General features: G+C 45.2%; 4 protein-coding genes across 4 annotated transcripts in view; 3 read left to right on the top strand and 1 right to left on the bottom strand.

The window, feature by feature from the left end:
• Positions 1-3,989: 3,989 nt before the first annotated feature.
• On the top strand, positions 3,990-13,830 carry T265_01128 (hypothetical protein; the record flags this gene model as incomplete). The annotated part of the gene is made up of 3 exons (XM_009165089.1): positions 3,990-4,044; positions 4,088-4,317; positions 13,294-13,830. The coding sequence occupies 3 exons, from the start codon at positions 3,990-3,992 to the stop codon at positions 13,489-13,491; spliced, it is 483 nt and encodes a 160-aa protein (XP_009163353.1).
• A 2,718-nt stretch (positions 13,831-16,548) lies between these two features.
• On the bottom strand, positions 16,549-47,225 carry T265_12726 (hypothetical protein; the record flags this gene model as incomplete). Its single annotated transcript, XM_009165166.1, has 14 exons — positions 16,549-17,687; positions 20,167-20,306; positions 22,445-22,786; positions 24,886-25,383; positions 29,149-30,303; positions 31,563-31,733; positions 36,428-36,616; positions 38,413-38,629; positions 41,717-41,912; positions 46,233-46,375; positions 46,423-46,536; positions 46,570-46,684; positions 46,719-46,945; positions 46,989-47,225. 14 exons carry the CDS (start codon positions 47,210-47,212, stop codon positions 17,264-17,266), a joined length of 4,155 nt encoding a protein of 1,384 aa, XP_009163430.1.
• Positions 19,098-19,400, top strand: T265_01127 (hypothetical protein; the record flags this gene model as incomplete). The annotated part of the gene is made up of 1 exon (XM_009165088.1): positions 19,098-19,400. One exon carries the CDS (start codon positions 19,098-19,100, stop codon positions 19,398-19,400), a length of 303 nt encoding a protein of 100 aa, XP_009163352.1.
• A 21,312-nt stretch (positions 47,226-68,537) lies between the features above and the next one.
• T265_12725 (hypothetical protein) overlaps positions 68,538-72,089 on the top strand; it is a gene marked incomplete at both ends in the record, with an annotated part of 30,612 nt that continues 27,060 nt past the window's right edge. The window contains one exon of the mRNA XM_009165165.1: positions 68,538-68,679. Within this exon, the coding sequence (XP_009163429.1) occupies positions 68,538-68,679 (142 nt within the window). The remainder of the gene's footprint in view (positions 68,680-72,089) is intronic.

The following is a 72,089-nucleotide window of genomic DNA, read 5'->3' as shown; positions in this document are numbered from 1 at the left end:
GTCAATTATAGTGAGTAAGTAGCGGTTGCGTGTATTAGATGGCAAAGGACCTTTAAAATCCAAACTCAGACGTTCAAAAGGTTGTGTTGCTTTAATGAGTCTACCAGAGGATTTCCAAAATCTTGGCTTCAGTTCAGCACACACTTTGCAGGAGGAAATGACGCGCTTGACATCGTCGACGGAGTAGGGGAGATTCTTGCAACGCACAAAATGAAACATACGGGTAATGCCTGGATGGCAGAGGGAGTTATGGAGCTCTCCGAGTTGGTTATTGCTCCCCATGGAAGCACATACGTTTCGTGACAGAGTGTCGGCGACATGATTGTCCTTGCCAGGTCGGTATATGACATCATATTTGTACTCGGACAGCTCAATCCTCCATCGTTGTATCTTGTCGTTTTTCACTTTACCCTTCTGTCCACCGCCGTACATGAATGAGACTGAACGCTGATCGGTGATCAGTTTGAAGGGTCTTCCGAGTAGATAATGCCGCCATTTCCGGATGGATTCAACGATAGCGTAGGCCTCCTTCTCGATGGCAGAATGATTCTTCTCGCTCGGATTGAGTGTCCTCGAGAAAAAGGCTACCGGCCGACGGTTTTGGCTTAGGGACGCGGCTATAGCCACATCGGAGGCATCCGTTTCAACAACCAGAGGCTCGTTATAATCTATTGTGATTAGTGTAGCATTTTCTAGTTCGTTCTTTAGGTTGTCGAAGGTCAACTCGACGTCGGCAGGTAGGGGAAAAGTTTTATTCTTTACCAGTTTGTTGATTTTGTCGGAAAATGAGGATATCCAATGAGCATAATATGCAAACATACCGATGATACGTTGCATTTCCGTGGTAGTACGCGGAAGAGGTAACTGACGGATGGGTTCCATGCGTTCAGGGTCTGGTCTAATGACACCCTTTGAAACCTCATAACCTAGGAGGCGGATAACTTTTGAAGAAGTGACTGTTTTGTCATCATTAAGAGTGATCCCATACTTCCTCGTAGCTCTCAAAAACGACTGGAGATTGAGATCGTGTTCCTCTTGGGTCTTGCCACAAATAGTCACATTGTCTATGTAGGCATACGTGCTTTTCAGCTTTTCAGTCGTAATGATATTGTTAATAGTTCGCTGAAAACACGCAACACCGTTTGTGACACCGAAGGGTATGCGACGAAACTGAAACAGGCCACCACATGCTTCGAATGCTGTAAAAGGTTTGTCGGATGCCGAGATGGGGACTTGATGGTAAGCAGACAAGAGGTCTAATGTACTATAGACTTCGTAGTGCGAAATCTCCTCAATCATTTTGTCCAAGCGTGGCAGAGGGTAAGCGTCCAGATATGTGAACCGGTTGATAGTTTGGCTGTAGTCAACAACCATCCGGCGTTTGTGATTGATACCCTTAGTAATCAAAACCTGCGCTCTCCAGGGAGACGTTGACGGTTCGATGATGCCTTCTTGCAATAAGCGGTCAACTTCGGCGCGAATGAATTTTTCATCATCCGGATGATGCCTTCTTGATTTGGTTGCAACAGGCTTGCAATCTGGAGACAAGTTGGCGAAAAGTGATGGTGATTCAACGTTTACAGCCGTCAGGCCGCAGATGGTGAGCGCATCACGATCCCCGCCGAATGAAATTTCTACCTTGCCATGTAGACCTAGAAAGTCATGCCCGAGTAAAACGTCGGTGCAGAGGTTTGGCATTACAAAGAGCTTCAGTTCACTGTATGAGGTATCTCTGTATCGGACAGAAACACAAGCGTAACCAGTCGTTCGACAAGATAGGGATGTAGACGCCATTGTGACGACTGAGAAAGTTGGATAAATTTTCCAATTATGCAGTTTCACGACCTTAGCGTTAATGAAACTGCAAGAACTCCCTGTGTCGACCAGAGCACGGAGAGTGATGCCATTGACTTCGATAGTTGCGATGGCATGCGCCAGGCAGGTAGGAGCTGCTGCAACGAATAATGACGATAAAGTAGGCTTTGTTGTACAACTTGTGTGGAACTTGGAGGTATTTTTTGAACGGCACACGCGGCGGAAGTGACCGCGTTTACCACAAAGATTGCAGACGGCTTCGCGAGCGGGGCACTTTGGACGAGGATGTGCATCATAACCGCAGAAATAACATGTCTGAATGGATTTTACAGCAGCAGTGGTGGGATCAACACGCAGTTCGGGATTCTGTGAAATGGGTGGAATCGTAGAGCAAGATATGGGTTCGTTACTAACATATGACTGTGACTGTTTGTGAGCCAATTCGAGGGATCTAGCCAGCTGATATGTTTGGTCCAGAGTGAGTTCGCTTTGTGCTAGAAGCTTCTCGCGGATGGATGTGGACGCCAGGCCATTAATTATAGCATCACGCACGCACTCATCTTGATATTCAGTTGCAGACACAGATTTAAACTCACAGTCTTTGGCTAATGATTTCAGTTTTTGTACGAACTGATCGATATCTTGTCCACTCTCCTGTTTGTAGGTCTGTAGCAGGTAGCGTGCATATATGACATTTTTTGGACGGACATATAATTTCCGTAACGTGGCGATTGCAGATTCATAGTCGGTGTGATCAGCAATGTGATCGTATACTAATGGATCCACAAAGTGGATGAGAGTTTCAAGTTTGTCGGGTTTAGAAGATTCGACGGTTTTCAGATAGGTTTCGAAGGTACGAAACCAGTGATTCCAGCGTTTTGCTGCATCTGCGGAGTTTGGGTCAGCGTCGAAGAACCGAGGTCGTAGTTGCGGGTCCATTGTGTTCTTAGACAAGTAAATTGAGACGTTTAGAAAGTGTCCGAGAACGAGTTAGAACAGAGTCCAGGTTTTCGAGGATAAGCAACGTTTTACTTGTCTAAGAACAAGCGCACATGAGCTGAAATGTACATACAAAAGTTCAGTACGAGTATATATGGTAAGTATAAGAATAAGCACACAAAAATCATGACAGTATTATTCTTGTCGGCCGATTGGATCATAAAGAACTGGTTGGACGTGTTCTGGTAACCCTGACCGATGATCCATTTTGCTCGGTTGTGGGAATTTTGCCTACCTCGAGAGTTAAGTATAATTGTTACACATCTGATATTCCTGAGTGCAGCAAATATGTTTCTTGCCATTTCAGGTTCTTGGGAAGTATTGTTTGTACTTTGGCCATATTAGATTAATCGCTGGCAGACACAGTGAGCCGTTGGTTCATCGAAAGGTTACTGGGGCCGACCTATTTTAACTTATGCTCTTTCGGGGGAAGGCGTTATTGCTTCATTAAAACAGACACGCTGCTGCTGTAGTGGACAGCACGACACTACTGTCTACTTCTTTTGTTCGTTTACCCATTGTACGAGACCTCACTGTTCCCTCTTTAGCTATCCCCTCTAGTTCTAGCTGCATGACTGCCTTTTTTGATGAACCTCTAGCCAATATACTCCCCGCGGATCACTGCAGCCTTTGGGCCACCACCACGACAAGGTAGCATCTGTTGATTGGGAAGACAAGAGTGAGTGCACTGCTTGGTCATTTTCTAATAATCGTTTTGTACTTTTGCATGGATAAAATCGATCGAAGCCGACTTAACAGTCAACTCAGTCGCGTTTTGTTCTCCTTTACTCTCACAAACCAGCACATCGTATTTATCTTTGTTAAGTCTAAGATCGATATCCAAAAATATTGGGTATGCAGTTGGATCGTTCAGACGTATGCATGCTTATTTGGTAGCGAGGCACTGGTTCTCAACTGTTGACCTTGGATCGTTTTGAAAAAGAGTCAGTGGATTTCACTTTACGATAGGCACTCGGCAGCGTCGCTCTTGTCGGTTTGGAACTGGTATGTCTACGGCGTCTGTTCCAGGAAAAAAGTCTGGGATGCAGTCTGCGTGGACGCCGCCATATTGAAAATGCCAGTTGATTTTTGTCCATTTTTTTGCAGCTATGTGAACTCTTCACTGCGATATAACAAGTCACGTCACCCTCTGATTTCCATATATTGCCGACAGAATGGAGTTTCCAGAACTTGGTGCTCATTGTTCCTTTAGTAGCTGTCGAAGATTAGGTAAGCTATCTTGCAAACATTCGCCGAACGTTTCGCGCTTTAGATTTTCTTCCTGTCAAATGTGTTGGTTGTCATGGCTTATACTGCAAGGAACACTACCCTTATGCACAACACAACTGCCGCAGTCCAGGGATTCAGGACAAACAAGTCCCAGTGTGTCCATTGTGCAACACAGTTGTGCCTATACGACCAGGTGAATCTCCGGATGAACGTGTTGGTCAACATATTGACACAGCCTGTAAATCCCAACCAGCTCTCGAGCTTAAGGGCAAAGTACGTTTTCACATGCAATATCGTCTATTGCTGCTGTTTGGTTTTTCTTTTCTTGGTACCATCTTGTGTGCTATGTAACGTGAAGTAGTTATCATTAGCTAAGAGTTCAAACGAAGAAGAAACTGGCGTCTTTGTCTTTTCGGCAAGAACCACGGAGCTATTGAGCTCTCGCACCCTGACGTGAGACAAGCATATCAAAATCACCTACTGAGGTCACTTTCGAATAACACATACTCTGATGTTGACTCACTAGAAGCCATTATCCACGATCCCGCAAGATGCTGAGCGCTCCGCTTGTGGAGTGGCGTAATCGACCACATCCAAGCGCTGGATCTCGAGCAACAGTCCAAAGCTTCTTGCTGCTGGGGCACATATTTCCCCTTGGTCGAGAGTACTGCCAGGCGGGAGAGATTGTCTGGGTGGATTCAGAAGGCTGAAGAGACGGGGAGCGAAGAACCATTGGAATGTGTGTACATGGTTCTAGCTAACATGCGTAACAGTCCCAAAGAAGTCTCCAGGGAGCGAGACCATCACAGACAAGAGCAACTCACCTATTTCCAATAAGGAAGGGCACCCAAATCTTTGGGTTGAATACTTTTAAAATCAATTCAAATGGCCACCTGCACTTGCTCAACCGGAATACCTGCCCAAAGCTCAGTCCAAGACAGTCAATTTGGGACTTTTGACGGCTTCGGAAATGAGCGAATATATCTTTTTCCTTAAACGCCACGGAGCCGCTAGCCCTGACGAGTTCCAACCCGTTCTGTTCATGGACAGTAGTAAAAACCATAGTCACTGCGTATCCAACTTGTTTGCTCCCATTTGGGACAAAAGGTTCGTCCAACTGGGGTACCCACTTTCAAAAGCGCGATACTCACAGTGTATGACAATCGCATAGAAGTCAACTTGATCCCCGTTATAACCAGAGGCTTTGTCTTGCCTATTATGTGTCGTCTTACGAATGCGCTCCAAAATGACACTCGAAAACAGAACGCATGATTTAGATCAGAAAGGCAATGTGGACCATATTTTCTCGCTGCGTCAATTGTTCGAGCAGCAACATGGGTGTAAGCGCCCTACAATCTTGCTGGTCCTTGACTTCCAGAGCGTCTTCAATTCCGTCATTCTCGACTTTCCATGACGCTTGCGCAACGGGTTTTGCCGAAGAAGTTCGTAAATATTATGCTCTGTTTGTATTCACGTACTTGTGGGCGTGTGATAGTGTATGGGGAGCTCTTCAAAAGCGTTCCTACAAGCGTTGGTGTCCCACAAGCATTCTCTCCATTTTTGTTCAGTCTCTATACTGATGAAGCAACGGGGTGAAATCTGGTAAATATCCAAAACCTCGGCGTTCGGTTGTGCCGGAGTGGTAACTTTGTCAACCTGGAACATGCAGACGACATTGCCCCCATTTTCGAAGAGCAGGAAGTGTAGGTGTGTAGGTAAGAGAGCTCAATAAGACTTTCCAACCTTTCGGTCTGTGGTCCACATCCACAAAGTGCGAAGTATTGCCGCGGGACGCACACCCTTTGTACATGTCCGCACGAATGTGAGGAGATTCACTGTAATTCGTAGAACACTGTAATTACCTCGAGACTTGTAGTAACTTTGACAGTGGGGTGACAGGAAACGTCCGCACGCGGATTCTCAAAGGTCAATAATGTTCTGCAATTTCCATACTTTGTGGCCACTTCGGATGGGGTGTCTAATTTACCGCAGTAAAACATCACTGTACTCAGACGGTGTCACAGTTCACACAGCAGTAAAACATCACTGTACTCAGACGGTGTTGTCATTGTTAATAAGGTGAAAGATTTGTGAGGTTTTCTTAATCTGGTTTCCTGCGGCGCTGCTGTTTCCCAAATACAAGGTTTCAAATGGCTTTAGGGAAACGACTGTAAGGCTTTAGTCTCCTGTGTAGGAATACACCATTGAAGAGCTTCATTTACATTTCCCCTGCTATCAGTGTGTTACCCTGGTTTCGCTTCCTGAAAACTGCAAGCCTTTCAGAAGCAGATAGTTCCTCCTGACATGGATTGTGGGATCAAAAGTTTCATTAGCAGCTTGGTCCCGCGTACCGTGACTGTCTGTTTGTTGCTTGTAACTTAAAGGACTCCTAAGCGTCCATTTACGAAATGATCGGTAGTTTAGGTCTAGTTCCGTTGGTCTGTCCTATCAAGTTCATGTTTTTACGCAGAAGTAATTCGCGCTTCCCTGGTTGTACTAGTGAGAGCATGTTTGTCTCGATATCTCTAGTTACGATGATCTTCTGAACGAATTTACATCTAGTATAAAGACATGCGAATCCATTCACAAGCGACCCCGCGGTAAGTACCTTCAGAGCGACCATTATCGACCGTTATTTAGATGGCATGCTTCGCCGTATTGCATATAACGTTTATTTTCTTTTCACCTGCTATATAGGTAGAATTGGATTATCATCTTTAGAGTGGTTTTACACAGCCAGAAACATCAGGTTGCCGCTGGAACAAACACCTGCTTACTGTGGGCCGAAATTCACTCGTTTTTAGGTAGAAAGTATGTGCATCCATACCGAATTTCATGACCTACTTATTTTCTGTGAAGTTACAAACGGATATCTTGAGCGCATGATTCCAAGCCATTCATGCTTTTTGGGGGGCAAGATTGCGCAGTGATTAGTGTGCGAATTTACTGACCGGAAGGTCCGATGTTCGAACCCGACCTATGGATCTCGACTTCTCATGCCTAGGCTTGGGCAACCTGGCAGTATCCCAGCCCACGTGATCCCTCCGGGTAGCATGGCAGTTAGTCACCGAAAGGGTGTTACGGCTGAACGATCTATTCGGTGGTTGTCGTAATTTCCGATTCGTGCACCCTGTTATGGCCAACGGCGGTCAGAATGTACTTCCTGTTTGGGCTCACAGTGTGGATAGTAAATTTTATGAACATCATGTTGAATTTGTGCAAAACCATTGACAGAACTTCTTGGGTTGGAACGGTTCTTCCTCAAGCTCTGGATGGGAGAGACCTGGTAACAACATATTCGCGTAGGTCCTGGTCCTTGCAACTAAATCATCCTTCCTCGCTCCTCCGCCTACAGGAATAATTCTAGGCTTGGGTCACAAGTCAATGTGTGAAGTTAACTGGTTCACAGTCTTTCTCTGAATAGTCACTGGGTCAAGCGGCTAAACGATCGGCCGTCCTGCAGTATAGATTGCGTGAATGATTTCATCACCCTGTCCTGATACCACAGTAACTGTTTGCATTTGACAGATTGTGCAGTGGCTTGATTTGTGGGTTTGACTTATACGTTTTCGGTTAACAGCTTTTGGTTCTGGACTAACTGTTTTTGGCTATAATGTTGGCTAGTTGGTTCAGCTACGGAGCAGAACTGAAACAGTTCATCTGCTTCCCGCATCTCGTGGGATTAAATGGCGATTCTGTTTGTTCCCGATTCGTTCGTGGCCATTACCAATGTTATTAGAATACACCCTAACAACCGTATTGCCCAACTGGCTAGACAGGCAATGCAATCATTTCATGGCTTACCGTAGATTAGAGCGTTTCTGCATCTCTTCTACTGTCGGCTTGCTGTTACCGTGCATCGTGTTTCATTTTTTTTACCTACACTGCATCTACTCACAGTCCGCCACATACACATGCGCTAGTTGGCTAGCTTTGATTGTCACTCACATTTGAACCCCGTTTTTAATCGATCCAGGTTCATTATCAATTGCTCGATTTCCACCGGTTGTACAGACTGCCAATTAAGTGCAGTAAACCTTATCGTAGGACACCAGCTTTTTTGAGACTGTACAGACCAAATTACAGGATTCAGACATGCATGTGGATTTTATCCTGCATTGGGTATGAACTTTGATCGTTTATTACCAGACCACGGGTCTGTCTAGTTCATTGTTATTGCTTGTTATAGTTTGTAATTCGGCTGCCTTAGTACTTAAGATTGATATATTAATCTTAAGTCAACCACACGGTTTCTCTCGACAGGGACCGTTGAATGAAAAGGATATCCTAGACCTAGTCTCATCGAGCTATACTTACGTAGGCTTCATAGACGATATCTTGTGCTTGTTGTACCACTATCGGAACTGACTGGTGAAAATCTGGAAGAGTGATGTTAACCTTTGAGCTTGCCCTACCGGGATGCCACTTCTGGGTGAAACAACTTAGGCCCCGCACGTTTTCCGTGTTTGTTGACCTCCATTCATCTATAGCTGGTATTTTTACTGCGCCACTACCTCTGAGCAGCGGTGATTTGCGGAGGGTGAAGTGCTGGAAGGTTGTCAAATGAATATACTCACCGCAATTCGATATTATGGTTATCAGGTGAATCCAGGAATTTGCCATGGTCAACGAGATTACCGTGTGAAGCAGATGGTACACTACACACACGACGCAATGTCGCTAGGTGGATGGTTCCTCTAGTCCATATCCAAGCCAGTTTATTCATTGCCTGTTTAACCAGATATACCGAATGGCTGATTCTCCAGACAGCATTTTTGTTTCCTCGTGTATCATCTGCTTACTACGGGGTCAAATGCGACCCGAGTAGTCGTACTGGAGTAAACTTTCTCTGACTGCTCCAGTGTCAATGTAGCAGCCTTTTGGGGGCTATGTAAAATCCCGTCATTGCTCACCTCTTAGAAATCTGATCGAAATGTCCGGGCACACGATGGTACATGCCATTCTTCGACCCTCAATGAGTAACGAGTGGATTTCTCATTACAAATCCACAAGTTAATACGAATTAAGAAATGGTTCACATGTGATACGATGACAACTCGCTTGTATAGCCGTCATTGCGAATAATGAGTTGTTTTTGTGATCCACCTGTAAGCAAAGAATAGCAAGGTGGTTTGCTTGGTTTGAATTTTTCCATATACTAGGAGAATTGGACAAACGGTACCACTGTAACTTATCGAACGGTGTGTTAAGGATAACCACAACATTCCACTTGAACTTAGTTTGCTTTCATGTCCATACGTCATACATAGTCTTACTGATAATCTAAATATCAGTTGATGGTACGTGACCACCTCTGTGAAGGCTTACCTCATAGGCTTCTGCAGTTGTCGTTGCCCTCAAATAGTGACAGGTGACCACCAAGTTCTGAATTTTTTGTATTCCTTGCTGCAGATTTTTCCAAATGCCTGTTCTCTGCCTAAGTGCAAAAGACGTGAAGCAGTGCTATGTCCGTGCGAACGATGCGGACTGAATTACTGCGTTACTCACCGTAATGAGCTGGACCACAACTGTAAAGGGCCACAACGCAGCCAAGCTAACCAACGGCGAGTCAGTGCTGCGGGAGCGGCAGCCATTTTTCGTGCTGTATTCGGAAACAGTCATCAGTCCCGTATGCCTGTGAGTTTGCCTTGTTTTGTCTTGCCCCTTTGTCGTTTGATTTGCGAGGGTCCTATTCACTACAGATAACTCCCCATATCGTTCGTACGCCGAGTGGTGAAGTCGTACAAATGTGTTGGCGTTTATAGCTCTTTTGGTAACTGAAGTCCCTCCATTTCCTTACCCTCGGTTCGCAGTTTCGGCAATTGTTGATCTATGACTTAGCAGCTTGGATCCCCCAAACCAAAGAATAACTAGGCGCGGACGAGGAAGTGTTCGTCATGGAAGTGCGGGAGTTGACAGTCCCTGTTTGCTTAGCTCAAAGAAGGCGAACTTACGCATAAGCCTTCAAGTCTGGTCGCGGAGCTGAACCGCAGAGTTTTCAATGATTGAAATTCGGACGTTTCAAGCGCCCACACTCATGAGATTGTCGTTTGACGTCGTTCGTGGATAACTTTAAATCGTAACCTATTTTTTAAGGAAGGCCTCGAGTAATCTGGAACCCCAACTAGGGTGTCCGACACATGGTTCATTTTTCTTCAGTTTAGTCAACAAGTTTGTGAATTTCACCAGAAAGTAGTGGTTTTATCTGATATGCAACATCCTTTCGGAACCTCTGTTTGTTTAGGGGAGCTTTGTATACAGACGTGTGGGAGACATGCTTATTTTCCGGTTATTATTCGAATCTGGCTTATTGCTGATAAATCCTTACTGATTTCGTTCAACTATTTTGTCTTTTTGTCGCGTCTGAAAGCATCAAGACGAAATATTAACACCCTGCTAGTCTTATTCTCCCTAGCTATTCGAAGCAGCAGTCTTCGGCGTGAGCGGTAGAAATCAATCGGATATTATCAGTTGATGAAACAAGGTGGCACATGCGCCTTAGTGGCCGCATGAACAATACCAAATGTGTTCATTTGGTGCTACTTCTCTGTAAAGACAGAAGAGCTCGGTAAACAATCGGTAGTTTTTATTTGGGCAGCGTTTCGCTTTTGACACAAAAGCTTCATCAGGCCAAGTGAACAGGTCACGAAATTGGCCAGGTCCTAACCTTCCCCAGCATGTCTTGTTGCCGTATTCACACGCCGTTACTACGCAAAACGCCGCGTTTTGACTGTCTGATTACATGGCCACCTACCTTGATTCAGGATAGCCCTGGTTTGACGCAGCTTTCACCGATAAATTGACTCAATCGTACATACACGGTCGCACCGGTGATGCTACTTGTATCAAGATAAATGGAGCTATCTGACGGGGTTGATGTTGATTCGGCTTCGACGAGTTTCACAACTGTTCATCAACCTGGCGAACAATGGAACTAGGAAAAGCGATAACGTGTAGAATCGTGTAGTGGTTGCTGACTGCTGCTGACCCTCTTAGCCAGCCAGTAATATACGACATCGTTGCTTCCACACCAGGGTTCAATGGTTTGATGGTGTATTTGTGAAATTAGTGAATTGTCCGTTGTATGACCCATTGACGTCTCGCCACACTCCTGATACCCAAATTGATTAGGCTGTCAGCAAAGTTGGCGATAAAGATTCTCGAGTATTTCATCACTTTTTGAGCCAAACGACGAACAACAGCTTAATCGTCTGGATTTAAATCTAGAAGGATGCGTAAAACGATGACAAAACCACTAAATACGGTTTGTTTAAAAACCGGGACGGGATTGTTCTTCTTCACATTTCTGTCAATATATTTGGTATAATCCACTCTTACTACCACTCAATGTGCTGTTATAGTCGAACAATCACCGCGGCTCAACGGGCAGAGCTTTGTACGGTCCTTGATTCGCCACTGACATGTCCGATACGAAGTGCATAATTAATTATCATGAACCACCGTAAAATCCATTTTTTTCTCGTCAATAACGAATGGTGCGTGTATTCGCGTTTGGGCGCAAGCACCTATCCCTTTCCATTTCGAAGAGAGGTGGAAAGATATCTCGATCGGCACATCAATAATCTCAGCAAACTAACTGCTGTTAACTTTCCTCTATTTGTGCTCCTATTCGGGCTGAAAGGACGCGACCTGTCTGGTGGCCGGAAGTGTGCACGTGTGTTAAACAGCTGAGCAGAACACTCAAGCAGTATTTTCAATCATTGAAAATCGAGATATTGGGAGGAACTGTCAGAAATAACTTAGTTCTTTGCCTTATTCATCGATTCCTCCGATCTGACCAAACTTTGCTGAACAAATTTGCGGCACTTTGTCCGCTTATGAAGCTTGTCTGATTAGACTTTATATACACTCTGAGAAACAGTTGACTGTCCTCTGATATTTCCAGTACCTTTGAAACTACAGGCATTCCGTCAAAACATTGATTACGTCGCAAAGAGACAAACTTATCCAACTAGGGTTGACGGCATACCACACAAGGCTAAACTACCCGGTAAAAAACTTGCGCTACAGTCGTTGATTGCTTTTCCACACAGTCGGCGCGTCAGCTGATGCGTTCCTTGCTGCACGTTCTGCACCCACACAAACCAGCTATAGTCACGTGCTATGGAAACGCATACAGCGTGGTTTTTGTGTGTTTATGCGCTCCGTGTCTGTCTTTCAGTATTCACGAGGCCAGTGCCAAAAACAACGGTAATCGATATGGTTTCGTTCATTTCTGCAGCTGTCAAACAGAGAAGCATCTATCCCAGATAAACGACGTACTAAAACCGTATCGACCAGCCCGCGAACCTGAGTATCGATTGAGCTTTCTTAATGAACTAAAATCAATGTGTCTACCGATAGAATTGAAAGCACATCGTTCACTCAATCACTTCCTCACAATTACCTCTGTTAAATTCTTGTGGTGATCTGAAACTTTGGCTCGATTATACCCTTTTCTCGATTTACTCTGGTTGGTGAAACCGGCACGCCAATCTCTGGATCTTAACTTGACGGTTAACACACGTGGCTGTTTGATCACTGCGCACATTTTTGTTTCATAGTATCATATACAAAGGTCAGACGGTAGGTTGTTGAGCGAGCAACCAGGTACGTGAGTCATAGTTTCGTGGGAGTTCTGTCGTTTTATATTGTGCTTCACAACTCGATAGCAGCCCAACTCTGTCATCCCGTTCGGGTCGGATGTTAGCTGTGCACGGAAAGAGTATCAACACCGAACGGTCTGGTGTGCCTGATAAAATGCAAAATACTGATGGAGTGGTGGTCTCTTGAAAAGTCGATCAATTCTCAACTTAGTTCAGCATAACCCGGATGTTTTCGGTTTCAGATTGCATTTGAAACCCGGCTGCTGACCACTGCTCATCAGCTTCAGCAAATAGAATCTCGGGATCCTAATACCCAATCCTCGTAGACCGTTTACGTTTGGCACAATAATTCAGTGTTGTTGTCAATGACAAACAGTCCCGCGTCATAATGAACAGTAAAACTAATTACGTTTGACCAAACCGGGTTTATATCAGGGTCGTCTCCCAAACAGTGATGGCCAACTCTTTCTCCGGTGATTTGTTTGCGCAAATCTATTTATTATAGACTGAAACCCAATTCCGTTCAATCAAGATCTCACTACTGACACTTGTTAGGTTGGTGTTTAGTGCTTATCGCTGCCGGTCACATTCTCCACTCTCATCTTGAAAGTCATTTACCATTCGGTTGCTTTATCACTCACAGAATCAAAATAACAACAACAGCAACAACAACCAAACTTCCGCCGATCGTATCAGGTACGATTCAGCAGAAGAGGCCGAACGCAAAAGGCAAGAAGAGGAAGATCGGCAGTTAGCGCTGGCGATTTCTGCATCTCTCATGGATGACCAGCCTAGAAACGAAACCAATGTCCGGAAGAATTCCTCCTGCAATTTGTCCTGATGTCAGCCTCACTTTGTGGGGTCAGATCACTCCGTTTTCTTTTGCGACTCCCTCCGTCTGTTCACTAGTCATGTACCATTCTGAGGCAACTATTGTGATTTTGACTTTATCTTTTCAGCATTTGGACAGCCCTGTGTTGCCTTTTTTAGTGGCATTTGAAATGCCAGATTGTCGTCAGGTCCTTTTCCGACTGTTTTTTTGTTTCACTTTATTTTCTCAGTATGTTTGCTTATACCAATATACGTTCTCCGGCAACAGAGGTCGCGATTTTTAAACACTGCTACTAGGCTTTCATCTGGTCGTTGTAGCCGGTGAACAATCTTGCCTACCTGATTTTCTAAGGCTGCTCGTAGATAATGAATTTTACAGATTTGTTACACCTGGTCCCCTCAGCGAGGTTGTTCCGTGTTTGTGTTCCTTCAAAACCTGGCTAAATCAACGTCATTTTTGCGCATTGTGTAACAGGCGTGTTCGTGAGTTAGATTTAAAAAACGACCAAAACGCTGTTGGGGGCGGTTAGCCGTGTCCCTTAATTTGTTCGAAAATGTTACTTGCAAGCCTGGATACAACTTGCACGTTTTCATTGAGAATCCCACACCCTAGATCCGCTGCACTCAATTCCACTAGACATTCCACCAAACTACACTAAGCACCTACTCTGATATGATTTTTCCACACTCAAGCCATGCATATTGGAGCGACTGATAGTCGGTCAGGTGGCTGTTAATCTGTTCGCCGAGCTTGGCAAACAGATCCACCATCTGATCTATCTACATTGAGTGCACCCGAGCTACCAATATTCCAACGCATTGCCAGTATTGAAATGGTACTTACAGATAAGAGAATATAGGCCCTCCTGTTGAGTATGAGCAACAGCACACAGATCCACCATCTGATCTACTGCCATTGAGTGCACCCGAGCTACCAATATTCCAACGCATTGCCAGTATTGAAATGGTACTTACAGATAAGAGAATATAGGCCCTCCTGTTGAGTATGAGCAACAGCACATGGTTCTGGATGACGCGGTTGATTGGCAGGCACTACCTATAGTTCGATGAAAAGAATTCGTACTTTTATGACAGGCTGAGTGCACCCTCGAACATGCTCAGCATGGGCGTAGTAATGGAAAATAAACCGAGTAGATAAAGGTCACGAGGTCCAGGGGCTTCGGTGCGCACTTGCGTGACAACAAACGATTCAGCATTCGCACATAACCCTCCAGTACCGCCGGATGCGAAAGAGACAAAAATGAAGGCACTCGTTGGAAAAGTCCGTGACGCTCATTCACTGTTTATCTAATGAACATGTCAACTACCTGGATGACACCCAACAGGGCTTCTCAAGTCGAGTTACCATCAGTTTCTTACTGTGGTGTTTTTGCACGGACTGCACGCATCTAATTTCCGCGAGGATCCAGGATACGGTAATTATGGATCAAGTTAGTCACCTAAAAGGGTATGATACTGCAGTAACTTGGCCATTGAATAATACACCGGTATTATTCCACTGCCGTCTCCCTCGGTGACTTTCACTGAATAAGGGTTGCCTTTTTGTAGGGATGGATAGTAAACCTTTGGGATTTTCCCATAGAATCGATGGGAAGCCCACCTAAGAAGACCGCAGACATGAAGCGGCTGCATGTAAATTGTCACTAATACGCTTCAGCCATATCAGTCCGCTCTGCTGATAACTGTACCATGTTTCCGTATCTCCGGAATATCCGTCCCATTCTGTATGGAGCTGCATCTTCCGAGTGGAGACTGGATCGCCTTATCTTCTACATCCAATTAGCATCAAATACACATTCGTATGCTTGGGTCTTACTGTCATTTCATTGCCGGACAGCCTATTCCGACATTGTCCTGTGGTGCGAAGTTGTATAAATGAACTGTCGTTCCCCGAGAGTGGTTGTATAGGATGATCATAGCGTTGAATGTGTAAGTTATTGGAATATTCGGTTGCAGCACATTGACAAAAAACCCCAACAAGCGTCGCATGACTCAGCTTGCCTTTCTATAGACCACCCAATGGTCTTTCATCTACATGCAAAATCCCAGAGGCTCCCAGACCGGCAAGAGGCTGAGAAAACGAGGTAAAGCTGAAGATTCAGCCATCCAGTAAGTTCAAAATGGCTCAGTGGTTCAGGCACGAGCTTACTGACCGGAAGGTCCGTGGTTCGAACTCAATGCACGCATATCGACTTCTTGTGTCTGAGCTTGAGTAACCTGGCAGTATCTCAGCCCTCTTGCTTCTTTTGGGTGGCGTGGCGGCGTACCGCAGCAAAATACAGTCGGTGCCTGAACCAGACAACTCGAGCACATCGGAGAGAAAGCACAGAAGAGTTAGTCTGTCTTACTTTTCTCTAGTTTCCCAGACATAAGTACTTTCATGGATTACACTAAACACAATGGCCCATGGGCTTTAAGAACCCCCTGATTCTGCGTTACCGAGTGCCAGAGCCACTGGAGCACGCGGACGACGACACTAACATTCGAAGTAGGAGCTGTTGGTTGGTTTCAACAGCCTTTTTAGCTGGTGTAACCATGTTGCGACCCGTCCTCCTTGGCAATCATGACCCTGGATCGCAATAATGGGTGTTTACGAATCGACTAACGCCTGGTTGGTGTCCATGTGAGAAAACGTTCGGCAGTTGTAACAGTGACATGTGGATAGCTGGAAAGCTGAACGACAATTACGATCTCTCTCCTTAGAGAGGTTTTACAAACGCTCTCAACTGTTTCAACGTTGACGACGATCAACGACGCTACACCAGTTTTTATCACCAGGTCTAGAAGAATAATGAGGTGGTTTGACAAGGCAAAACGAATCGCGAAAACGAAAAAAGTGGGAGGATGGGTATGGGAACGGATTGCCTGTTTTCTGGAGTCCTACTTTATTGAGCTGCTATGCTAGCGACACTGGGCTATTCGGAAAGACCATCTTCGAATTTGAGAAAAACATCTGAATTAGCTGTCGGTGGTTGTGCTGTTGGCGCCTATCAAATCATGAATTTCACCTAATCTTGCCACGAAAGGAGGCTGGAGAAATCAGTAGCCCGAGTGAGAAATAGGGTAATGAACTTCACGAATCACCAACTTCGTTAACAATCTTGAATTATTCCCAAACAGAAAAATCTAAATTGAAGTTTTAGCAGGAGATAATCACAGGAAGTCAGTAAAATATTAGGTACCACGATTAAAGAAGGTGGGATTGAAATACAGCGAAGCAGGAACAGCGTCTGATGCACAATCTCGTGCGCTTCAAGAATGACGAAGGAAGGTAACACAAGTAGCTACAGACGCCTGCCGTTTTCCCTTGACAGGTTAACATCAAGTACTGATAGCAAGAACTGTTTGAAGTTGATCCAAGTTTAGACAGACAGTTAACAGATATGAAACGTCCAATAGATGGAGCGTAAACTCAGGTGAACAGCGTTTATCTCAGCAAGAGGAGCATACCATTCAGTAACGTGAATCGAAACACGTGACCGACGAACGTGTAAACATGCTGACAGGTAATCGATAAAACAACATACAGGAAAGATTTCAACTTGTCAGTGTATGCGGAGAGAAGTACCAGTGACAAAGGATGGTGAACGGAAAACAAAGGGACAGACAACTACAGGGTAGATACCAAAATGAATAAGTGAAAGACAAGGTGACTTGGACCGTAATGCAACCGAGGTGATTGAGAAATGTAACTCCCACGATGACGAGATAGGTGGGTTTTGCGGAAGCCCCTGAGAATATGCCAAATATGGTGAAGCTGGTTAAGCTTGAGCTATTCCGTCCGACGCGGCCGGAGATGCAGTGGATTCCGTTCCGCTGGCGGCGCTCCGACACCGTGAAGAAGGGGAGCGTGAAATGCTGTTGCCACCTGGGAAGTGCCCCGCGGATGCTGCAGACAAAAGACTGGCAGAAGCGCAGAAGTGTAATGGAGGAAAACGGGAGGAATTGCTACGATGCAGGCCAGACAGAGGCCGCAGCAAATCCAGTGGAGTATTCAATGAACCTTGGCTGTCCGAACGCTCCATTAGCATTTCTGATTCGGGTAGCATTACGCCGCTGTCCGGCAAGCCGTTTGGAGCAATCACCTCCGATGAGTTGTGATAAAGCGGAGACACATTCTTTTCGCATATCGTCTTATCTGGGACCGATTCTCCCGAACAAACAGTGGTAGTGCTTATAAGGGTCCTGTCAAGTTGGAAATAGGGAAAATTGCGTCAGACTTTGTTGCCCAAAACATCCGCAATCGGTGGCAAAAGTGAGCAATGTTTGTACGCTGTGCAACTAGAGTTGAACCAAAAGCACATTGGATCACATTGCGCCCCAATCCCCATTACCTCCTCAACACGCTAGTGAACAGGTAGCTACTATGTGGAAAAGTACCCACCGTTTGCCATGTTTGAGAACTGAATCAGTTCAGAAAGGCGGGAAATGATAGGTGGAACCGATTCCCTTATTGTTTATTAATTTTGCGAGTTAGTTATTCGTTCCCCCATGTAACAGCAGTTGGTGAGACACACCATATCAAAACAAAGTCAACCGTGGAGCACGAGACTAATTCCTGTGAGGTTAAAAAAATGAGGTCAACCTGAGAACTTAACTGCGTGTAGCACACCAGTGGCCGTGTACTCAAGTCAGCATAAAGACACCCATCATGAACAAATCTACGATAGAGAGGCTAACCGAATCGTAATGGTGCGTTAGAAAAGCAAATGTTATGTTGATTCAGATCAGCGGTGAATATCCGAACTGCTGACCCAGAATTCCGCGTGCATAAAGTGCCTTCGATAGCTCCTGTGTGAGGAGTCGTAGCCCTTGAGTATCCATCGGGTTGTATAGAAACTATGCACCGAAAGGAACCAAGAAACTTTAAAATCAGAAGGATGTACAAACTATCAAGACGGAGGCCGGAAACCATCATGGAGGCGCCCGTAGTGATCTATTACCCAATTTCCTCGGTGTCTAGGATGTGAGTAACGTCCTGCTGGTAGCGACATTACATGTAAGCGGAGGTCATTATTCAATCAACAATATGAGGTGGGTTCAACACCTACCTTTCAGGATGGCAGTGTGAACGGATATAACAATCCGGGTTGCAGATTCAAATACCTATGTTTAAAGAAGTGATGACTGTAGGGATAGGCTGCTACTTGGAGGAGCAAGGGCAGATCGCATCACACAACGTGGAGACGAGTTTTACCTGCAGGCAACGGGTACGGATTTTCAAAAAATGGGCCGAAAAGAAGCCAACCAACCAAGTATACAGAGAAGTCAGCTACTGGTAGTGAGCGTATATCGAAGACATTCATTTAGTTTTGAATAGACTCAACCTCAAAGTCCGTATGTGAAGGAGGCTGTCCATCGACTCAGTAAAAAGGGTTTGAAATGAAGAACTTTCTCTCCATTGATCAACAGTTAAGTCTTCGAATGGACCAGTTTGGAAGCAAAACCCAGGTTCAAATAAAGTGCAATCTCGATCTTCAAAGCCCTGACTGAAGATTAAAACTCACCTCCTCTCCAGGTGGAAACAACAATAGGCCTAAAGCAGCTTGGCCAGCAGCCCTAAGAGAGAAATAGCAGTCAGAAAAAGTGACAGAAATGCTGTTCTTATTAATCTTCCACACTGAAAACAGAGCAACTGAATTGGAAGAGGGGCCTACAACTTACTCGCCGTCTGTTAAGAAGGGCAGTTTTTCAGGGCAATCTTCGAAACCTGCTGCACCCGACAAGACGACAGACAAACAGATCACAGTTGGCTTCAAAACTGCACAGTTCCCGCCGACTTTTTTCAAAGAGAAACAAAACAACCGGCTCAGGCTGCGCTTTTCCGATCCGAAAGATATAGGTCAAGTGCTTGACAAGCCTCAGGCACAACACTTGGAAAGCAACAGAGTTCCCTGAGGACTGGCATGTCTCTCACATCGTTCTTAGTTCCGGGTATCGGTCTAGTGAGCTGCTTCTGAACCGAATTACAAGCTTTCGCAGTAACATTAAAAAATCTCTTGAAAAGGGGGACAGAACACAATGATTGCTATATGAGAGAACATCACACTAGAGAGGGAGAATTGTGGATGCCAGTGAAGATCAGACACTTCGGTCACGCAGTTTTGTCTAGTCCCGAGAAGGTTCGTATTCGGGATCCCTGTATTCCTACGGTGACCATAAGAACCTTTGGTGGGCTGGCGTCCGTTCCCGGAATGCCTGTCAGTAAGCCGACAGACGCCGAGGAGGAGATAATGCCACATTAGATTTGAGCTCAGCCACGTGTGAAACCAGTTGAAAGCCCTTCATTCAGCATGAAATCGAGGGAATAAGACTGGGAAGCTTGCGAGAGGATCCCGTTCTAAAGTCGTTTTATTAAGTGTGGTTTGCGACGATAGTCGGAAAACGGTTGAATTAGAAAACGAATGTGTATAGCTGTTACATCAATTCAGTGTGATGGTTGGCAGGACCGAAGAGAGATACACACAACGAAGCTGCGATGAAGGAAGCTAGCAGGCCATTCATTCACCTGATACACAAACGTAGGTCAATACAGAGGTTGCGACACTCAGAAGGCGTAAGGACTGAGAATAACCGCTATGTCGCACAACATGAGCGAAACTACATAGATCACGGACGAAAATATNATAGATCACGACGAAAATATACGTGCAACGGAACATACGTGCAAGGAAACAGGGTTAGATCGGCTTCGGGAAGGATATCAGTGGAGACTTGCAGGGGGTGAACCAATTCGTAGGAAGAGATTTCCATGTGATTGGAATCGCGATGAGCGTCAGCGGGACCCAATGCCGGTACAATTGTCTGTGAGGTACAATAAACAATTCACGTCAAGCAGACTTGCCAAAGACATTCAGTTCAGTTCACTTTGCCAATCATAAACTGCTTCGGTTCAGCAGTGTGTCACCGTAAAAACAGAACTCGTGTAGGTGACTGTAAGGCAAGCACACCAAATTAAAAAGTGGGGGTGATTGAATGAATACGATATCCTTTATCTAACAGCATTGGTGAGGGCATCTTCCGGCTTTTGTCCTGATACATTTTGCCACATGCAAGCCTGCGAAAATCTAGGCGCAGTGAACAAAGCTTGGGGTAGAAATAACGGTACAGTGAGGGGTTCGTAAGAGTGATTCAAAGCCACCAGGGCAAACAGGATTAACACTCCTGGGGCAAAACTAGCAGTCGAATCCCAAAGCCAAAAGGGTGACACGTCAGAAACTAAAATGTGGAACCCACAAGGTACTGGGAGAGTAGTAGACACTTGGAAAACGATGTTCTAAGTGTTTTTTAATCCTGAAGAATCCATATGGGTGCTAATCGTAATCTTTCACGGCTCACAAAGAGAATGACTGCTCAACGGAGTAGGCATGACGTCACATCTGGAGATGAGGATGGACACGAATTACCAGTGCTTCACAGAAAGAAATAACGACACCAGAGCGACGTCTCCATTAGGGTTAAAATAATAAGCATACCTGGCCGCATTGGAGAGGTATTTTAAATTCAGGGGAAGAACAAGCTGTTCTCTGATAAAGATGGAAACAGTAGTGTGACCATACTATATAGATGAAATTTGGCTGTGGGTGCTGAACAATGGATTTGTGGCGTTATTTACGTTGAATAACACCACGGCAACATAATTTAGTAAAGGTGCGACCTTCGTGATTATAGCGACTGAATACAAAAATCCGTACATGTACTGGAGGACACTCGCTTTCAGCAACTAATCCGTAATCCTCGGCGACTAACGGGCAATGCAACGGTTCACCATGGTTGGGTTATTTGATTTGATTTGGGTTCATTGTTTAACGAACTTGCACATATCCGACACATCCGGGCTCCTACTAGAAAGCGTTAGTCAACATTTTCCCATAGAACAGCTGTTCCACTAGAGATATGCTCGCAAAGAGACAACGAAAAGCTATCGTTTGATTTGCTTCTCAGGTCCGTGGAATCAGCCGTCGGTGGGGTACAGCTATCACACCAGAGACCGATAATGAAAGCGAAAACGCCCTTACTTCGTTTCCTACAACCACGCTCAACAGTCAGGTTGATATTCTCTCTGGCTTGACAACCTGAGCGATTCTCCCTGACAAGTTTAAATCGCTTTTCAAAGACAAGACCTAACGCTGAGGATTACTTCAAGCCTCCCATCGATTTTTTCTCCGGAAACGGACGTGCATATCCGCTCCGTTAACCTAACTTATCATTTATTGAACACTGGTTCAATGCCCTGCTGAAAGTGCCCGTAGAAGATTACAGTACACTGCGACGCGACACACAGCAGCAGTAACATCACAGTAGATTATTAAGTCACGTGAGGAGGAGTTTTCTATTTTTGCCTTCAGTGAAGTCACATCGGTAGTAACCGACACAGTCACTGGTACTCATGTAGCATGTGAACAGTACAAAGAAAGTTATGGGTTCGATAAACAATGAGTTCGATTAATTCATGGAAAGGTATTCGTGACCGTACATGTAAGCTAATCCAAATACACGTAACCATCACAGAGCAGTGGGACTCATAATCATTAAATTAGGATTTCTGATTGGTCAGAAAAAGCAACAAACAGCTAACAAGGAAGAAAGAATCATCAACAGCATCGTAAATAGAAACGCTGATACCATAACTCATGTCGAACAATCACCGAGGGACTTCTTCTACAGCCCTAGTTGGAAAAATAGAGAACAGACAAAGGCTACTGAAAGCCCTTCGACAGTACACTACAAGTCACGACTTTCCTGGGACCCATAAGATGGACGTGGTTACCGAGTTTCCAAGATAACTACCAGCTCGGAGGGCCGGAGTATCAGTAAGCAGGTTATGTTCGTGATACAAATTCGGCACCGGCAGCTCAATAACTCAGGGAGGTGAAAGCCATACTTAAAATAGATGGATCAGCAAGAGAATTCACCAGATAGTTAGGAGGTAAGACACTGACCCTAGAAACTTCACTGATATCCAAAGTCGGTCGGGGAATGGACGGGATTGAGTCTGGAGAACTTCTTCGAGAAAAACGGTTCGAATGGTCGGAGTAGCGAGCAGTCGTGAGATGGCTGGATTGAGGTGATAAAGAGGTTACTGAATTTCTCTTGGCTTCTTCCGGTCTGAAAGATATTCTCGCCAACTTGGCACGCAATTCCGTCAGCTCTTCCGTCAACTTGGTAATCTGCATCTTCAGATGAGACTGTTCCACACAGGTACGGACGTGATTCGCTCTCGCACGTTCATCGACCAAGGAGGGAAGTCCATCCCAATCAATAGATGAATTATCCAGGATGGCCTGAAAGTAAATAGGACCAAAAGCTCGAAAATTATGCGCGGAAACAATGTCGAAAAACGAGAAATAGATAAGAGACAACGTTCTTTTATAAGATATAACCGGCAAACCCTCAGAACAATGCTCGCGGAGTGCAACACTACGACATAGGTAAAGGTCATGTGAAGCGTCGCATTGTCAGATTACAAACGAAGATCCACTATGACAGGTTAGTAGTGTAGATTAACTCACGAGACCACCAATACTACTTTATACCACACCAGCCATTTCCCCACTGTGTAGGGGACCCAATGTTTCAACAAAAAGACCGAAATCCCAGGTAATGTTTCGACACCCCATGCAATGATGGTCCCCTGAACGATTAGGTGAGGGGGAAAAAGGTTATTTCGAAGAAAACAGAACCCACAAAGAAACACTACGAAATCAAACCATATTCGTTATGATACTCATATTAAATGAGGTATAGTGTACAAAATTATACCGCTGAGAGCTAAGCGAAGACCGCACACTGGCAAGTTTCAGCACAAAGTGGCTCATGCACAAACCAAATGCAGCTTACCAGGCATGTGCCTACGTACTATCAGGAACAACAGAGTAAGTGAGACAGATCTACACGACAACTACCATCATCGTGCGAATAGGGCGGTTAATGGGCCGAGAAATAGTCAGTACACCTGGCTTTCCGAGTAACCACAATACTGTATCAACATAAACCCCGTGGAAGGCATCAGCAGGTGAATGAGTCTGAGATGATTAAATTCAACATCACCTACTGTACAGAACGAGGTTCAACCTGGCACCAATGGACAAAATGGGTAAGTCTAATGGCTTCTACATATTTTTGTTGGTCTGGAGCCAATTAGCCTACTGGCAACTTTCGACCAAAAGTGAATTTAACACAGAACCATCCAAGTCACACCCACTTCAGTGGGACGCCTCTGGACAGCATAAAGCAGGGAGGCGCGGCGAAGGTAAACAAAACGTTTGTCTTCATTGAAAACCAGCATCGCAGACACATGCATGTCTAAAAACTACAGCTGTACTGCCAGCGTAATACCGGTTTGTATGTAATATACATCATTCATTTTTCTATACCATTCAGTGGTGTTTATCCGCTGGTAGTCGCTGTAGTTTGCACACAGCAAGTCAGCCATTTCCACAAAACTCGCACAACCAAATGGCAACAAAGAGCAAAATCAGTTTAGATTGATAACGGGAAATCTACGGTTGTGGTGAGGTGGACATCGGAGCAGTGACCTGAGAGGCAAACTCTGTTACCAGGATGTGTTATATGTGATCGAATTAATACAACCAATTTAGTACTGCCAAGCAGACATTTGTGTGGCAAAAGGCACACTCTCATATATGTAGTTAGGATATGTAGCGCTGGGCAAAGACGAAACACGTCATGGACGGATGAAAACACTGAGGGCGCCAACTGTCATTCAGTTGTGCCAAAATTAGCTAATCCGATCCGTTGGGCATCTGAACATGGGTTGAATTACACAGACGGTCCGAAAGACGTGGAAAGGTGAAATGGTGTCTACCGTAAAATCAATTGATTGAGTTCGTCATTTTAAGCAAGGAACACTGCCGTCATCGAATTTATAACAATGAAGATCCAGTTGTTGTAACGGTGAAAAAATTATATCCTTTCATTTTTTAGTAGTAGTTCAGCAGTGCCCCTCTCAGTGCCTAGTTGACATGACACCCGAAGGAAGTACAAAGGCTGAGGTACTGTCAGGAGCCAAGTCTAGACAGGGGAAGTCGATATATTGAGGTTAGGTTCGAAGCACCGACCCTACCAGCAGTAACTCCGCACCTTACCTGAGTCTATTAACGGAGGCTCCAAGCACAAACATTCAAACTCATCTTGTTGAAGCAGAGTTACCGAAGATTGGGAGTACTCATCATGGTCGGTGTGACCGATATCGCCAAATCAAGTTGTAGTCTACAGAAAAAACTTCTTAGTTGAGTATCACATTGGTTGTCGCCCCAGAAAGAGGAAACACTTCTAGAAAAGAAGCATTTCGGAACCACTTGATGAAACGCATTATGGGAATGAACTGTACAAAAAAGACATCGGGCCACAAATCAATTACCGAGTGGGAAAGAGGACAGCAGCCGCGGTCACCATTAGAAGGATGGATATTAACAACCGAGCCGGCTTGCACATTGCAAACTGGATTCGGAAGGGCTGTGGCCGGCTGCGAACAAAATACGGATGGCCGCGGCTCGGGAAGAATAGGACTACTCGGAGCAGAAACAGGCCGAGCATTCGTTTGGTTGACTGAACGTGAATCTCGACAGGATGCGTCAACTGAAATAGCAAGTGGCGCGAGAGGCAAGCGAACTTCCTGAGATTCCGTCTTTAACAGGTTGGATGGAGTCCCAATTACACAACGCATGAAATACATATGGCGCCAACGCGGGTAGAAATCGTCCAGTTCTTCAGGTTCTCCTGGAAAATCGTCTTCCATAAAGCGTTGCCGATCAACTTGGATGGAGGCACCGTTAGTTTCCGTCGGAAACTCTGCACTGGATATTTCCAAATCACTCGAAAGCTCGCCAACGAGTACAGCTCCACCTTCGGGTAGACTCTGATGAACAAAGATTACAGCGGAGAGAAAGGATGTTAAGCCCACAAAATGGAACACTACTACAGAAACCGATTAAATAAAGCGCTTTAGTTGTAGCCATCACAACAATCAAACACAATAGTCAAAAGATTAATTGTCAGTCATGTGATCAAAACTATTCATAATCTTTTCATTTCCGATGTGACGACTTCAAGCCACATCTTTTGACGCAAACATACACATCTTTTGAGCCGACGTCATCACATTTTGAATTATAAATTTCATTTCTGGTATTGCGACGTGCCGCACACGCTACTTCGGCCATGGGTGATCAGTGCAGTACATTTTTACCCAGAGTTTATCCCCCCACCGATTTGAAAAGTAATGAACAACCTGGAGAGACGGAGAGAAGCGGACTATCGCTGAAAGATTCCAACTAATGTCAATAAGTTTTCAGCAACCTCGATATCTCGCGACATGTCAAACATCGTACGCATTGAAACATGAGATGTCCCTTGTGCGGCACATTCGGTACATCATATACGAGAGACCAAGCTGGGATTCAGTTGGGTCTCCCATAATAATCAACCTAATCTAAGATATGCTGCTGTTTCGCTGATGAAACTTAACGAATTTAGACAGCCCATGTTCAGTGAAAAAAATTCCGATGGAAAAAACGACCAATGTGACGTTGAATATAGGATGCATGAGACTTTTTTTCGGAAAATCACCTTTCAAATAAGCACCCGAAGCGAATGTACATGTAATTTAACTGGCTACGGAGCTCCATCAGAAGCGGCTTACCAAAGATAAACTAAGATCCGACCAGATTGGACCGACAGAGGAAAGCGCGACGACCAGTCAAACGCAGAGACAGTCGAACCGAAAGATTGACCGAAAACGCCATGAAGCAGTTTGATTAGGTTCTAGTCATTACAGCTGATATGAAGAAAATGTTTAACTAGCCATCTTCGTTTGAAAGCCACCGCTTCTGTCACGAGTAGAGCTCGTGAAACCCAGCAAAAAGGCCTTTTTCAGAGTTCTATTAATGGAGCTAATTGATAACTGATTTCCCATTAACGTGCCACGGTTGACGAGGTGCGTATATACTGCACCGATGGATCCAAACTTTTTCTGGCATAACTGCGCTCCTCAGCAGCTACCACCAACCTCCCGAGGAATAGGCCAACTGAAAAGCAGCAAGCGGAATATGTATCTATCATCCACAATCGCTTGGTTTCTTCGTAACAGTTCACAGAATTATCTTGAGTCAAGTCATTATCCCTGATTTTTGGACGCAGTCCGCGGAATTCATTTTCCAGTGTTGAAGATTTCGAAATTTTGTGATTTGTTCCAACTGTCAGCATCTGAATTACTGCAACATTGCGTGCGCCAACTGTTCTCTTCGACGCATTAAGGACACCCGTTAAGCTTTCGAGTAACCCACTTTATATATCCGCTTCTCTTTTCAACTGAAGAAACGACTCATTCATGAGCGAAAAAACGTCACCTAAATTAACGGATACGATCAGCGTCTTATCACTCATTCCATTTATTGAAGCCTTCGTTCAACCTGAATAGTATCCAAATATTTGTATAGAACGAGTGACGAAGAACACGTATTTAGGTTGGTAAAACTTTCCTTCCGTTAATGGCTCACTTAGTATGGAATTTCGCGCCAGAAACTCTGAATACGGCTAAGGCACTACAGATCAAGCCTGCTGATGCATAAGGAGACGTGCCATTCGTCTTGCACTGGACTCCCCTGATGCATTGTGTACAAGAAACACATACATGAGCTAGAGAGGAATAATCAGAAGTAGATATTGGGGCTAGAACATGCATAGGTTTAGCAGATGTTTATTTGGCGGAAAATCCTGGACTTCGATGCATACTTACCTGAGTGGACTGGTGATCAAGATCTGATTTTTTTTTAAATGTCATCGGTATGCACCGATGATTTATCAGACAAAAAAGACCCGAGTGGGGTTGTAAATCTGACTACGACGCGCAACTTGTCCGTCGATAAAGCAATCACTATCATCAAAGACAGCAAAATCAGTGTTAACACTGAGGCCCCACTGCCATACTACACGTGATAACCGATGTGCCATGAGAAAACTGTTAGCTGTAAGTGACGTGGTTGTACACGGACTGGGATACTTTCAGGGCGCCCACACCTAGACAAGAGGACAATTAGAGTTCAAATCCTTTGGCTCAAAAGCCTAACCGCAAGGCAGCGATGTTGGGCTACAAATGCAAGTACATTACCGTTTTTACACGTCGCCACACATGTTCTAACCACCAACCTACAGGGCCAGGAGACCGTGTTCGTCAGACCTCTACCCACTGACCAACTTGGTATGAGTTTCGCGCGGACACCCCCAGTATAGCTTAATGGATCACCCGGGTATACAAACTGCCGCACCAAGGAAAGGTCCAGTCTCTTCGTGGCAGACGATAAAGCAAACGAGGATGAAGACGCACTGTTCAAGATGCGAATGCTTAATGAACCGGTCGGAGGAGGGCTTGGAAAATGCGGCGCGGCCTGTGACGCGTAAGTGAATTGTATCGTTCAGCTGTTACTTCCTTCCGGTGCCTAGCTGCCATGCCACTCGAGGAAAGCACGAGGGATGGGTTACTGCCAGGTTGCCCAAAAGTGGACAGGGCAAGTCGAGAGACAGAGGTCGGGTTCGAACCACGGACCTTCCGGTCAGTAAATTCACGTTCTAACGCCATCTCGTCCCCGGCGTAAGTGAATAGCATAGTGAGAAAGAATGAAACCGAACAATTTGAAATGAGCTGAATTGTGCGCCACTAGTAACAGTTTATAAGTTGAGTGAGCAAAGTTTGATTTCAAAAGAATCGATTTCACCTCTTCAAAACGGCAGCAACCATAGCAAGTCAGTAATACTGTTCACCCATAAAATCGATGTGAACTGTTTGGTTTGACAGTACTACGGATTATTCTGTCATCTGAGGTTCGGTGTAGAATGCACCGGTTGATCACGTAAGACTGGGTCTTCCCCTATAGTTTCTATTTTGGTTGGGAGTAAATGGAAGGTGCAGATAAGAGCCTGAGTGAATCTTAAGAGGGTTCAGGTCGGTACTAGCAATATAAGGGCCACAAAGTTGCAGGTGACCAATAGGAAACTGAGGTTCCGATAAACCCGGAGCTTTCCAACTAGACCTAATTTAATGACAAGACCTGATTTAATGAGTCTTATGAAACTACCCAATCTGCCGATGCGACCCGGTCTTGGGGTAAGTGCGATCAGGTTTAGTGCTCTCACAAACAAAAACCCCAAGAGTCCAACTGACGGCAGAACTGGTCTGCGTGAACGCTGAACCAATAAGTTTGAAACTTAGTCGCGATTCGGTAGACGTTGTCAAGCAGTGTCGCTAACAAGTCTGCAACTCCTATTTTAGAGTAGGAACACATAACTCGGGGTCTTCGTTCGTACCAGAATGGACCTCATCATTTAATGTCCAACAGTACTCGAACATAATAGTGATGCTGGAGCAACGGAATACTGACAAATAAGTTGGTTTGAACACCGATTAATCAATGACACTTTCACCGTAGCGTCACAGACTTCATGTGGAATCAAAAAAAGCCCACGGATTAAGACGAAGATTAAACTGCTACGGGCGTTGGCATGTATTAATCGATCGAGAACGTCCTAACAGAGTGAAATAAACTGGAATGGTTCACACAGGCTGAACAGTCCATTCATATGTAGTACTAACTACATCAGTGATAAAAAAGGACAAGATCAAACTTACATGTACCGTGTAATCTGACGGACCTGAGTGCGCGGCTTCAAACATGTCCGTACAGTCAACAGCTACGGTTTTCATATCCAAACCAGGTGTGGAAGCTTTTGTTGCTGAATAGGACCAAGAGCTCATACTACCCTCACATATAGGCCCATCAAGCACGTCTACCTCAGTTCGATTACATTGACTTCTCTGAGAAGGAACAGGATCTACTCGTTTGTGATTCGGTTTTTCAGTGACACTGTTGAGTAAACCTGTATAATCAGCTTTGGGTTGTATTTTGATTGAGGCCGTCGTCAGGTCGTTGACGTGAGATGTACAATCATCCCATCTGGCGAGAGATTCATCGTCAGAGGCGCAATACTGTCCAATGATGAGTGAGGCTCGGTGACTGGGCGAGGTGACCTGAACAGGAAACGCCGAATCCAAATCTTCGTCGGGAAAAAATACACCTGATCCGTTATCGGTAGAAAACGAACCTCTACGTCGAGGACTGATGCAACTACGTCTGTAGGAAAGAAACAGATCATCACGTGAAGAAATACTTGGTAACCGTGGACATCCTAAACGTGATAAGCTAGCATCGGATAGTTCACGATGGTAGTCGGTAAGATCGATCCCCGGTGTTATTGGTGCCAGAGGATTATCGTCATTTGTCGAGGAGACTGACAAAGTGGCCACATTATTATCTATCCGTAAGTGAGATTCACACTTGGTATCCAAGGCACTTAATTCGGTGTCCGGGAAAGGAGTGTTGGTTAGATCACTCAAGAAGTTGCGGCGTAAACTGTTAGGACAAGTTGTTTTGATTGGCAAATCAACAGCCTCGGACTGTTTCAACGGCTCATCCATGCGCACTGGCACACCAGATCCTGCATGATCTGCACAGCAGTCTTCGGGAGAGACAGTTTTGTCAGTATAGAAGTAATCAGTACAGGTGACCCCTCCCGGCCCCGCACTGACTGTAAGTTCTGCTGGTGCGTCTGCTTGGCAGTGCACGTGACCTGACACACTATCCGTAATTTCCTGCTCCATGCTGGCTGGGACACTGTTCAAGGAAATAACACCGATCGAACTTCGGCAGGATGGAAGAAGGGCGTTCCGATACAGGGAATTCCATAAACGCAGGCAAGAAAGCTTCCAGTCCGGCTTCAAAAGATTCTAAAAAAAAAAAGAAAAACAACGGTACGGAAGATGTGTACGTGTGCGCAGAGTCACGCAGTGAATTTCCACGGCAAATAAGCTTGATGATGATGACGAGCATGACTAACCACCAATCGTGCACCCCAAACGTTCGACAAAAACTTTTTAGTATTGGCTGTGGCTGGTACTTGGTCAAAATGGGCGTTGAGTAGGATATGGATAAACTGCAAGTTCATCGTCAGTTGCTTAGCTACATGCAGTCTCCGCTGAGTCACCCTACCTTACGGTTTAGCGCCACCCCGGTTTCCATGGTGTAATCTACGCTCGAGGCCTGTGAATAAGAGTCCCTCAGTCAAACAGCATAATCTTGACGCATAATCGCTTGAGAGATGGAGTCACTGATGCATCCGTACAGGTTGATAAAATCCTACTACAAAAAATACGGCGCAGTAAACCTGAATAGTAATCAAGTGATAATCGGAAGCCACTTCGTGCGATTGCTGGTAAGCAAAGATCCGTTTTTCTGAAAACCGCAGAATGTTCGGGATTACACAGGTGAGAAGTGATGCAGAAAACCACGGGACACGAGTGTTCCATGAATGTATCAAGCGTTGTTACCTGCAGACGAGATCAGAGAAAATGCCACAGTGTTTTTCATTAGATGTTGACTACCGAGATACCGTCAATCTAGCATGGCTAACAAGAGTCATTTTCGTATTCGCCCAAATGAAACAAAGATAAACACATCAAGCGAAAATTACGTCCATCAGCAACGCCAAACGACTATTAAATACCTGTTGCCAAACTGATTTGAACCGAACGACCACAGCTGCCGGTCATTAGCCTGCCCATACGGTTTCCTTTGCAAAGGGACTCGTGTTCTTTTGCAAGCGATACCAATGGAGTAAGAATGAGGGGCGAACCATGAACAACTTTTAGCGGTACTGACGCTTATTTTCGTGAGAAACTTACAAGCCACGCGCAGCAGTTTCAGGTGAGATATATTAACAAGATAGAAGAATATCTTCGGTCTGTCGCATAGGAACCACTAAACAAGCTCCAATCACTACAGCAGTAGGACATATTTAATAGCTAAATTGATTAGAGGTTTAATGACTTTGAAGGTCATACTTCGCAAACTGTCGATGAGAATCCAAAAAACGGGACCGAGACCGCCTTCTGGGTCGGAGCACACAAACACACAATAGAATATGAAAAACGGGAAGCAACGTCCATGATAGAAAAATGCAATGAACTCCTAAAATCAGCGCCATTACCTCTCCACTTGGCTGATAAGAGGGATTGACAACAGTCCAGTTAAACCGATGAGACAGCAGCCCCCAAACCGAACAGGTTTTGCTCGCAATCTGTGCTTCTTGACGGCTCTGCTCCGAATTGCACAAGAATGTGCCGAATAGTCCAGAGTAGACATGAACAGCAAGTTTAACCTGAGTTGAAGTAAATGGAATCCCAGCAGATTAGAAGTATAGAACATAGGAACCACAAGGAAGTAAAGGATAAGTCTGTGTTTGCCCATCGATACACATACATGAAAACAGAACGACCGGTGCCAGTACTCGGAAAATCTGCGTATTGATGGATGCGTTGAAGGAATATGTGCTGTAATTAACCTAGCCCTGACGTGGGAAAGGCACATATTTGCCGGTGGGAGACTACGAATATGAAGTCGTCATATTGGCCACTGTTTTGTGTGTTGAAGAAAATGGCATATTCAGAGGGCATGGAGATGACTGATATCAAGTTCACCAGCCACAATGTACTAACAACCTAACTACAATGTAATGACTTCCAAAGCTAATACGTTCCAACGAAAGTCATGCACGAATTTGCTATCGTGTCAGAAAAGGGTTACTGCTACTCATTAGCTCGATGAGGGTAGAGTGCAAAATTCTTCGCTTAGAACTGCACGAATATACTTGGAAGCAGCCCGCTAAAATTGAAACGATAAAATCCGTAGTCAGCTATCAAGTTATCGCAACAAGGCAATGTAACCAAATCCACCTTGCACGTTCTCTCATCACAGCATAAGAGAACACAACCGACAAGCCGTAAGGCAAATCGTATCCACCTCTTGATTGGAAAGTCATATTCCTTGGCTCTCCGAGGATTCACAACAGCTGAGCCCGAATATCCAAACGCCATGAACAACTATGCCACTGAACTGTGCCAAGGACCGTCATTGACTTCAGTTAAACATTTGTTACTGCGACAGTCAATGCTGCAGGGCCTTCAGCCCACAGATTGTTCACCATGGTCGATTTTATAGAAATTCTCGGCCACCAACGCGGTGCTCACGACACACATTTGGCTAGCGTAGTAGTTGTCCATCGAGCAACCCAGAGTTTCCAAGTCCTGTTTGCCAAAGGCGGAAACAGGCGATACAACACTGGTATGTACACAAGGTTGGCAGCACGTTCGTGTGCTGATATGAAATGATATCTGGTGAGATATTCTACCACACCTCTTCACCGAATGACTGAACGGCAGACAACACGTACTATCACATTACAAATTTTTGTGCATACCTAACTGTTGTGTCCTTTGTACGTCGCAATCAAACAGTCACACCGACGTCACTGTGAACCCTCTCGTCATAACACCCACCGCACATTCCCTCAGTGTATAGATGAAGGTGCCTGCGCAGTGGCATGTGGCAACATAACTACACTTTGCTGTGTCACGTAAGCCCAAGACAACACAGTTGGCGTTATCCGATATTATCAAGATGCATAATACTGTGCAGTGTAGTTGAATCAAACTTGGCAGGTGATCTATCCCGTTGGGACTTTCCGGCGTTCTGGGACCGTTGGGCGCGCACGTTACCGAATAGGTTTGGCAAGCACTAGTTTGAGTTAACAGTATCGATTGAAGCACCTAACTGAAGTTCTTTGGTGTGGCCCCGGGAACGTAAATGAGCAGTACACAGCAGATGGTATGACAACTTCGAATCTGGCTTGCAACAAACAAGTCAGGTAAAATATGCACACGAAAATCGGAGCATGGAACCCAGACCCAAGGGTAAATGACTGGGTTGGCCGCCAAAGTTCATTTTCTAATGAACAGTGTAGCTGTATGGCTTTCAGTTCCGACGCTACAAGTGGTTATATTTAGTCTTATACAGCATCATCTCAAAGTTTTGCTACGATGCGATCTGGATGGAACATGCAGTGAGGTTGCACGACCAGAGCGCATAGTAATGACGCAACCGCTTTGGTGTGATCCACAAAGTAATTTGAAGGTGCTCGTCTGGCATGACAAGGCCACAACGACATTCGGCAAAAACGAGCCATAGCGGCCAGTTAGTGGCTTAAATTACGGTGCAAACATGTGCCATACCTTAATATAGACCCACGTGGTTGAACAGTGTACCTGCACAGGAATTCAACAGTTTTGAGTAACCGGTGTAGTGAAGTGCAACAAACACAAGGATGGCATGTCCAAGTCATTTTAAAATATGTCCATGACGAAATACCATGGGGCCTGTGGATGGATGTAAGTGCCGAAGTGGAAGTTATAACTGGGTGATGTATATCAGATGTCCTCCGGCAAAGTACTATGGAGTGTACGCTTGATCAGTTAATTTAGGGGAGGGGGCAGTCCTGGTCAGTTTGTATGGTTCGAAATTCGATGGGACATTCGCAGTGTCGCAAGCAGGTTGGGAGATATTAAAGAGCAGCTATACTGCAAAAAACTGAACCAGGTAGGGATTCGCAATAGAACAAAACTTCGAGTAAGCAATGAAAGGATATGAGAGTTCCGGGAAAGCTCATGAGACTGATCGAAATGTCTATTAGCACAGCTAGCGCAGTGCAGTCCTACACGGTGTTATTATTCACTGCGGCCCCATATTAAAAAAGGACCTCAGAATTTGAAAGGAGCATAACCCAACCTAGGAAGCATAGAAAATTCTGAGACTACACACGGACTTTGAAGGTGCGAAATGATGGCGGAGCCAAAACAAGTTAGGGTCAGTCACTAGGAAGTGCTCTGGAGTAGTTTTCGTCGAACCTAAGGGAGCACCTCTTGTAGCCAACGATTGTCAATCTTGCGGGAGGTTCTATGGCAGTTAAGCGCATCACTCGTTGGAATCAAATCCGAACTGCAAAGTGGTTAGTCGAAAAGTGAACAGTAGAGAATAAGTTGCCGCTGTAGGCGATGTGCACGCCCATGGTATCATCGTAAAGAGTCATGTCCTCATCTAACCCAACAAGTAAAACGATGTGAATGAGGGTTCTGAAGTATGAGCCATCCGCTCCGTATAAGCTGTCTGCCTTCAACTAGTGTTGACAATAAAATCCCTGTAACAAGATATGCTACCGAACCATTACAGATCAACCGTTGTAACTTAAATCAATAAAAATTATTGCATGCGGTCATGCCAGAGAGCATGCTAATCAACCCGATTGAAAGATAGTGGACTTCGCCTCATTCATCCTTCCATGCGATAGGATCTTCTGATCACCTAGGTTTATCGAATACTTGTAAACTGTTCGACCGGTAAACATTTTTATCCTCTCTTATGCATCTTACGCGTAAGGTAGACTGAAGTAAGTGTCACACTCTAGTGAAGATGAGTAACCTGAATCACGATACAACCCCGTCTTCTGATGCAAGCAGCACTTATTAGTTACCTTCATCGTTACTCCTCACGATGTATCCACATGGGTAAGCAACATAGAGACCGTTCGAATAGGTTCCTTCCAGTCGTAATGTTTCTGTTAGGCATTCCAACCGAATAGGCATACCGTCAACACACTACTGTTTAAGCTCACATAATGGAAAAGAACGTGTCAATCTTGATTGACGCGAATGATCAACTTATTTTTGGAACATACCGCTGGTGAAAATCACGGAAGATCAATACCGTGACACTCAAGGTAAGACTGAAACTCTGCCGTGAATCGCTTATGTTCATGATACCGCTTGAAATGTTTTCAACGGGATACTAGTTCGAATTTTCAAGGCATATCGTGTGATATTCCAATAGACCTATGGGTTAACTTTCGAACAGCATACAACGGCTTCCTGGGTTCGACTACATTAATCTCAAACGTTAAGATCCCATATTGAGATGGAGATAGGTGAACAGGTGACCTAATTAGTGGGTTGAAAGGCCAGTGAGGATTCAATGGGATCCAGTAAAACTCATCCATGAGGCATTTGCCCTTACTGGGACTCCAAATGGTTTACACAAAGACAGACCACCACTCGCAAGTTCAACTTCGTTATATTCGCTTAATCACTTGTGTCTTTTTGTCGGTATGTATGTGACCTCGTCTTTAATCAGACGATGCTTGATTATGTACTGTCCTCTGGCTAAAGGACTCATTTGTCCACTGAGCTGTTCTGGGTCGTACCAGCATGATGGGGATCACTCACTGAGCGCCCGTTTCCTGGGGCTATTCACTCTAAGATCAGTGATGCTTGTTAGGCAATTTTTTGGTAGCGAATTTGGTGGCCAGTTAGATAACACTACAAGGTGGCCTGGGCGGCTTCATTGGTATTTTGCATCTTGAAGCACAGTATGCACCATAGCTTATGCTTATCTTTCTTAATAGAAGGATAAAATGTTAAACCCTTATGTCCCAACCCCGAAAACACTGAAAGGGGAGATAGGTCGGAGAGCACTGCTGAAGCAGCACCCCTCTATAAGGACAGACACACAAGGAAATCATACTTAACATGGGGGTGTCTCTTCTACACCGGATGGAAACGCCCCATGCGTACGCGAACAGCTGAGCAATTAAAACCCCAAGACAGGAACGCCACCACTAGACTGAGGCAATGCAGCCACACTGCCTCTTTTAAACCATAATATATAATAACGATCATTCAGTTGTAACATATTTTTGGTGCCTAGTCCCAATGCCACCCGACAGATGCACGAGGGCTGAGATACTACCAAGTTGCCCAAGTCTAGAAAGGGACAGTCGAGATCCAGAGGCTGGATTCGAAACACGGACCCTTCGGTCAGTAAGTTCGTGCCTTTACCACTGAGCTATCCCTAACCCAGGTTCCCCGTTATAATGACTCTTACCAACGGAGGCGCCTAATGTTATTGACTAAAAACGCGACAGCGATGGAAACGGAGAAAACTCATTTAGGTGGTCAGTTCACTTACTAGGAATAGCTCATTGAACTGGAACTCGTGGGGAAACTGAAGACGAACTTGGTGTACACAGTCCAACCATTCCAGAAAAATGGGACTCTGTTCACCAGGATTGCTCGGGTTGAGTCCTCCTTGGCCACAACGGTCAGCAAATTTGTGTCCGAACTGAAGCCATTCCCGTTCAACTAGCACAGCGAAACCCTATGGAAGCAAGTAAATAGGAACAGGCATTAAAACGAAGAAAGCTCGCGTGTCTTCATGGGACAATGATCCTGATAACAAAAGTAACCCTGGAAACCGTTAGTCGTCATAGCGATAATATTGATGCAAAGCCAGATGGGTCACAAGAAATACTGCGTTTTGCAGTGTCGGTTCACTCCACTTTATCCTAAAACAATCAGTAATGTACATCTCATAAATTCTGCTTTCTACCAGAACCCGTAATCCTTCAAGTTCTGAGAACAAATTTAGAGCTACAAATACTGGATCAGTAGTGTGCTTGGTTAAATTTAGCTTACTGTCTTTTTTAGCTTACTGTCGTTAGATGAGTCAGTCCAAAAAGAGGGTTTAATCCAATGAACAGGGAAACGTAACAGAGAGTCACAAGGAATAGCTGCAAAAACCAGAACAATGTACGCAATACAATAATCCACCAATACGGTAAACACCTTCATTGTACAACCACTTCTGGTTAGTTTGACTAAATTCCTACTGCGACTCTTACGGGAGGACCTACACTTTTCTGGTAGCAAAGTCCAAAGCTAAGTCTATGTTGTGAGATTCAAATGCTAATTCACACACAACATACATTCAAGTAGATTAAGTGCCAGCCTTCAATAGAGTCAAGGGTTCCTTCAATGTCGAAGGAAACCGCGATTGCCGATAGTGGCAAACTCCTCAAGCAGTTGACATGATGTAAAAATAAAATGAATGCACCCTCCTCCAGGTAGAAACCCTGCATACTGCTCTCTCGTCTCAATATAGGGAATAACAGTAGCCGTGTTGATTTGGGTGACACTTATATTCCTATGGGTGAAACAGTCGCTTGAATAGTTTTTGAACACGACCAACAATTTACCCCTATTCTCTTGAACAAGTTCTTGTTCTCAAAAAAGTATGAACAATCTAGTCACAGCGGAACATATTCTTTACAGCATCACTTGATGTTCGTAGTCTACAGCGTCTAAACAGAGAGAATGTGAAAGCTCAACAACTGCATTTAGATCCTGTTTCCGAATTTCAAAGATGAAACGGACATCAATCGACACAGCGTCTGGAGTACGTGCAGGGTCAACTTATTAACCGAGCTGCCTAAGAGTTCTCACGTTAAAGGCCGTTATGAAAACAGGAGAAAGAGGCCCGAATTAGGGGTACGGAGCGGCAGATGCGGGCTGTGGCATATACTGTGTCAATTTTATAAGTACTTGACTAAGGTTCATACAGCTGCAATCTACGTGAAAGTGATTGTCAGGTGACACAAGATACCAATTAAAAAACGGGAGATTGCGCAGTCGCTTATCCGTCCTGCTGTATGTAGCGGAATATGGGGATCTGGCTAATGTCAACAGGAGACGACTGATATGGTATGAAGGTACTTTTATCGGCAAATTTTATGACTGAATGTGAGCTGAGATAACACCATGGAGCCCATACATAGAAGGACGATTAGGGTCGTCAAACAATGCCTCAGGTTAAAAAGCTTGACTGAAAGGCAGAGGTGGTTAGCTTGAGACCACATGAGTAGCCCAGCTTCTAAGGAAGAAGTTACCACACTCGTTTTAACCCTCAACCCGGAGAGCTGAGGCAATGGGTGTGTCAGACCTTTGTCTAATGACCAAACTGACCTTGTGGACATTCTCCAGCACATCTCAATAGCTTACTGAGGTACACAAACCGTCGCACCACGATGTCCGGTCTCCAGATGGAGGGAACAGTTGCAGTAGACTTGAATGTGTACCACTTATTTAGTAGGACACAAGATGTAACAAATCAGACACAGTGTAGACATGCAAACTTGCCTGGATTGTTCGGTAGTACGGGTCAGATAGGAGTTGCGCCAGGGAGCTCAGCTGAGCTGTCCGATCCCATCCATCCGTGCAGTGTATCATCACAAGGCGTCCAACCGACTCTAACTCAGTAGCGATATCAACAGAACACTTGAGAAGTTGGCTGATATAAGTTAACCAGTAAGTCTTTTCCAGTAAGGAAAACCAACTGCGGGAAAAGGGAAGAACACGCATCACAAAAGCGTGATAATACGAAATTCTTGTGCTACAGATGGTCGAGTTAGATGGCTGGGACCTTTAGTATGATTGAAATAATACCTCCCCCCCATGACAATATCCACAAATTCGACGAAAACACCGAAGGACATAGTACAAGTTTCTTTCCTCTTGATGTAGTCTTACACATGAATTTCTATCAACTTTACTTGGCACTTGATCGAATGGAATGTACTGGGCAAAAATACCTCAATTCAAAATTAAGTTGGAGGACTAAAATGAAATCCAGGCGAATGTCACTCTTCGAACGAATGGGTTTCAATGATCCTATGTATAACTTATGAGGACTATTACTCAGTACAGCCACGTCAATTGTAAAACACCACAAGCCTGTAGTGATTAGCCAAAACTATACTGGAGTACTTTCGCCTGGTGGAGACATTTATGTATAACGGGGAACATGATAGCAGAAAACGTAGTCGCAAACGGCACGCTAAAAACATAGCCAGCCAACCGGACTGGTCATCACAAAAACTGAACGCCGCAGTCAAACGGAAACAAAACGTCACTAGTCATCACAACTAAACAGTGTCGGGTCAATCGTTGAATGTAGTAGATCTTGTTAGATCAACTGTATTTCTTTGCGCAACTCAGGTTTCCATTGCGTACTGCGGACGATATTACGACTCCTATATCGGCCACTACAGTACATCAGAAGACAAGGTAGCTTAAGGCAGCCTTTTATGAAGTCAAAAATTATTACAAATGTACTAATAGGGTTATCACGGAATTTCCTCACAAGGCCAGGCTAGAATCTTTGTGAGGGGATTCCGATGGGCCGAAATCCTGATCAATCAGTGCATGTTTTCGTTTAATGCGTAGCCGGCTCACGACACATCCGTCTAGTAGATGTGATGTTGAGGTATTTAGAGCAGCTCACCCAGGAACAGTTTGAAAACTTTGCAGTGGCTGCGGTTGTTGATAGTGCTTGTTTATGAAGTTATTTAGAGTGGCACACTGAATAAAGTAGACTGAATGTATCCGGTCAATCCACTTGGTGAACACTCTAGATCAGATGCTTAAGAAGTGACTAACTCTCAGTCTGGTGAAAGAATGTAAAGAGGATTTTCCATGTGTCCTTGAGAATAGAGGATCGGACAAGTTCCCAAATCCACTAGGACAAATGCCTATTGCCACGCGCCATGGGTGAAGTGGTTGAGGCGCGAACTTACTGATAGAAAGATCCGTGGTTCGAACCCAACCTCTCCACCTAGACTGTTCCTGTCTAGGCTTAGGCAACCTGGTAGTATCTCAGCTCTCGAGCTTCCTTTGGGTAGCATGGCAGATAGAAACCGGAAGGTTGTTAGAGCTTTTTATTGTAGAATTGGAGAGGTGGACTGAAATGGGAGCCTATCGAACTGATACCAGGTAAATTTACAAGGAGTATCCGGACCAATTGATTTGAAAACAACTGTTCCAAAGAAGTTTCCTCATTCGAAAGCATAGCAGCGATGAGGGATGCATTTTCTCCAATACTGTTTGGAGTTGCTCATTCCAATGCCTTTGTCTGCTATCAACAGGACGTTCCCGGCTGGTAAACTGAACGTACAGTCTAAATCTACCCGGAAAAACTGCCAGTATAATCTGGCCCTTCCGTTCTATATCCCTTAACCTGCACTAGTGACACCCAGCATTTAGGACAGTGAAAACGAATTAAGTTTGAGCGTCTGGTTTAGAGCGATCACCAAGTGGATTTCTCGAAGGTAGTCGGTTCATTTTACTCAGTATACAAGTGCCACTCTAAAAAAACTTTGTAAACGGACTCTGTCAACAACTGAAGCTGCTGTAGTGTGTTTTGAAATCTGAGTTGTGCACAGAAATACAGCTAATTCAAGCATCCTTACTGCCGTGACCTCAGTAATAAAGACAGACAAGAATTATCGCGCCACTGTTTCGGTGTGGTCGTTAAAAAATCGTTCAGATGTAACACCCATTCGGTGTCGAACTACCATGCCACCCGAAGGAAGCACGAGGGCTGGGACACTGCCAGGTTGCCCAAACCTGGACAGGGGAAATCGAGATGCAGAGGTCGGGTTCGAACCGCGGACCTTCCAGTCTAACCATTAGGGACATCTCGCACCCGTTTTTGGTGTGGTGACTAGTCACGGTTTGTTTCCACTTGCGGCTGAGCTTCAATGGCCAGGTTAACTACTGCTCGAGGTGGTCGAAAGTGGATGACACCGCATCCACTGTTTTCTGTGAAGCAATGAACATCTTCCGCAGGATAGGAAAACTACTTGTTAGACACCAACTATCCTGGTATGAACAAAGAACCTGCGAGTGGAATCGAACTACCTATCTTCCAATTACTGAACGGGTGTTCTATCAAACGATCTACCGAGGACGTCATCCGGCCACATTTGGACTCCGCGTGTGCATCTCCGAAACTTTGTGCAATCAATTATTCGTCTGTCTGTCAGTACCATTAATGGGCCTCTTGTGTGGCTTGCAAAGTCAGTCAACATTTTTTATGCTCCAACTGCTTTCGAAACAGTGATGCAGGCCAATAGAAAGCAGATGTGAATTTCTAGCTATTGAAATACGAAGTGACTTGGAACTTCTCACTTACAGGGGATCTATTGGAGCCACGAATAAACCAAACAACATCAAATCCGTTCAACAATACATCCTATTACCTGTGGCTCTGCGCTGGAAATGAAGACAAGAGGAGTCGACTATTGAGCTGGAATTCAGTTGAGTCTCCCGTTAACATCAAATTAGTTGCAAATAGGTATTTCACCGTTTGTTTGCGATTTGAGATTCAAGTAGAACAGTGTTGATGGGAACAAGGGGACTTCGTCTTCCGGAAAATCGCTGGTGAGCTGCCTAGGGGTTCTCAGCAATCTTATCAGCAGAAAGTTGTCAAGAAATTTTGGACAAGAAATTTTAGCCCTGCCAAGAGTAGCTCGTCCCGCAGTAGCAACCACGAAATCAGTCTCAGAATAAGTTACCAACCAGTTAGGTCTAAAAAGATGTTGTATGTTAAACCGAATTGTTGAGAGGGATGGGGAAAACGAACCTGGCGTCAGAATCCATCGCATACAGTTGGACCAGGCTTTCAAAGCTAAGCCTCACTTTATGTAGATTTGGAAGGTCCATGAAGCAAATTTCAGCGTCGTCGTAGTAGGCTGTATGTTCATAACCACCGCCTAGCAAACGGCGCAACTGGGCTACCCTGAAAGTTCTCGCATCAACGATCAGGAGACGCTTTGGACCTGAAATATAGGAAATGGTTTGCTTGACGGTTATTGCTGATTCAGTCAAACGAAAACCTACTGCCTGACACAGCAATCTGAGTCGGCATCTGAAAGTCATCTGTGGAGTATGTCAAGCATTCTCAGTGTTGTCCGCAGAAATGGACCTACGAAGAGAGCATGGAACCTGGTTTGTACGCTTATCAAAATTACAATCGATTGGGTTGACAATGAAGGCCCCAGTATATATTTGTCAAGAGGTCCAGCAACGTGTAGTAGTGGAAATTGTAAGAGGTTTGCGAGAGTCATAATCTGTACGAAACATAAGCCTCTGGGACTGAATGCGTCTGGAGCAAAAACGACGGAGGATATATTATCACTACTGCGCTAATTCTGCTAAATCAGTGGATGCAGCAGCTAATTAGCGATGTGTTACAACAAGTAGCCCCTGGAGTTCTTATGAAGAAACTAACACGCCATTCCGAGGAACATGTGAAGAAACACCGGAGTAGCACATCAGACACTCTTCAAGGAATAAAGATCACAAATAACCTTCAATGCCACGAATATTTCATTTCCCAAAGTTGTTCATTAGATTAAACCCATACGTAAAGTTCATTTGTTCTTGCTCGCCTTACCCAAACTCGCTGACATACTGCAAATCATTTGACAGAATAATACTATTTATCTTTTCTGGTTGTTGCCAGAGGTGTGCTTAACATTCACCTTGAACAGCCTAGCGTCCAGTACGAGCTCAACTGAAGGACCGGTGGAAAGAAAAAAACTTTTGGGAGATGGACATGCAGACAGAATGAGCAATTTAACCCGAGTGCATGTGATTTTTTTCTTTCTCGACAGCGATACACTCCGCACCCATCCTAGAATAGGTCTTTTTTGACCGCCTAAACCTCACGTGTACCCGCCGTTGAATGCCGGAGAACCACAAAAGACAAGACTGGATGAAGCACAGCAGGTTCTGCATCCCAGGCCGTGGACCGATATATTCGGTTTCATTTCTGATCATAGTCGTTGGGGAGTTGGTTGTGATTAAATATTTGCCAAGGACGCCCTAATAGATGATCATTGCTAAAACGAATTTCGGTTGTCATAAGGTGTGGTTTTACCATGAGCTTTTATGGAGCACATAATTTCCATCCGATAGGGAGTTCACTCAGAAACCATGTTCTTTATTTCTTTCCGCAAAAAGTTACTTTGGGGCTCAGATAATGCGCTGAAGCTTTGATTCACATAAGAACGTTCCTATCATATGTCCATAATCAAATAAAAAAGCACATTATCACAATAGGTGGGGGGCACATTGTGCAGCAAAAGCACGTTCTCATCACGCTCTTATTACAGCCCTGTGCTGGCTGATCGGAGCTTGTTACATCGCGCAAAAAGCAGCTGATAAATAGTGATACTTCTCGGCTAGACTTCATCCCTATTTACCTTCTAAATTCTATTTTCTGCAGCGGGGGAGGAAGGAAATGGGGCGTCCAGTCTGGTTTGTACTGACCATCCAGTTTCGTAAACATCGAAGCCGGACGTAGGATACAAAGCACCAGAACCCACATACCCATCTACAATCGACATCCATTTCCGGCTTGGCCCATTAGATCAAACTGGCGCAGTGCAAGTAGCGCCAAAAAAGCAGACGGAATCGCGTCTGAACAGTTTAGCTGAGAAAGAACTACAAAACAAAGAAACAGGGGTGGATCTGAAAACACCCGTCATGAAGAGACTAGACTTTAGCGTGGTGTGGCGGTTTGTGTGCCTCTGTGATTCACTGAGCTACACTGGAGAGAGGAGAGAGGACTCCACAGGACACTTGCGACTTGTCATTTCAGGATGGTCAATGGTCAGAGATCTGACAACGTTTCTTGATCCTCAAGCATCGATACCGGGGTGTCCGGCTGCTGGTATCTGTCTGTTCGCCATCTGAACCAAGCAGAACAAGGTGCTCTTTTTTCTCACAGTGAATTCGTTTGTCATTGTGTTATGCATCAAGAAGTCAGTATCAACAACATCACCAGAGACAACATCAGTGTTGGCACTGATGCTTCACGGTCGTGCAAGAATAAAGTCTATCTTATTATACTGAAAGCCTTAGAGTGAAAACCATAGAAAAGGAGTGGGTGAGTGAGGGAACCCGGTGTTGACCTGTGTCAAGCATTCTGAGGTGCCTGCATCTTCAAGCGCCCAACCAATCTGGAAACTGAGGGAACGAACGCCACTGGTATCGACCAGCCGCCACTCTTGTCTCCAGTCAAGCACAGGAAGGGTCACGGGGACCAAATCCTGGAAGGTGTACAACATCAACAACAATCAAACTCTTCGTAAGCTCTTTCACATCCTTCCGCCAGATCATATATTATCCACTTCGCCGTTTGCGCCATTCCGAAGGCACGCAGAACACTCGTCTCGGTAGACGGTGTTTCGACATGCGCGGCACATGACCGAGCCACCGCAGTTGACGGTGCTGGATGTTTTCCAGGATTGAAGTATTTGCTACACAACCATATACCCCCTTTCTAATCACCTCATCACTAATCCGCTGATGCCATCCAAAACCAGCTACGCTTCTGAGGCATCAGCGACCAAAAGCCTGAGGATGCCTCACATCATCCGGCCGCAGAGTCTACGTCTCGCACCCACACATTACAGCCGTTACTGTAGCCTGGTACACGCGACCTTTAAGACCCAGTGATATACGGTAATCGCAGGGGGATCAGCTTGACCCTGTTCTTCACCACCTTATGGTGACCCATGCAGCAGACTTGAGAGCGACAATCAGGATTCCGGGGCGGTAGACTGTACGTTGACCAAAGCTTCCCAATTCGTCGGGTGTTCCGAAAGCACACGTATAAACGACCCACAACTTTAGTATTTTAGCACTTTAAAGACGCAGTCAACTAGGCTGAATGGTCTGTTCTCCTGAAAACATTTTCGCAGCAAGGAATGCCCCGGAATTTCGTCGACAAAATAAGTTGTTTGTGTCTTCAGCCTTCCGGGCATGTGACAGTACACAGGAAGCTTTCGAAAAGCTTCCATTCACAGAGGGGCGTCCACCAGGGGTGACCACTCCTGTTTAATTTCGTGATGGACAAAACGATGAGACAAACGCTGGGTTCTTAAAATCTGCCATTTAAATAGCTACTGACAAAAACCTCATCGATCTGGAATATGCAGACGTTGTTCTAGTCTTCGAAGAGGCGCAGGTAGTTTTGGATGAACTGACTCGTCATCTCGTCCTCTCATTTGCGCTTTGAACCCACAAAGTGCAAGGTCATGCCCCCAAACATGCATTCACGGACCACGCTACTTATAATTCAAGGAGAGGGATCATGGAAGTTGTATAGATCCTAATTGTAGCGAGACGGATAAGTACACTAACCTCTCAAGCTTGGATCGGGTTTACTAGACATTCCTCGATAGAAGTTCATGTTATTGACGAATGTGTCCAGAACCAAGAGCTGTGATTAGGCCATTCATTGCATATACCAAAAAGAATCCTGTTTTGCGTGAGCAAACCAGTAGCACAAACAGAGCTGATCAGCCTCTGACATGGCAGGTGGGTATGAGTAACCACAAAAGTTTGGGTAACGGCCGCGGGACATGCTTTTCAGGATGGGAGGGGCACGATTCCCTATGCATGTTTGGAGAAACCGCAAGATACGGCTGTTAATCGATGTCGGTGGCGCTCCTGCTGTCAGTTTCTATCCCAATTGTCTGAGTGGATGTCGTGAGATGGTTGGGGTAGACTGGCACTAGGTCTCTTTCCCATCCTGTAACATCGTGCTTTCGGTGAAGATATTCATAAACCGCCAGTATGCTTAAACGATGGCCCATTTACGCGATAAATAAATCAAATAAGGTGGAAGGATGTATAAATAGCGGATTGCTGACCTATATTACCCGGAAGTCAGAATAGGGTGTATTCGCACAAGTATTGGGTTTAGTCCGTTTGAGTAAGACCTGCAACAGAAACGCCCACTGCTTCAGGATGGTGTCTAAGAGCCAGTACGTCCTGCCCACACATTGTTGTGTTAGTGCCAGCTCGTCGAGATCAATCAGCTATCAGTCTTCCTGTTCAGTGGTTCATCTCATCAGGACAGATGGAAACTGAGTACACTGCTACTCACGTACGAACAGACTGCTAAAATACATTTTAAATGTTCAACGAAAGAAACGGAAACACAGCTTACTACCGAAGAACATTTGCTTAGGCTAGCAACCGCCGCGTTAAACTGCACGCCACAACAGAGCGAAAGTATGTTCTTAAGTGTTCGCATGAAAATGTTGAGTCCCATTCAGAAGTGAACACAGTCCCCTAAAACGTACCAGTGATAGGTCTTGATCCGGGATTCTTTTGACAACTCCGCGAAACGTTGCACATAAATTGTTCATCAAACTCATTACGATAGCCCATCAGACCAACGCACGGCTGGGAACAACGCAAAAGCACGGCACCGGTTGTTTGAGACCTACCCACAAAGTGGTTAGAGAAGATAACGTCAAAGGAACAACTGACCTCCAAACCACTGAGGGGAAGCGTCTGTTGGTACGAAAATCTGCTATTTTGGCAATCACGCTGTCTTCAACATCTCTCGGGACAATGTGATATTCCGGATAAGAAGGGCAAATTCTAAACATGAAACCATGAGATGAAGCCACATACTTGAAGGATTTATTTGCGTCGGTTACTTTCCACGCCTCATTGAACCCCATTCGGGACAGTTCACGACAGACCAGATTTGGTCCTGAGCGACTAGCCCCATCTGAAATGGAACATTCTGGTATTTACATATAGGAAAATGAAGCGCATACCTGTAGCTCCCCAGAGAAGTTTGTTCGTACCTACACATGAAAAAATCGTAAGTGTTAAAACTACTAGGGAAAACCAACCAAATAAAAACGGATGTTCCGGAATGACACATTGTAGGCTGCCCCGAAACCGAAAACAGAAGCTGTCTTCAAGCACACTCGTTCTATCAGCAGCTCTTGTGATACATCCCAACCACAGTTCACATGTAGTGTCCTCTTCGAACTCACACCTGAACAAAAGTAGTCATTTGGGAGTAAAACGGTCATGCATACGATAGAGATAAGCCAAGTTTCGTGGTGATTCGAAGGTAAAGAAGATCGACAACTTCCAGTTTACTGATAAGCGTCAACGGGATGCTCCATATGTTGTCCGGAACGATTGTGACAAAAATGAACCGGTAATTTGTGAGCAAAAGCTTCCCGCCGTTGACGGCCCCTTCCTTGAGAACAGCTTCGCCGGGGAGCAAATACACGGTGTTTTGACTGACGCGTGTCATCAGACCAATGCGGCTGAAAAGAAAATGAATTCGGTTGACAAATTAGATAATTCAACACCATTTTGCTTTGTATGATGCGGATAATGATGAAGAGAAGCTGATTAGACATACCAAAATATTAGGCAAGGATGAGCTCGAGGTTTTGGGGGTGAAGACGCGAAATTACTGACAAAAATGTCCGCGGTTCAACCCGACCTCATCACCTCCACTGCTCCTGTCAAAACTTGGGCAACCTGGTAGGATTTCAACCCTTGTGCTTCTTTCGGGCGGCACGAAAGCCAGGCACCGGAAGGGTGCTACAGCCGAAACATTGGGCGAGGGTTGGACAATTTATTAGTAGGTTAAGGGCGAGATTTTGACAGTTTGTCGTCCCAATAGACCAAGCATTTCGAAACTGCCTCCTGTGATCCATCCGAGTACTCGGTTTTATGGCAGGGAGGACGGCTACCGATTTACAACTACAACAATTACCACAACCGGCCACTGGTTACTAGCATGCGTTTCCAGGACCCCATTGATCAGTTGCTGGCCAGTTAGATGATACATTATTCCAGCAATGTTGGATATCGTCCATTGGTGGCAGTCGGTCTATTCGATTAGTGGGAGCTGGATGAACTTGTGGCTCTGAGTATAGTCGCATTTGCGCTCGGCTGAAGATTCGTCTGACCTCACAGGGAAAACTCTGACTCCGAAACCATAAATGAAGCTAGCGCCGGAAGGCCGACTGCCACCAAAAGCGAGTTGGCTAACAGTGGTCCAGAAAGCCAGATTCAAGTTACATCAGGTCAGTCACATCAAGTCGCTCAGATGAAAACGAAGGACTAGCCTATGGATAAATCACGATTATCTGCTGTAACTAAGAACTTCCGTCTGAAAAGAACGGTAGACTTCCTACTATCTGTCAGTACGACTATCCGCAACGGTAGACAGCATCGGAAAACAGCGTCGAGCACTGGGTGATGCAGTCGATCCACCAAACCACTGACAAAAGTTGAAGAGTTGGGTGCTTCAGTTAGCTGCTCAGCAGACCAGAAAGTTTCTTACGTCTTCTGTTAACTTGCTAAACCAAGCGAGACAGTGAAAATCATTCTGAACTGCAGAAAGAGCTCCGCAGAAAGATGATATCCCCTTGGAGTTTCAAAACATGCATATCAACCTTCTTCGGTTCAGAAAGGGCATCGTTCTATTCGGCATGGGAGTGTTATGACAACTAATTCTAAAGGGCCACTTCAAGGCAGTGAAAAAGGTACCGATTCAATCCAGCTGGATGGCAATTTATTCATTGAGTTACCCCGAAACTCCTTCACGGACGTCTAGGCTTGGGCAACCTGGCAGTAACAGCCGTAGCGTCTCCTTCCGTTGGCGTGGCAGCTAGGCACCGAAAGGGTGCTACAGCTGAACGATTATTCACGGACGTTGTCAGACGAACCTTAAAGAGTCGACTATCAACGGGTATCTAGTCAAGCAAGTATCCCTCTGCCAGATGACTTGAGGTGACGCCGACTCTTGCACATCCAACCGAAGCGGCCTCTGGATCGCCAGAAGTGCGCAGCCGGAAGCGAATGGACAGGGATGGGACAGATAGCTCAAAACGTGCTTGAAACTTGAAATCTGTTCCTGTTACACAACACGCGTCGACCCCAAACACGCGCAGTGTGAGAGCAAGAGTAGCTTGTTGCTCTGCTTGCTTCAGAGTGTGAACGTTAACAACAGCCAGATATACTTGGTGTCGATGCTTGAAGAGTGACCACGGGCTGCCTGAAGATGTCAGCGGTGGAGGATGTGCATATGTTGCTGCCAAAACCGATGCAGGTTGAACAGAACCATCAGTCCTAATTGGCGGGCCTACAAGGAGAGTTATTAATTAGGTGGGGGGTGGGGGATAAAAAGGATGCGAAAGAGAAGGAAGGCGTTAATAGTAGTCTGTTGTTGCTTACCCACCCTGTTGTATGCAGCAAGTAAGGCAACCCGGCTGTTGGCACTCCGTGACGGGCAGTGTGGCGTAAGCGTTCTCAACTGTCAGAACCATGGTTGCACAAAGACTGGGATGCTGCAAGGGCTCCGACGCCTGGACAGGAGGATGATTGTGGTTCCCGACCAAACCCTTTGACTCCAGAGCCTGACCACAAGGCAGCGGTGTTTGATGGGAAATGCAAGTTCCTTGCCATTTTTAAGGAATAAGTCGCCACACATGTTCCACCCCCCCGCCCGACCTGTCTAGGCTTGGGCAACCTGGCAGAACCTCAGCCCCCGTGCTTTCTTCGGGTGGCATGGCAACTATGCGCCACAAAGGTGCAGCAGATGAATTAAATTGCATTCACTTTTATGAGGCTACTCAAATTCACAGTAATCATATGCAAAACTATTGCAGTCTTTATGCCAGGGAACAGAGCGACTAGTCGACACCTGGTCCGAGGTACTTATTTTTTTCATTTTATCACGAGAAAATCCACAGTCCGGAGATTAAGTTCACGAGCAAGCCCACCGTTTCCTCGTACCCTTGACGGCTTACCTCACCATGACCATATATTCTTTAGAGATCACTAAGAACCCGGATATTTTTCGCTGAAAAGCTCACTGGCATTTCTCTTCGTCCGTGAGAACTCAGATGGTAAGAGTTGCCGTTAGTCTATCTTCCAAGGCGCAATGACGATATCTCTCTGAATCCGGATTCCCATTTCACAAACATGACGTTGACCACAAGTTCTAATATCTTATCACGGTGCATTCTTTCAGTAGTACATTGATTCTCGGACTCCAGCACGTTCATGATGATCAGGCATGAGGAGGGGTCTGTTGTGCTGTTGAGATAACCGTGGTTCGAGGAGAGTTTATTTGAGTCCTTTTCTCCTGGCAAAAATGCTGGCCCAGACTTCTCGTACTTGCATGTTAGTCTTCTCAGTCCGCGGGATAGTCGGCCCACGACTGACCTTAGTGGAACGAAAATTCAGTTCCCAATTACGTCTTCGGAGTTTGCAGTCATTCAGCAAGCTTACTGACTGCTTCTTAGTGAAGCCAAATTCGCTACCTTCAAAGAACGCAGCTCCCGGATGTAAAGTGGAAAGGGAGACTCCCCTCATCGACTTCCTTCTGGTGTTTTGACAAGCCTAGGGCAAAGTGGAGGAACCCCAACTCTGAGACCAGCGTCGTTCTAAAAATGGTGGCAAAGGTTTAGTGATAATCGAGCCGCGGCTCGTCGTTGCACCCCGTGATCGAGCACGAATTTATGGACCGGAAAGTTCATGGCTAGAACCTGACATCTGCAGCTCGACTTCCCCGGGTTCGGCTTGGGTGGCCTGGCAGTACTTCAGACCTCGTGCTTACTTCGGGTGGTATGGCAGCTAGGTGCGAGGAAACGAACCGAAACATCCACACCTTGAAATAGTTACGGGCAGTTTTTGTCCTACAGTAATTACTGGCCAGTCGCCTCGAGCTATGCACCGAAGGGTCGCCGGGTTGACCAGCTACGACGAAATGAACGAACCTGTGCGTACCGACTACTGCTATTACCACAACCTCACGAAGAATCTATTGCTGTGTCTCCTCATACTAACTGTATCGACCCGATAAACACCTAAGTAGTTATACATCGCCGCTGAACGGCGCTTAGGCGTTCTAATTTGTGTTCATATTGTCGACACAGCGTTCACGTAGAATCCATGTAATACGCCGGAGATTACGTGATAAAAAACCTTAAACCTTAGGCAAATATGGAGTGTAACCGAAGCAAAACTTGAAAACACTTGCAGTGCGAACAAACCAACATATCGTTACAATTTCCATTAGGCAAAATCTTGAACACCTCGTGATTGAAAAAAATCGGAAAGCCGAAAGTTGGGGTAATAGTGATATTCGTGTGTACCTAACATCCACAATAGGTACACTGCTGATATTTCGCTAGCGTTGAACACCGACGCGCAACTACAACCCATACAAAAGCCTTGCGTTGCAAAAAAGCAAAACATATAGGTACAAACTAGATAGACTGAGGAACAACCCGTGAAATCGATTAGTAGTCATATCTCGCAGCACCTACAACCGTAAACGGAAAGGGCCGTTCGGGGACCAATCTCGAAGGCGAGACACGCCGACATTACCCATATATATCTCGTTATCACATTCAGACCCATTGATCCTGTCGAAGCTAACCTACTCATGGCTCGCTCCGCTCTAAATATTGCACGTGAACAGAATTCCCTCCGGCCCGGCGTGAACAATATGAGTGAATCACAGCAGCATCTGGTGTTGGGCGATCGATTGCACTTTTCGACGCACAAAAAGCTCCCCAGCAGCTGAGCGGTCGAGGCCATAAACCCAAAAGCATCCATTTCGTAGTGCACACCGAAATATGTGTCGTGTCAGCATCACGTACGGTATAGAATAAGCCTGATGCAGGAAGTGGTATCACGTGACAAACCATATCCTGTTTCAAAACACAGTCGCGTAAGGCCGACAGTTCAGCTAGCATCAAGTTTGGTATATTTCATTTGATAATTAGATTGTACTCCTATTTACTGTATTAAAAATATTCGCATGCATTTATTGACCGCTGACAATAATGCACACAGACATGTGGGTCAAGCGCAGCCCGCCAAGCACTTCAAACATCAAAAAATCCGCGCCCGAAATTGTGCAAATGGCCGAGCATATTAGATTCAATTCACTTAGACATACAAGAAGTAGTGAAAAATTAAACACTGGCTTGTTAATGGATACCTGAGAACATTATGCGAAAGCAACTTTATCGGGCACCACGTGATGATGGGGAAAGAGGCCAGGTAGTGTGGAGAAGTCATGGTTTAAACAACCTTATCTTCTCGCACGAAAAAGCCAACCCTTAGAAGCACGACCAAAAGTCCTGTTGAAACCAGAGTTTTACCGCAAGAAACTTTAACATAGAGTTTTTTCCTTTGGTGGCATTTATACTAATCCTAAATCCCTCCCCATAGAGTTGCAGTCACGCAAAAATTTGTTTCCTAATTTGAGGGCATATATCATAGTATTACTGGTCGTCTTGGCTCAACATGATGGCTCCCTGAATAAGATGGAAAATCTTGTTGAGAAATTAGACCACTCCTCCACCAGATTTGAAAACATTTTTAGAGAATACGTGGAAAGCCAGTACCTCATCCCTGTCCGCGCAAGCTCGAAATGGAGCAGGACTTGGTGAATTTAAAGGCAAAAGTTCGCCACCGTTGCAGCTGGCGCTCGATAGAGGAAAAATAATTCGTCGCAGCTAATAAGTTAGGAAGTTTTGCTATGACAGTCAGCACACTCTGTTTCGGGTGCCCGGCGAGGTTCCATTTTCACCGGTATACTGGCTCCTTGACAGTGCCGTGGAAAGAATGAGAGGGTTTGTGTGCAGAAAGGCCAGACAGTACAATAACGCGTTCAGTAAATTGGAGTTTTGGCACACAGATAGTGGCTGAATCGGTCTCGAGGGTGCCCTGACACGTCGATTTGGGGAAAAGTGAGGGCACGGTAACGTATGGCAAAGCTATCGCACTGTTCAAGGCAATCGCCGGGCCGCCATCGCGACGCCAAATATTGGTTCGTGGAGTCCCGCGTGAGAGCATCTTAGGTGAGCCGTGGTTTTACGGATGGCATTCGGAAACGGGTCGTGGCAAAGAAAGACCAGTATTCAGCAAGGAAATGCTTGGGCCCATCGGAAGCCTAATGTTGTTAATTTCAATCTCCCAGGCGCATCTAGCCTGGGGATTCATAACGTGAAAATGCTTAGGAGCTTTATACTAGAGACCTATAGGGCACAGTTAAGCTGCAACCCGATGTAGGAGGCAATTGAGAATGGCCACAATTTCTTGTTCCTTACAAGATTCACCACCACCCAATCCCAAAATCGATAGGCGAGAGAAGTGGAAATACAAAGGAATGGTGATGCGCACTCGATTTGAACGTTTATGGCCATATGTAAATGTGAGGAAGATGCATCCGCTAAGGGGTGTGCACCATGTTCATAGCCAGCCGAGTAATCATCCACAACGCCAGATAGGAAGTGCCCAGTTCTGAGAATACGCATTCCGGAATCGTATCTGAAGCCTGTGCGCCTTCGTTGCCAGCTTGTGCGGCCGGGCGTTTAGCTGACAGCCATTTAGAGGGATGGTGAATCCTTTGCAGAACCTGTGCAAACGTTCCGCCATTAACACGGAAGTAGGGAGCGCTTGGGAGAATTGGTGCTTCTTTGTTCGTTTTCTAGTGGCAAAATGCCGTAACACTGCACTTCTCTGTTGCCATGTAAGACAATCAATCGACCTATCCGTTTTAGTTCGAGAAGAAAACATGACTTATTCAGAGGGGCCCACTGGATCAACACGGTAAACTTCTAACTCGGACTTGCGAAGTCTTGAGATTTATCAATGGTACGGGTTACCACGTATACAAAAAACAAACGGAAGCGATACAACCCTCGAATTATGGGTGTATCCGTCTAAATTGTGACACTAATCGTCGCAGAGTGTCCTTGAGAACGGTAACTTGCTCCAAAAAGCAGAGCAATTCGCCACAACAGCAGAAAATGAATTGAGGGATCAAACTAAATCTGCTAACAGATATGTTACTTGTCAACGGTGTCCTTTCAGAACTATCCACAGCCGCGTCGGAATATTTCAACACTTGATCGCCGGATGGCTCAATATTCTGCTATATCGGGTCAGGCTGTTTTGTTGAAGGGATGAGGAGGATTTTCCACCTTTTCGAGAGATTCACGCTTTGTTTTGAAAACTTATCGAGGGTGCCGCATGCTTCAAAAGGCCGGTGGGACGTACGCCCACCCCGGACTTAATAAAGTCTGCCAAGCCAGCTTCCGGTGATCCATAATACAGTGATAGCCTTTGACCGATTGCGAACCTACATTAACTCGCTTACCGTGTTGTGGTCCATATTCTGCCATAATCTGCTATGATACCTCGCTTCGTGGGTCATCTTTTCCTGGTCGTTGGATGTTGTGGTAGTAACAAGTTAAAGGACGCTCGCCAGTTTTCGCCCCACACACAGTCACTGTGTTGGCGGACGTCTTGGTGGCCAGGTCTCTGGAGGAAATCAAATTACTGCCATCCATTCTGATGTAAAGTCTACCACTTCCCTAATAAGTTAACATTGCATCCAGAAGAGGTGCACGCACGTGGCATGGATTCACGGACGCGAAAGCAATCCTTTGGACAAACTGATTTTTTCATAAGAATGACAGTTTCCCACCCGATTACATGCAGAGTGGGTCATGGGTTGCTGCGGCAGCTCCCGAGCTTACTTCAAGTTAGACAAGTTTGACACGATGTCTTGGAACCCACTATATGATGTCACTGTGAATCAGTGTGTAGTCCTTACTGTAGATTGCCCCGAAAATACCGATGTGTGGCGGACCTTAGGTGGTGGAATGCCTCTGAGCACCAACAGTTCCCTTTGCGTATTGGGCCATTTGGTTCACGAGATACTCCACATCGTAATATTTATGACCATATCATGTTTTTAATCCGTGTCCACTTTTATCGGGAAGTCCACTTTTCCTAACAGCATGTTGATATTTGGAGTAAAGTTTCTAAGGTAATGGTTTCAAAACTTACAGCCATTTCGGATAGATCCATCTAGCTTACCGCGTACGCCTGTTAAGGCCTATGGTCACTTAGATCATTTTTCCTGTTTCCTCTTTTAGTAAGAGCCCTGGTGTTTGGAGTGTTACATACGCAGACAGGAACCACCGGCTACATAGCAGTGCCACCAACTGGCTGGGCACGTTGATTTAAATACGGTCGAAGGGGATACACGGTTTGATGATTTGGGCTCCCCATTGACGTCTTCGGCCACTAGCAGATTTGTACATCGATGTCACATTTTTCATAAAGTTCCCCAAAAACTGCATTCTGTTTGACGTTCAACAGTTGTCAGTGTGGATTTTTTAAGGAATACCATTAAAATTTGAATATTCCAAATTTCTGTCTTTCTCACAGATATATTGTGAATTCAAGGGATGCTTTATATTTTTCAGCATTATGACTTGCAACACAACGAAGTCCAAATTTTTCCACAGAGGCAGCTGCAGTTACTCCTCTATTCTATCTTTTCCCGTAACTTAGTCATGTCAAAAATCATACCGTTAGAAATCCGCAACTGCAATTTTTGCAACCAACGTTTCATCGGATGAATCCATATGCTTGTGTTGCTGTTCCGCATTCCCTCTAAATCTTCCTTGTTGTACATGTACGTACATATTTACCCGGAAAATCTTAATAAGAACAGAATTTTTGTGACAAACACTGTGCCAACTTTTGCGGTCAGTTAAGATCGCATGGTGCATGCACCTAGATTTATATTGCCGGGTTCGTGCTTGGCCTTCGTGCATTACCAACGCCAACGTGCCGAAGGTCAGCCTAACGAAGTGTGCGCTGAATTCCTGCAAATACGATGTGTTTGAATTTACATTTAAATTTAAAAGCTTTGTAGAATCGTTCGGGGACGCATTGTTTGCTTAGGAAGAAGCCCTCGACTCAGAGTAAACTTCCTATACTAAGCAGCATGACAAAGCCATCATCTATACATTTGGGCGTAAACGATGAATCTGTCTATTGTATTACGACGGTTGCAGTCACTCAGATGCTGCTGCCATCAGATTTCATCAAGGGGTTGTGGCACTAGTCCAGTGATGATGCCAATGATTTTGCCACCACAGTCTTCAGCCCGCCAAATCTAAGAAGACTGTACGTTTCTCTGGCACCCAATAGGCATTCATTTCCTCGTTCACGCTCTGTGGAACCAGAAATTTCACGGGCTCTAAAGCCGATTTTATTACAGTTATTAGGGATTCAGTCATCTTGGTGGTGCATCACAGATATATGCAACGCACATTTTAAAACCATGCAGTCATCTAAATCATCCCAGTAGATCCACCTTCAGGACGCCTCTGGCCACGTGAGACTCGGAAGCATGTAGATCCATACCGTTTTTGAGTTTTGCTTCACATCCTTTACTTTCTTCAACAAGTTGTGCGAAAACCACGATGAATATACTTTCACTGGATCTGACAGACCTTATTATTTGTTAATTAATTCCAAGGTCTTCACTTAGACCTAGTGCAGAAAATTCGGAGCGCAATCACCCGTGGCTGCAAAAGCTTCACATAAAGTTGCTTAGTGTGGCGACTGCAAGTGGTTCAGTAGAAAATGACCAGCTCGTTCCGCACTCGTCGTCACAACATTAGCTGCACGTGTTCGAGAAACCCTCTCTGGCAATCGCATGCATGTCTAGCGGGCGCTGTTCCGAGTCACGACGAGCAATCGCGACAAATTCAAACATGACTCATACTATGTTCCAGCACTGTCCAAAAGCATGCGACTAACTTACCCAGGTGAACGTTGGCGCAGACGCTCGCCGTAATTCATATTTGTCGGAAAAGAGAAAAGCGAGACTTTAGTTCAAACAGTCCGAAGAAACATCTCATTTACAAGTATTTAGTAGATATTTTGCACTCTTTAAATGGAATAAAATACGGTTCTGGCACCAGTCCGCAACCGGGTACGGAAACGCTCACCATTTGTCCCTGTTTCTGCCCCCAGTCCACAGTGAGCACGAATCGTCCGGTGCACAATTTTAACCAATCGTAGGCATTTTCCAGCACGATTATCGAACTAGCTAAATAGTATGCTTCCGTGCCTCGATGACCCAACTACTCAAATGGCTTTTCACACCATATTGCTTTATGAATGCGAATGTAATAGAAATAGAATTGTCTTAATTGAAAACGCATGTACTAAATAGGTATGAAAATTTTGTGGAACTTTAATCGTTCAGTCCCGGCAGCCCCAATGATGGTGGCAAAGGAGTAAGAATGTTGAAGCAGCAGGCCAGTAAGTATGCCATCAAATGTTTTGCTGGCTTCACCGACCTTTTCTCTAACAAACGCCCACGCATGTGCTTTGTAATTGCAAATGCCCCTTTGAAATACCAAAATTTTTGAAGCAAGCCGACTAAAACACGCGACGAACACGTGATCTTCTGACTCATTGTAGGATCAAGAAAAGTAACGCTGAATGTTGATTAGGGATGTCTGGGAAATTGGAAGAAATTACTATTTTGAAGCCTTCCTCCGACACACAGTCTTCCAAAAAGCGTTATAGAGAGTTTACTTAGCGAGTCAGCTGACTTCATATTGTCTGTCTCAACGGGTCGTGATTCTCTGGAGAGGGAATTATATAATTGCTGGAGGACATGTCGTTGTACGCGTCACACGATTTAATATTCTGCTGATCAAAATTCATTGAGCGGAAAAGACGTGGCGCCAAACGGGTGCACTTTAAGATGGTAGACGTCTGAGGACTCCTTTAGATCGCTGCCAGTGTACGCAGAAAACGGATAGGTGGCCTATCCTCCGGTGGTAATCGTATTTGTAAAGCCATCTCTTCTATATATGCATACTAGGCCATTTCATAAATTTTCAATCATGCTCAATCGCTCTTAATATAGGTGGTAAGTTGGGGTCCGAAAAAACCATCATTAAGGGAACTAACCTGACTTTTCCAAGCGCAGCTCAAAACCGTGTGAAAATTCCCAGGTTCTCAGCGAGTGCCTGATAAAGCGCAAGTCTTCCGGTAAACCGGCTTGCGATCGATTTACTTCCAAGACAGTAATACCTGATAGTGGCCGTCCATCAGACTAGTGAACCACTCGGTATATTTCACATCCTTATTGTCATGATAATAATAGTAATAATAGTGTTTATTTCCCAACTTGGGTTGGCATACCTTCGGGGATGATCATGCGTTTACAGTCAGAATGGGGCATGTGACTGTGGGATTTGCGGCTAGTGGGGATTCCGCGAAATGGGGACAATGTTATGAACAATGAGAAGTATTCGATGAAATAATAATAGCAGGTTTCTTTCGCAATGGTAGGGAACAATGGGCATGAGGTCCGACTAATTCAAAGGCTCTGTCGGTTGACATGAACTGAAACCGCAAAACCGCTGCTGGCCACCAGTGACCTTGGGCGGTTGGGTAAATGGCCGGAGTCACAGCGAGCAAAAGGGGGGGTGGAGATGCGATAATTCGAGTTGGGAGAACATGGCAAGTTTAACCTCAAAAATGTGGTGCAATCTGAGAGCAAGCAGACTCACTGGTTGCACTGTTGTGGGAAAGTTAAGTGCCGGGGTTAGGTCGGATGAGGACAAAAAGGTGGTTGGATTCGAACGAGAGGCCCAACAGGTTGGGACGAATGTCGTGGTGGTGGTTGGGGTCAATGAATCGCATAGGCAAGTGGGCTCGTTTGGGAGGAGGAATGGAACAGTTGCGGGTGTGCTATCAAACTGAGCATGGCAGTGCCGTGCCATCATTGGCCTGACATGCTTCAGTTTTTGGACAGCCCCGTGATGGACGTCGCATTTGAGATCATTCGGCTGGGGTGTGCAGTTCACTGGGCGGTGGTATACATTTCAGCCTGGTCGGGGAGACGAAGTGGAACGAGGCCAATATGGGATTGCAGGTTTTTTTGTGGTCCGCTTGGCGATCCCGGAGTTGTAGATCATAGGTCGGGTGGAGTGGGTATCAGCTAACCAGGCCGTCCGAAACGGGTACTTCCGAAGTTCAAAGCTTGGGAAGATGATGGGATGGGAGGAGATTCACAAAACATGGTGAATTTGTGGGGATATAAAATGAGATAATATGCATTAATAAACACAGGGAAAAAACTTGACGCCTGTTGCAATTGGGGTGATGATGAGTGATTATATGGAGTAGGAAATAGAAATATTTGTACTTAGGAGGCTAGCGACCGAGGGTTGAATTTGCCAACATACGATATTACGTTGCAAGGGGTCTAGTAAAAGCCGATAAAAGTGCGCAGAGGTGTGGTATGAGAATCAGATGCATAGAGGCTGGCGGGAGTGGACTTCTAAAATAGCTGGCTGATTTGGTGTTTATTACATGAGTTGCATGAGAGAAAGTGTGTGCAAGAGAAATAGTCACTACTTCCCGAAGCACTGCTATCAGTTCTAATCTGTAGATGGTGCATAAAAAATATCTACCACTAGTCAGTGTCTATCACTGGGAGAAGTGAGTAGATGTATTCTCTGCTTGGATGACGAAATGGGCTTTGGTGCGGTGTAGCATCTGTTGTGACGAAGGCAGATACAGCTATGCTTGCCGATGTAGGCCATGGGCACTTGCAGAGTATCTTTGGGCTATCCCAAATGAACTTTATTGTTTTTTTTCTCACAGATGAGAGACCAGTTTATTCATCTTTGGTTTATGGCATTGCCAGATGCAAAACTCAACCGAGGCGAGCCCAACACCAGCAGCAACAAACAGAAGTCAGCAGTACTTTTTTGGTTTCCTGAATTTAAAGGCCAGACTCAGAACCGCCGGCGATGGGCGATGCACCCATGCTACTTGAGGGGTGGCGGGTATACGAACGCACCATGGTGCAACGTAACAGGGCGACCCTCCCTGCAGGGCGTACCCGTCCAACACACGAGGTTTTCATCCCTCGTGCATGCCACCAGATTTGCAACTTGGAAAACCATCCAAGCTGTCATAAGAGTTGTTTGTGCATTATTAAACACTCCAGCAACCATTTTGGTCGGGGGAAAGCAGGCCAGTAAAGACAGCTCACTCAATTCGAACAGGCAAACAGCATACAGACGCTGGTAGAGGCAAGTCGCGGAGAAGTGAAATGGCAGTTGTCAATGAGACGGTGGGACTGGAATTTCGATACTCGTGGCGATTGCACCATGGCTAAACGGCCTCGGAGCGTTGGCGTGGGCTGCCATGTCGAGCAGAAGCTTTCCGCGATGTTGTGCGTGGGAGCGTTTCGTGATGCCAATCGTTAAATGAATATATAGGAGCGCAGAATGCGCTCTGATAGTGAGATGAAGATAAAAAAGCGACTTTGGTTTGGTCTTTATCAGTTAGAGTCAGGCTGTGACCACCAATTACTAGAAGAGCTGATAGAGTAATCCGGGGTGGGGACTGGACTAGGACGAGGCATAAGTTCACTGGGGAGATAGAAAACAACCAGACCATTAACACTGTCTAATTAGAGTTAGTAGGTGATTAAGTAACTCAGTGATTTAAGGAAAAAAGAGCTAATTTTGGTTTGGTTTCTGCCAGTAGGGTTTTGCCGAAAACAATAGACGCTAAACAGTTAATAGAGTAATCCGGTGTAAGGACTAGACTTGTACGAAGTGTAAGTTGGCACGGGGAAGTAAGAAAGGAATACAACCAGGCCAGTAACGCTGCATGTTTTGATTAAGTTGGCAATTAATTTCTTTATTAGCTTGAAGCGGGTCAAGAGGATAGGAAGAGGTGATAGCAGAATCCTTTACTTGACCACTAACTGTAACGTCGCTAGACTCAAATGCCCACTGGACCTGATTCGTAGAGGAGGTCAGAAGGAATTCGTGTGTTAAGTAGAGCGACAGCAGTTTCACAGGTAAGGAATTTGTCTACAGACTGAGAAAAAGTAAGGTGAGACGTGGTGCTTCGCAGTTGTTCAGGAAGGCTGTTCCAGATGCGAGCGTAATAAACTGGGAAGAAGTAGTGGCGTAGGTTTGTACGAGCTGGGGTACACACTTAGATGTTACAGGAGTTACGGAGTCTAAAGCGAAGTTGTGAGTTTATACTCGGTCTAGCCTCTGCTATAAAAGCGTTCTTATGCAGCAGACGGTGTAATAGACCTAGATTCAATTTTAACCGTCTAAGCTACAGTGGTTCGAGGCCTAGGATTTGACAGCGGGAGCGGTAAGAGAGGAGGTTTGACCGAGGAAAGAGCTTTTTCGTAAATGAGCGTTGGACACTTTCAATTGCAAATGTAAATTGGGTGTAAAGGGAGGAGAATGCGGGACAAAGTTCAACGATTGGTCGTACGCATACCTTAAAGATTGCTACCATTGTGTCTGGAAGGTGGCATCAGCGCAGTATTAAAGAGCTGAGCCTGCGTGCTCTTGCAACCTGGAAATGTGCCTGGTGAGAAAAGCTAGAAGTACAGGAGTATCGGAGGCCGAGATCTTTGATCTCCATGGAATAGGCGATAGGATGTCCGTTAATTGTGAAAGCGTCAGTCGGGAGAGAACAGCGGCAGGAACTTATACAGGATTTTGCAGAGAAGCTTGGGCCAGATTCGTTTGACGAGCGGGTCAGTGAATCTAACTCTTGCTTAAGCTGGTGAAAAGCAAGGGCCTTCTCAGAGGAGGAGAATGTGTACGCGATTTTTATATCGCCCGCGAAGAGGAAACCTTACTATAGGATATGGCGGCGAAGATGTTATTGATGTACAGTAAGAAAAGAATGGGGCCTAGCACGCTTCCTTGGATAACTCCGCTAGTGATCGGTAGTGGAGATGATTGTACGTCCCCAATTTGGGTTATTCGCCTCTTGTCTGATAAGTAGGAGGCGAACCACTGAAATAAGTATCCATTGATGCCCACGGTACTAAGTTTGTGTGGCAGGGAGGCGTGGGGCACCTGGTCGAAGGCTTTTTGAATGTCCAGATAGACTGTTACACTGGGGTATCCAGCTTCGTAGGCTGCTGTGACGGTCTCAGAGAAGTAAAGCTGGCAGCCACTTACGCATCTTTGAGATAGGAATCCGTACTGTTGGTCATTTATGGCGCTTGTAGCTAGGAGAAACCTGATTAACGGGCCTTTTACCCGACGTTCAAGGGTTCCCAGTAGGAAGGAGGTATGGTGGACTCCCCAGTAGTCGGAAGGAGTTTGTCTGCGTCCGGATTTAAAATGCGAGTGGATTATAGATTTCGTCCATTGGGGGGAAGATTCCATAGTTCATAGAGTGAGTGAAAAGATTTAATACAAAGATTCCGATATCTTGGCCGCCCTGTTTCAGGACACGAGGTGGAAGGCCGTTGGCCTCTGGCAAAACAGAGTCCTTAATCTTCAGAAGAAGGGAAGAAGCATCAGCTAGGGAGATGGTTACGTTGCTGACAGTCGGGTGGTTGTCCTGGCCGTTCACACTTTGGAGGTAAACAGCTGTGAGTATGGGTTTGGTGTTGGGAGAGAAGGGTGAGTAGCAGGTGGCGAAGCAAGCGTTTAAATTGTCTGCTATGTTTACGGGATCAGTGATGTGGCCACTGTCTGTGGAACGCAGACAAGTAATTGAATGGCTGCTTGTGAGGAGCAACGCCTACGGAACGGTCGGCTGAGTAATTTGGATTGGAAGGGAGATCTGAGGATGGCGTTCTCTTCTTGGCGTTCGAGAGATACCCGCAAGGATTCTCGGTCAGCATAGAGTTTGTTGATGAAAATAAGCACTGAGAAATCCTGAGATTTCTGATATTCTCTACTAGCCCGGTGTATTTTGGCATCCAAGGTTTTTAATAACCTATGGTGGCCGGGTTTATTAGCGAAAAAACGCCTTATAGGAGAGACAAGGTGGAAAGCAGTCAGTAGGTTTTGGTAAAGGATGTCGCTGACGCAGTGTGTATTGCTCGACAGAAAGAAGTCATCTCAATCTTGGGAAGCCAACGGGGACGAAAAGGATTGTAAAACATCCGGTGAGAGGAGATGAACTATGGATGGACTCAGAGGAGCAGCTTGGCCATAACTGACCACGTTGCAAGAGACAACACAGTGGTCAATTCCTGAGAAGCGTGGGCCAACTGCAGCTGTAGCTAAATGGCCATTTTTGGAGAATGTTAGGTCTACAGTATGAAGGCCGCGGGTGGGACTACGTACAATCTGGGACCAGCCCTCCACACCAAGTTGCGCAAGCAGCGGGGCGAAGCGGGCGGGGCCAGTGGCAGAGGACCAGATTTCCAGCTGGTTGAAGTCACCCAACAAAAGTTTAGATGGATGAGGAACGGCATGCGCAGTGGAGATGATACGGAGAAGATCAGCAATAGCGGCAGGGGAGGGAACAGGTGGTAATTAGATACAACCTACTAGTACAGGTCGTTTGGTCTGTTCTATGGATACCCAAATGGTCTCTGAAATCCCTTCCAGAGAAGATTCCTCGAATGAGGTTGCACGAAGTTCTGAGTTGGAATAGATGGCACAGCCACCGCCTCTTGAGTTTTTCCTATCGGAGCGGTAATTGTCATAGCTAGGGATCAAGATGGCCGAGTCAGGAGTTTCATCTGTGAGCCATGTTTCACTCACATAGATAATACTTTGTCGTGCTATGGCTCCAATTGCTCGGAGGTTATGGATTTTGAGCAGTAATGAGCGGGCATTGAATAACATTATTGACAAGCTCATTGGCGAGCAGACGGTACCAAGTAGAAACTTTGTAACCTCACCCTCGGTGGGGTTCTGCACTGGGGGGACTAGGTACCTGGTGGTGGGGTTATATGAAACAGGGAAGTAATTCATTCTCAGTATGTGGTCTTTGCCACTGGGTTTCGTGCTGAACCAGTTCAGTGATATTGCTTTGGTCCTGCTGTGGAGCTGGTTCACGAATTAGTCATCTCTGTATCGTTAGAATATGTTGGGATGTTTTAAAGAGCCCTGACCTTGTTGAATAATCCGAAGGGCTCCTGGCACCTTAGTTCCTATCTTATTTGATGTGTCATTAAAAGGTGTTTGTGAAAGCTCAACACCCGCAATGTGCATCCATTTTCTTAGCAGCAAAGCATCAATGGTTTGGGTTTTTGTGATGGAAGGTGACACGATATTTCAGGTACGGTCGACGTTCGCAACATACTCGTCAAGCAGAGGTTGAATTGTAAAACGGACTGTCATGATATCCATAATGCCAGGGGCATTTACCGATGGTAATTCTTCTTGCATTGCTTCGTCTTCTATCCCAAGCTGCCTTGCGACATCGGCCGTTACCAGGATACTATGAGAACCTTTGTCTAACAGAGGAAAATTAATCAAAGTTGGTCCAACCAGCCGAACCGTGACGAATACGAGGTAGCTGCTGGGACGTCATCCATCCCTTCATCGCCTGATTCCCTATCCACTGTGTACCTTGAAGCAGACGGCGATGTTATTATTTGCCGTTTGAGACTCGTAAGTGTAAGGACGTGACACTCAAACGCCCTCCGGTTGGATTCCAGGTAGCTGTNTTCCTGGCTCCCGAGCCTCTTAACCGGATTGAGATTACCGAAACCTCTACAGTATGAAAGGTTGGTTCTGTGAATAGTGCGGGTGAGTGGCACTCGGTCTACTCGGTCAGCATATATTCTTTGGTCAGCAATAGTACCATGGCAGTTGAAGACAACGGAGATACATCTTCGGTGAAAGGTACTAAGTGTTCGTATCCAGACTCTGAAACCAAACATGGTGCGTCGTATGCCGCTTCCATCTATTTTGGTTGCAACTTCTGAGCTAGATGTTTTACTATGCGATTCAGATTCGTTGAGCAATTCAAGTTTTTAGTATAGCGCATCTGTCCACTAACCGGGTAACAGCTAACAAGTTTGCTGATCATTCCTCATATGCACTGAACTGTCCAAGAGCAACCGACTCACATACCAGTCGTTCGTTCATGGACGATTGTGCTACACCGTCTGTCCGACCGAACTGCATTCTGAAAATATCCACGCTTTAGATAATCCGCTTCACTAGGAAGGAATATGCATTGCTTGATGGCCTCTGGCTTCTCCGCAGCGTTATTTGAAGAGGTACAACATTGCTAAACGCGTCAAATATCCGAACTGCAACATTTGGGTGGCATTGATGAAATTCCCAAAGACTATCGGATTTTCGCAGTGAATAGAATGCAAAAGCAGGAGTGCAGTTGTTACCGCGTGAGACACCTATTTACAGCGCAGCGGTTTGAGTACCACCAACGACCTTCTTTCGCAAAAATTGGTAGTCGGACATGCGCATTTTGCTTTCTCTAGATTAACCTTTGCGACCAATTTAACGACATTTTGTCTAATGGGCGAAAACTTGCGTTCAAAGTCACCGAGATCGAACTCCCGACGTAAAAGTACTCAAAAACAACAGCATGTTTTGGAGACGGCAACCTCCCCGTTCTTGTCTCCAGTTCTCTGACCCTAATCACAATTCTCCATTATCATATTTTTAACTAAAGCCTGGTGAAATATAAATCTGTAAGTCTGCCGGAACTTAAAAGAGCATCCATGGAGGAGAGGGAAAATATAGACGTACTAATTGAAAGCAGGAAGCGAAAGTGTTGCGGTCAACAATGTTATAAGAATTATTATTCATCAAAGCAATGTTTTCGAAAAAGTTTGAGGAAAAATACCATTTTCTGCTCTGGCCAAGTTTTTCCTAAGGTTCCAAAATTCCAACTCGGGTAAAAATCAGGGATCCACGTGTAAATTGAGTTTTGAGTACCACATATTGTTTCCAGCAATTAATTAGCTCACGTTAGGTTACGCGGGAACCCCAAATGTCAAAGTATTCGAACAGAGATTAATCAAAAACTGCGGCACCATGAATAAAATAATAAAATAATAAAATTTCATAAACATCTAATTGTGAACCTCCACTGGCTTCTGCACGCCTGTTGAGGAACCGGTAGTTCCCAGTTTGCGCCGACTCAAGACTACGTGGCTACCTACGTTTCGGTTTAAACGAGACATACGTTAACACGGTCAAAGTGTAGGTTGCGTTCAGGTCAGAAGAAGGGCGCCATATGCACAAAGCGGAAGAAAACCAAAATCAACAACGCGGCACCATGAATAAAATAATAAAATAATAAAATTTCATAAACATCTAATTGTGAACCTCCACTGGCTTCTGCACGCCTGTTGAGGAACCGGTAGTTCCCAGTTTGCGCCGACTCAAGACTACGTGGCTACCTACGTTTCGGTTTAAACGAGACATACGTTAACACGGTCAAAGTGTAGGTTGCGTTCAGGTCAGAAGAAGGGCGCCATATGCACAAAGCGGAAGAAAACCAAGCCTGAAATTATGTTGCGCACAGCGTAAATGAAAGAAAATAATCAAAAATAATTTCGGGAAAGGTATAGAGTTTCAGAGAATCGGGTAAACGCCCCATGTTGAGTATAACTGAAACCTGTGTTTCGCTTCGAGGAAAGTGACTTGGCGTGATGTGTTACTCCAGTGGTCTATAATATAGGAGAGCTATGTGACGGTCGCAAGGTTAAGTAGAGCTATTTTCAAGAGGTATGTTCTTTCGGTCAGCTTTATACGGCAATAGGTGGAACTACCATATAACGTACCCGGGTTTTTAGCTAATCCATTATGTTTGCACGATCGTAGATGGGTCGAGATGGGAATTGGGAAACGGAGTATCATCTATGCCCTCCGGACTAATGTGGCATAATGCACTGCGAAAGAGGACGTGCGAGAACAACGAACCCACGGAAAAGAACGAGTTTTCAAATTTAATGGTCAACCAAAGGCTGAGGATTGGCCCAGCTCTCACAGAGGGGCTGTATATCCAAGGACGTTGCACGAGCAGCTTCCATCAGTGATGAAGGAGGAAGGCCCAGGAGTTTTGTATGTGTTGTGGTTGAACGCCTATATTTTTGCTGGGACCAAAGCGGTTTGTTTCTCAAAGCTTCCATTCTGAAGGCCTTAGCTTGAGGACAATACTCCAGGTTACAGTAAACGTGAACTAAGCCAGTGTCTTGGCAACATAAAGTAGGAAAATTACAAGTTAGCGTAAAAACGTGCGCTTTTTAAGATTCGAGGTTTTCCGGCCAAATCTGTCACCTCTGGACGAAATAGGACACTCAGCGAGGTGGGTGAACTACTTATGACACGTATAGCCAGGATAAATTCGGATTTAGGTTTCTCGAGACCCCTAGTAAGTCCTCTGAGGCAGGTGCAGGTGCCTTCTTCGGCTCGTAACCATGGAACTCACCGAACGTTTCCTTTGGGAATTCTCGAAAGCGGGATCGCCGTCCGATATCGGAATCGAATCGATTGTATCTAACTACCGGGTGGATGACGGGTATGTACCAAACAAGACTTCGTAGAAGCCATACCTTCACGGATCCGCGAATTGATACACATGATCGAGGCTTTTGCCCAAGTTTCCCGGGTCAGTTTTGTTCTTGTCGGTCAGTGGCCGTCGTTCACCTGAAAGGCACAAGTGATAAAAGGGTGTAGCACTGCTCTTTATGTTCTCAGCGCGGGGCAGTATGTTGGCCAGCGCGAGGATTCGCATAGATAAATGTCTAACAGTGCTTTAAACTGGGTTCTAGAAGGAGCGTGACAACCGTCGGAGGAAAGTCATTCCACGCAGCTACTACCCGAAATGAGAAAGCATTTTGTCTGATGAATGTGTGTGCTCCGAGCTTGAAAATTTTCTCGCTATGCCCCCGCCTGGTGTTTGCTGGGTCAACGGTAAAAAACCTGTTTGCCAAGCTTTGTTCAAGCATGGCGTCAGTAAGAATTAGGTCCCCTAGGAGGCGACGGTACTCAAGGGGTATCAACTTGGATCTAGATATAATCATAAGCTGATTATTATCTTCACCGAACTGTGACAGCCGGACATGGGAGTTTTGCGTGGCCACCATGAAGCATCTGGGCACTAATGAAGATCCCGGAAATATTGGTTGCTCAAGAACGGAGCAACAAACAACACATAAGTGAACAACGGTGCCGGTTGCTGCATCGCTCCATCGGATGAATCTGTAATTTTCGACTACAGGCGTGTGTAAAGGCCAGCCAAGGCGGCGGATAATAGTATACGCTCTGTAATTCTGACTTAATTAGGATTTGCACGAGAGAACAGAATATTAGTGAATAGGTCTTTTAGGTTGGGTTGTACAGAGGACAGGACCTACTAATTCACCACATGAACCATGAAAGTTGTTTCATTACTGCACACTCTCCACGAAATTAGGGAGGGTGATGTAGATTCTTCCGAGAAAAAGGGCACGTAGTCACATAATCCATGGACCGGCGGCCTCATGATAGACGCTAAAAGTCATGAGCTGGATGACTGTTTCATCTTAACATGGAGGCTAGTTAAAATATGAATGCCAACAAGGAGATAGGCTAGTTATTTCCCTTTAGGAAATGTTCCTGGAGGATTACAGAAATACAAACAGATAAATGGCTATCTAAACAGCACTGGTAAGCGCAGTGGAAAAATTCGGAGACCGGGTAGATTTAGAACCACCCGCTCCCCTGACCAGGATTCTGCTTACAACGTGGGTTCGGTCGTAAGAAGCTGGTGGAGTTTACACAGACTCTTTACACACACGCATGTATTTAGCTTTAGGTGCTTCAATAAATGGGCAAGTTAAATAGTGCCTTTTGTTTTGCTACGTTCGTATGCAAGACAACATTTTTAAACAGGCTTACGGGTTACCACGCTTCACGTTCCCTGATGTTCAAGAAAGCTGAAACTGTGATTTTCTGGACGGCTGTTGTCCTCAGTCAAGTAATTTTCAGGTCGCATATGTAATTTTGTGCTAGGTTTTTGGAGTGATCTGCGTTGTACTGGCGGGATTCTGGGGTGGTGTATATGGCTCCGGATTTGACTGGAATGATCCCAGCAAAGTCTTCAATTTTCACATCCTCTTTATGATACTCGGGTTTGTATTTCTATTTGGAGATTGTGAGTTTCCTTAAGCTCCTATTGCTCGTTGTTTTGGCTCGATATCTGATACTAACACCCTGAATATCATGATTACCAAATATCTTTCGATGTTTCACTCTTGAGATCTCTTAGGATTTCATGATGAGCCGTTTAGAATTTTATTATAGAGGTTAACTTTGTTTTGGTTTATGTGCACTGCAGCAGTTCTTTGAAGAGTTCCAGTTATACTCCGTATTTACCTAAGTAAACACTCCATACCAACATTACCACGCGTATCTTCTGCGTTACCTCAATTCGATAAATTTTACTCCCCCTAAACGCCGTCAGCCCTGCACAACAGTGGAATTTTCTGTTTAAACCTAAGAACCACGCTATGTAGTAACAACTTTTATATGCTTTCATCATCAGCGAGCCAGCGTAAACAGATATAGATGCTGCCCAGGACACGGGATTTAGTCCTTCGATGATGATCTAGGGCCCATCAATAATATCAACCGGGTGAATAGACCGGTTAGCGAACTTTTGCACCCAGCTAACAACTGACGAAGAACGCCAAAATAAATAATCGCGGTATAGAAATACCCAGTTACCGTGCCGTAAAAACATATATTAGTTGTCAGCCAGGTGGTCATCAGGCAATAAACTCACACGAGATACCAATATTTGGAGATATTTAGATGCAGGAGGGTTAAGCTTGCTCTCTAGGATTGAGTGCATGCGACAACAGGGAAGATGTTCATCACTCCAAAGAACAATATTCAGGAAGGTAAAACAAAACCAATGGGATTTTTTGCAATGTCTCATCAAGTCTCACCATTCTGTGCCCAAGAAGGCAGGTTTAAATCGTGTAACGCGCGAAAAGGTACTCATAAACAAAGGAAAATTACGAAGATGATATCCATCCTGGTCACCCGTGCGTTGAAAAAGTTTGTCTCTTTCTTTCATCTTGGATGACTGAATGGACATCAAGCATCAAATTAATGATAGTGAAACACTTCTTTAACTGGGAAGAATGGAAGATGAACGGAGCCACATGAGCCGATGGAAAAAATAACATGACAGAAAGAGTGATCAGATAACAACATAAATCCTGACCTCATAATCCTGCATAAAGGGCCATTATGCTCAGCTCCTGGATGGATGCACCTGATCAGTTACCACAGCCACACTCAAAAACTGAAACCCGTCTCACGCTAGGCGATTAAAAAAGCTACCAACCAGTGCTAACAAAGTGGAGCAGACTATATTTGGTCATGTCGCCACCACCTACGCATATTTCCCCTGTGGTGAGCTCATCGCTTATTTGGACGCGATGGGAGTGTTTCAGCCATCCAACCAAAAAGCACATGCATGCACAAGAACAGTTGGCCATCCGGCGCAAATTAAAAAGCTAGACATCTAACTCAATGTAGATCATTTGGTTGACTTATGCCCGACTCACCTTTGATTACATCACAAGCGGATTTCTCGTGCAGGCTATAAGAGCCTTGGAACAGGTCTACCGTTTGGTGGCTTCTGGGGCTCAAACCGTTTACCATTAAAACTTAAAAGATCATTGTGCATATATTCTGCTGGTGCACTGAGGGTACACACCGATATATATATATATATTGCCCATAAAGACGTATGTCTCAATCCGTGATTTATGCTGAAACCCTCATTAGCAATTGCTACCTAAATCACATGGTCAGGTTGCAGGGTCATATGAAAGTAGGCTTCACCGGTCACTGGATGGCCTTTTCAGCTTGTAATATCATACGATATGCTCTCGTTCACCATCTGTTTGAGTATTTGAATCATTTTGACCATTGTACCGATTTTTGTAACTGCAAAAATTGTTCATTGCCGGTGCTTGTGAACGTTAATCGGGTGACGCTAGTCGTGGTGTGATGGCGGAAGTATTTGGTAGTTCTTTGCCCCCAGACTACTTTACAAAATGGAACGCACCACGCAACTTTAATGTGTAAATTTTTAGCATAGGACGCTTTTCATTACATGATCTTCAATGAGCTTTAGGGACTATCCCATCGGCCGTTTACTCATAACACGAATGCTATTTTGGCAGACGTCGATATATTCCTCGTCTATTCCTTTGACGCACAAATTATTTATGCACACGACCATGGATGGCAGAGTAGATGGTGATAGGAGTAGATGCGCACGATCAGTTTAAGTAGCCTTTTTGGTTGCTTACTTAGTAAGCTGTGGCTACGTGTGATTCAGTGGCACATCATTTGATGCAACTCTTGCAGCCAGTTCACCATGAGTTTCATGAGTCACACTCATTTCATTGTAGTCTTTTTAAGTAAGCTGAGCTCCTTGATTGTCGAAAGACTCTATTACTACCTAGTCATATTTTTGAAGCACTGACCGTGTCAGGTTCAATCTACTGAATAGTTCCAATCCCAGTGTAGATAACCGTTGATTGATCATGAGTCAAGTAAGTCAGCATACAGATAATTAGTCGATATTTTGTGAATGATGGATGTACTCTCGAAAAAACCTGCTTTCTGTCATACTATGTTTCCGTGTTTCCGGTTTTGTTGTAATGCAAAGTCCAAACATGCAACTGACGTTAGTTTTCTTTGTGCCTTGTTTAGCTAACGACGGGTACATTGGAGTCGCGCACCAACACGTAATAGATAGCCTTGCCTAACCTTGGTCTAGATTAAAAGATACAAAGCCCTGTATTAAAAAATGATCCCATTTTTAATCGATCTCTGCGCGCAGATGGCTTGGTTAATCAGACCGTAGTTCTTTCTTGTAAAGCAGTCTTACTCCATAAAACTGATCTAAAATGCAGCCTTTGAACGACACTCAAGCACGGCTTCTGAGAGTAAACGCATCAAATTTAATGAGGGGTAAATTTTATATAGATGTTAGATATAGAACCACAACTGACAGGGATCTAAAAAGAGTAATGGTAGGATTCTATTGAGCTAAGAGAGGACACACTGAAAAATTTGGCGGCTTGCTGGCTTTAAAGGGGCACTTCCCACTTAGTAGGGTACGGACTGCTGGACGCCTTTGCTTAGTTATATTGACATAGGGAAATCGCTCGGGATTGGACATAGCACTGCGGGTAAGCCTGTTAGTCCAATATGAGCCCAAAGATATGGCCAGCAGGTAGGCTGGCAGATGTCTGTCAAGGATAAATAGTCTGTGGGGCATGGCGTTGCACCAACCAACGATGTTCCGGTTCTGTCTGTTCCATCTCCAACGCTAATGCATAGCACAGTACCTTCTTGAAAAATGTCACACACTCGTATTGCTTCGTGCTTGGCAAACATTTTAACCCTCGCTGAACATCTTTTTCACGTATAGCACTGGGTCAACATGTAAACTGAACTTCAGAACAGGGACCATCAACCAGTTCAAATAAACCAATGCGTGGTTTGAGCAAGGGTCATCGGAATAGTAGTCCACGA

Source organism: Opisthorchis viverrini, assembly GCF_000715545.1.
Source record: "Opisthorchis viverrini unplaced genomic scaffold opera_v5_12, whole genome shotgun sequence".
NCBI lineage: Eukaryota > Metazoa > Platyhelminthes > Trematoda > Opisthorchiida > Opisthorchiidae > Opisthorchis > Opisthorchis viverrini.
The sequence above is the reverse complement of the archived record's forward strand: the minus strand, read 5'-3'. Positions and strand labels throughout refer to the sequence as shown.